The sequence below is a fragment of the Antennarius striatus genome, chromosome 4, assembly GCF_040054535.1.
Source record: "Antennarius striatus isolate MH-2024 chromosome 4, ASM4005453v1, whole genome shotgun sequence".
NCBI lineage: Eukaryota > Metazoa > Chordata > Actinopteri > Lophiiformes > Antennariidae > Antennarius > Antennarius striatus.
In genome coordinates, this window is record NC_090779.1 from 6,692,923 (window position 1) to 6,765,011 (window position 72,089).

General features: G+C 41.7%; 3 protein-coding genes across 3 annotated transcripts; all 3 read right to left on the reverse strand.

The window, feature by feature from the left end:
• Window positions 1–281: 281 nt before the first annotated feature.
• Window positions 282–10,937, reverse strand: slc38a8a (solute carrier family 38 member 8a). Its single transcript, XM_068313850.1, has 10 exons — window positions 10,734–10,937; window positions 8,044–8,242; window positions 7,671–7,827; window positions 6,403–6,507; window positions 5,071–5,128; window positions 3,349–3,463; window positions 2,393–2,540; window positions 1,329–1,531; window positions 1,207–1,258; window positions 282–404 (listed from the first exon to the last, which is right to left on the reverse strand). The coding sequence occupies exons 1-10, from the start codon at window positions 10,935–10,937 to the stop codon at window positions 302–304; spliced, it is 1,344 nt and encodes a 447-aa protein (XP_068169951.1). The 3' UTR covers window positions 282–301.
• A 4,806-nt stretch (window positions 10,938–15,743) lies between these two features.
• Window positions 15,744–44,126, reverse strand: mbtps1 (membrane-bound transcription factor peptidase, site 1). The gene is made up of 23 exons (XM_068313890.1): window positions 43,985–44,126; window positions 38,823–39,384; window positions 34,290–34,553; window positions 32,797–33,012; window positions 32,533–32,643; window positions 32,209–32,318; window positions 31,074–31,190; window positions 30,744–30,811; window positions 29,723–29,825; window positions 28,716–28,867; window positions 25,436–25,597; window positions 24,377–24,521; window positions 24,032–24,220; window positions 23,222–23,394; window positions 22,990–23,105; window positions 22,747–22,903; window positions 19,607–19,731; window positions 19,442–19,519; window positions 19,202–19,342; window positions 17,875–18,006; window positions 17,640–17,766; window positions 17,056–17,186; window positions 15,744–16,605 (listed from the first exon to the last, which is right to left on the reverse strand). Exons 2-23 carry the CDS (start codon window positions 39,016–39,018, stop codon window positions 16,400–16,402), a joined length of 3,219 nt encoding a protein of 1,072 aa, XP_068169991.1. The 5' UTR covers window positions 39,019–39,384; window positions 43,985–44,126; the 3' UTR covers window positions 15,744–16,399.
• Window positions 44,127–48,192: 4,066 nt separating this feature from the next.
• On the reverse strand, window positions 48,193–56,794 carry pskh1 (protein serine kinase H1). The gene is made up of 4 exons (XM_068312606.1): window positions 56,491–56,794; window positions 54,243–54,939; window positions 52,498–53,415; window positions 48,193–49,907 (listed from the first exon to the last, which is right to left on the reverse strand). The coding sequence occupies exons 2-4, from the start codon at window positions 54,309–54,311 to the stop codon at window positions 49,590–49,592; spliced, it is 1,305 nt and encodes a 434-aa protein (XP_068168707.1). The 5' UTR covers window positions 54,312–54,939; window positions 56,491–56,794; the 3' UTR covers window positions 48,193–49,589.
• Window positions 56,795–72,089: the final 15,295 nt, after the last annotated feature.

Genomic DNA, 72,089 nt, shown 5'->3' on the forward strand with positions numbered 1-72,089 from the left:
TTATATATTCTGGTGGCATCACGCAGACTGTACAAATGACTGAAATAACCTGGTCTGCTGCAATCACATTCCATCTTGATAAGATGTTCCAGCTGGTTTTATCTCATACTGATAACTGAAAACTGGGGGCGCCATGTAAAAGAAATCTAGTGTTCAAGAATGTGAGGAAATAAAAAACAAAAAACAAAATAGTTTATAACAGCATGCTCCCAGGTTGAGGCTCCTTGTTTCAGCTACAGGAACAAGTAAAAGTTCCTATGAAGTGTCCGTAACAAACGACTGGATCGGCGAGCGGGGAGGGTCAGAACCTTCCAAGGATCTGCATGACGGCGCTGGTGGTGCTCTGGCCGAAGGTGAAGGCTCCACAGAGCACCGTCACGGCTCCCCAGGCAGTGAGGATGACTCTGGAGAAGATAAGGTGCAGAGAAGAGCTGAAGCAAATGTTAAACAGTCCATCTGAGAAGTGCATAAATGGAGAATCGCATGCAGACAACTGGAGCACACAAATGCACACCACAGGCGTCAGCACTGCTATTAACCACCATCAAAACTTATATTTGGGTTTACTCAGGTCGTCTTGAAAAACCCCACAAAATTTAGTACAGGAAACACAAAACCAAAAAAAATCAATACGATTACATCTTTTCTCACCCTCAGGAATTCACAAATTACTTTTTTTTAAAAGATTAACATGTGAAACTGCAACCTGGTTAACAAAAATCCAGACAGTGTTTGTACTGTTCCCACATGGAAACATCCACCTTTAGAGCGGCTGACCCACCACTCCTTAGGAAAAACAAAATCAGTGAGTTTATACTCAAGAAGTTCCTGATAGCAAAATAAAACTATACTTATTCAATGTCTTTCTGAGACTGACAACACTGCTTAGCATCCAGACAATTATATTCTGCCTGGGAGAATCATCCATTGTGTTTATGGAGTATTTATACAGGCCTTGTCCCACACTGAGAGATTTACCCATAATGAGAATGATGAAGATGTTTAAATTGTTCAATGCACCAAAAGCCACCACTCTTAAATATGTTTAATGTGATTAATGGTTTGAGAAACTCGTCTTTATTAATAACTAATAACAATAAAGTGGAATAATGACACCCAAGACTCTCATAATTTAAACGATCCCTTATGTGACACAAAGATCCCCGTTTACAACACGGTAACATTTAAATGTTGGCTCTTTCTCACCTGGTTCTCCAGGACACCGGTTGTGACTGCATGGCGAACATCAGACAGAGTCCTGTTCAAACACATGACGGGTTTTAACGGATGTGGCCTGACAGAGAATCCCGATCCGAAAGCGGCTCTACCTGGAAAGATGAAAATGAAGAAGGCGCTGATCCCTCCAATGACGCTGATCACTTTGCTGATGTCCGGGACAACCACTGCGATGAGCAGCGTCAGCGTGATCCACAGGACTGTCAGGATGTAGCGGCTGCGGCGTTCGAACGCCAATGTTGCCTCGCCCACCCGCCTCCGCCGCCAGCTCAGCAGGGGGTCCTGGATCACCGATCTGATCAGGAAGAATGGAAGTGTTTTGATCGATTTGTTAGGGGTAAAAACACAAGTAAGATAGACTTTTAAGTAAAAATCTAAACTCAGATGAAGTATAGATTAAGCTAGCGGCAAGTTTAATTCTATTTAGTTTAAAATCTGAGTCCCCATCAGGTCATTTAGGGTAAAGAACACTTAAATATTTGAGGGATTAACGGAGGATTAAAATCTAATTCTAAATATTCGGATGTCTTAAAATTCAAGTCACGGATTTTAAAAGTCCACTGCGTGCAAAGATTCTCAGAAAATGGAATAAACTTAAACACTTAAATGTAAAAATAAAATACATTAATGAGATAACATCTCGTTTGTGGTAACATTTACCCAACAATCTTATATGTTGGCTGTTCATCCATTTTTCTGCAGGATTATACACACCACTGTCTGGATTTACATGAAACCTGGAGGGACTGGGCACTGGGAAGGTCAGAGTTCATCACAGTCCCATCATACTTATCACATGTCTTACATTCTCACATCATCATCTCTTCGTTACGTCCTGCTTGTGTAATGTTCACCACCATCTGCAGCCACTGCTCTAAGATCCACTCCGGTCTGATGAACACTTTCACAATGACCAATCAGGTTTATGTGTGGGCGGGTTCCGTTCCAATCAATGGGAATTTGACCTTAACACATCTTAACCTTTGTTCAGCATTAGAGCTGCGTATTTTCTTTAAGCTAATATGCTAATTGTACTATAGATCGTGTGTACTTGCGCATAATAAATTTTTGACACAAAGAAATTTTTACCACTATTGGTATTTTTGCCACTATTACTGATTGCGTCACTGGGTACCACAGACAGCGAGGTCCTGACCTGCCAAGCAGAAGGATAATGGGATAGATGGTGATGATGGAGACTCCGAACAGCAGCCTGGCGACGAGCATCATTATGTCATCACCGCTGTACGACATCAAAACGTCCGGCTTCACGTTCCTTCCGAATGTCAGGTACCCATAAACCCCTGCAACAGATAGGGAGAAGGTCTGATGCCAAAAGAAAGTTACATTCTCACTCCAAAGCATGTCAGTGAGTTCCTAATGGAGATGAAGTGGATCTGAACAACTAACACATAGCTCTGCAACACACTGTCAGGAACACACTTAGGGTATCTAAAAGCTACTTAGAATCAAGGCCGAGCATCACAATGACATTTATCATTTCAGGAAGGAGCTCAAACAAAAAGCTTTGACCACAGTGTGATGTAATAGCATGTAATCCTTTTCCTGCTGACATTTTCTTTTCAGCTGATTTGTAGGAAATCTGTTGTGATGATATAGACCATTTTCTGGACAAGCAATGGGTATTGGACACGATTTATCGCTGTGCTATCTGCTCTGAGGCTGGGGGACATTCACCAACTTGCCAGCATGCAAACGATGTCAAAAATTTGCTTTTATTTAGGAAGCAGTGTCAACCATGTTCACTGTCTGACGTTAACATGTTAGAAACAAAAAACCCCAGCTGCTTATGGCTAAACTCAACGTGCAGCTGAAGCTGACGGGCGTCTGATCGTGACCACATGGGGCTCAGATTAGGCTTCATTGTGAGGACGCATGGACAACTTGAAGCTCATTGATGTTGAGATGTTTAACCATCACAAATGTCTCCATCAGAGTGGGTGTGGAGGAAACGTCAGGGGAGATCACAGTGGACAAGTCATATAGATGCTGCCTTAACTGTGATCTCACACCCTTCTGATGATTTCCCCAGTGGTTCGACTGCGCTGGAATGTGCTAAGTCTATAACAAATCAAGGAGAAAAGGAGAAACCTGTGAGGGAGTAGATGATGAGACAGATTATCATGGAAACCACAGAGATGAAGACCCAGTGAGAGAGACGCTGATTCTCCATGCTGCTGTAGATAGCGATGGCCGCCTCGTGACACTGGAAGAAAACATATGGATTAGGTGAACAGAATTTCCAAATGTGTGCAATCAGTGCAGAGAGATGAAGATCAATTCTAATTAATTCTGCCTCATGTCCAACAAACCTGAATCCTAAAACCTGTGACGCTGCGTAAAAGTCGTAGGAACTCTTGTCTGGTTTGAGGGAAGGAGAATCCACTTAGAGATAAAGCAGGACGAGCCTCTTTAGCTGCCGACCTTGGACGTTTTTTACTCCGTTTGGAGCTCAGTGAAGAGAAAGACGACCCAGAGGTCTCAGTGTCTCCGATCTGTCAGTCGGTGTGATATACTGAGATAAGGAAATAAACAAAGCCTATGGGCTCCGGGGGGCACGACAGGTCAGGTTAAACTATCACACAGGTCGGGACACACACACTTGTCCCCACTTGATCCCAGCTGCCATCACCTGGTTTGAAATCGTGCTTCGCCTTCACTTCCTTCTCTCCCCTCCTCCACTCCTCTCAGGATCTCATCATCTCTTTTCAGCCCTCCGCAGTGCAATCACTCACCCAGGGGGGAGCATGTCTCCATGCATTTGTGTGAAGACATGCATCAGTCCACCCCCAGTTTACCCGTCTTTTATTAGATCCTGCCAGCATCCCTAAGGGGTTACCTTGGCAACTTGGAGCTCCCACATCGGTCTAACCTGCTTCAGACTGACAGAATGATCTTTTTCTCGACCCTATCTTGCTATTAAATATGAAATGCTCAATGAGATGAGCTCCTGCTGAGCCTCACCAGCTTCACTCTGCTCAGAGTCCAGGCGAGGAAGAACTCTGCATGACTCCATCAGCCGTAGTATAAATGAAATTATGGATGGAATTTCCAACAATTGGTGGAAACCAAAAACCAAAGCAAACAATTCGCTGGAAAACTAAAAGATTGTGAAAAAAAAAAAATACTGACAATAAAAACAGATTGTTTTTGACTGAGGAAAGATGATTGTTAGTTAAATTTTCCCTACGTCAAAGATGTATTCAGAAAAAAATGGTGAAAAACGTTTCAAGCTAAATTTTGAAAGTCTTTCACATGTTTTATTCTGTCTCCATGAAATTTTTGTGAATGTGATACAAAATATTAAAATACACTGATAATATTAAGCATATGTAAAATCCATTCCATCATACGTAGTTTTCACTCAGACACAACTATTATTGAGTGACAATCAAAGTTTTATGAACGAGGTTCGTTTCAATATGCTCTTAAAAACATACAGAATCTGCTTTTCCTGTATATTTTTATATTTAATGTCCTCTTACAGAAGGATGTAGTCAACTAGATGACTGTCCTGATTGGACAAAGTACTTTACAGGGCTTTTGATTGGGTGATGTTTTGTAATTTGACAAGATTCAAGGGGGCATGTACCAAAAAAGAACAAAAAGAAAGCACAAAACCTATTTCTTTATGAAATTTGTGTAACTTCTAATAATAATATTAACACTAATATATTTTATTTGTTAAGGGCCTAGCCTTTCTCGGCACTCAGATTCACATTGTGCATTTCGCTGTCCTGACCATGGAACGACTCTCCTCCACTCTGGTGTTCTGGTGAGGGTGATGGATGCGTTTCAAATGGTCAAACTCACTTGAAAACCAAAGCAGATGGTCGGGATGACGCTGAACATGGAGAACCAGGAGCTGATCCTGCAACAGACAGAAGGAATACAAATGTCTCGAGTACAAGAAGGAATAAAACATTATGAGGGCATCATTCATAATGCCACGGCATTTGGAGCCACCCCGCCGTAGCGTTCACCTGTCAATCACAGGAAAACAGCTGACAAGAGCAGCAGGGTGAGATCACGGAGTCAGACGGGACAGCGACTCAGATGTCTGATCAGCTGAGCCGTCTGGATTCAAAGGGTTTGGGGTCATATATCCTGCTAATGTGAACCTGCTCTGGTGATTCCTAAAATGCTGAAGCTTGAAGTAAAGATGTGGGGAAACCTACTGATTAAACACTGATCGCTTGCTATTCAGCACCAGAAACAACACTTGCTTACTATTTTTCAGGAGTCATGAGTAGATGTATGAAGGACACCCCACGGGTCCAGTGGGAGTCATCCTGGTGCTTTTGGTCTCTCTCATTATGGGTAGGACGTTCCAGGATAGGAGGAGCTGGCTGGAGGAGCTAAAAAACTTTTTGACTTCTATGCTTAGAGAATTCTGTTGTTGGAATGTTTATAAAGGTGACTTCTCTTCAGTCACAACATGAACAGTGAGGAGGAAAAAAAAGATTCCATCGAACACCAAATGAAGACAGGCTGTTGGAGCTACTGGTAGTGTGACTATGAACAGACGGACCCAGTGATGATGCAACCAAACGCGTGTCTGTCATTTATTTCTATGATGGGGGATAAAAAACTAGCATCCATTACTAATGTTAAGAACATAACTTGACTATCGAATGCTCACAGATATCATTTTAGATTGCTTTTTTTTAAAAAAAACTATTTCTTCAGCTGCAGTTTTCTAAACCAACAACAGTCAAAGTGAATCTGAACATTTCGGTGACTGAAAATGATGTGAAAAGTTGGTAGAATCTGCAGACCTTTAGCTCAGCTTTGAATAAAGTCTCAAAACAGAAGAGTCTGAGTTGTTTCTGTCCAAATGGAAACAAAACCAACAACCAGCACATCAAAAATGTACTAATGTATCACAGAGTGACTCAACCATAGAGTGTAAAAAGTTTGAGGTTTAAATCCATCCATGCCGTCATCGAACTCTTCACAGGACAACAGATTTATCCCCCAGGAGGACAACAGCAGCAGACGTCTGATGGCACCAATTTATCTTCAGCTCTTGTCTTTGACACTTGACCAGCCGCTGTGACCAGTGAAGGCACAGACAGAAGTCCTGAATCCACCCCTACAGTCAAACACACACACACACACACACACACACACACACACACATACCCGCTGCTGTACAGAGGGGTGATGCGAACCGGAACAGATGGCGTTGTGTGGTACTTGATGATGATGGCGGTGGTCAAGTAGGTCGCAGCCAGAGTACCGAGGACACTGTGAGAGGACAGAGACGATGTGATTGGTTTAGGAATGATTCAGATGGACCCTCAGACATGTGAGTCTTTTAAATGGAAACTGACCTCAACAAACACACATTAACATTTAAGATGTGGTTCTATCACACAGATCAATAAAGTACGTTTCTTCTACTTCAACACGCCCAAAACATCAAATCTCATAAAGGTCACTGAGGTCACAAACTGAACACAGATGTACGGGAACCGTTCAAGCAAAAACTAAAATTCAGTCATTATCTGCTCGTCCCCGGGATGAGGGAACGTTGAACCGAAGCACATTTGTGGGTCTGCACCGATACGCAGCCCTGCAGCTTTCATGCTTCCCGGAGAATGCGGTAAACAAACATAAAATGACTCCATCCAGCGTCTGCCTTGTTATCCAAGTCTTCAAGAGCCCAGAGATAATACATTTATTTTAATATTTATACACCAGTCAGATCTTTACTGTGGGGTGAACATGCACCGCTGGGCAAAAGCAACAAGAATGTGAAATCTCTGCATTCAGGCTTGTGTAACCACCTCGGGTGAGAACTTTATGCTTCGAGGCTGCGATGAAGATTTTACACAATGTAAAAGCTGTACGCAGTTATTACATGTTTGTGAACGGTTGTTCTTTTTTTAAATATTATTTTACTTCTCCAAGTTATTGAGGAGAACGTAGTCCCGAGTCCCCCCATGAAGGACCCTTTAGTCCACGGCTGTTCCAGTGGGTATTATGTTTTTAGATCTAACATATAAAGTGCATATAAGCATCACTGAATATTCATAAATTGCGCAAAGAAAAAAACCCAAAAATAAAACAAACTGTGCTTCTTTTTGCTACGGACAGCTTTAGAAGGCCCTCAAGAACCAATTGATGTTCCTGCACCTGCTTTGAAAAACCAGGCGTTAGAGGATAATAGGATGATCTGTAGCTCCAGAAAAGTTTCATAGACAGAGACGGGTCCACCGACATCAGCATGAAGGTGAGAGGAGAACAGCATTTATATTTCTAGGTGAAAATTTCTTCCAACAGAGGACAAAAAGTTGCGAAAGCTGGCCATTAGCTGTCTTTGGAACAATAGAATTCAAACTAAGAATATATTCTACTGAAAACAAGAATAAAGATGGCAGCGGACAGCAGGGATCCATCAGACTGACCTGATGTATTTCTGGATGCTGATCTCTTTGGGGATGCACAGCGGCAGGATGAGCAGGAAGCAGAGCAGCACCAGAGGAAAACGCTGGTCTGTGTAGAAGCGGTGCGGCATCTCCGTCACTGGCAAACCAGTTAACACCTCATACAGGGAGCCACATACTGGAGGAGTTAACAAGAAACACAGGTTTACTGGAGGGACCAGAAACAACACTCAACCATATCAACAATAACAACAGGCAAACAGCGCCGTGTGCTGCAGAGGTGTGGACGGGGGAATGGGCGCTAACATTTAAAACATAAACCTGCTGCTCACACGATTCAGCTTTTCAGTGGTCCATGGATTCATGAAAGCAAGTAAAAATGTCTCCAACTCACATTTCTCCAGTTGGTCATCCACTATGACCAGAAAGGCCACAGAGATCATGAAGATGTTGAAGACGAAGCAGATCTCACACAGCTGACCGATGGAGGGCCCACACACCTCCTTCACCACCGCCTGGTACGTGCACTGACCACTGATGGACGTCGCGTAGCCCAGGATGATCAGACCGCTGACCAGGAACACAAGGGAGATCTGAACAGACGAACGAAGGAGATTAGACTTCAGATTTTATACCCAGATGAAAGCTATGACAAATTTATATCAACACCAACAATAAACTAATATCAGAACATTTTTAAAATCTCATTTCAATTAGACATCCTACCAAATGTTGACACCCTTTGTGTTGTGACACTAGACTTGGTATGGGTACATATATAATGCTTCATCTCACATTCATCCTCTGTTTTTTTCACTACACGCTTGTAGAATAAAGTGTTGTTTAACATCAAGTGTCTGGAATAATTTTCACAATAAAATTCCACTTTTTCCAAATGATAATTCTCTCCACCAGATGGTGCCAAGATTCACATTCTTCAATGCTACACAGAAGTGCTTCATCCTGGCAGATTGGATGAGATTAGATGAATGTTTATTTGTTCATTTTTCAGGGACAATACACACTAACACACTGCATAAGATTAGATTAAATTTTAATAACCTAATTTCCTCCAGAATCCAAACCTATCAACATTTCCAGTAGAGAAAAGTGGTGAATTTTTCACAAAATATTTGGAAAAGTTTCAGTCACGGATCCCTATCAGATCCATAGCAGTTATCTTCTTCTTAGAGATGGATTTTGACATTTTCCCCATCTGGACACATTAATCAAAGTGGGTAAAAAAAAGATTAGGGATCACACAAAATCTTCCACTAATTTTCGGTGTGTTGTTTGTTTGTTAAACTCCTGTACAGACCAAATAGCAATAGGGTAGTCTTCACGGGTTTTTATTTTTATTTTCCTATTTAAATTTTACAAGTGTCATTTTCAGGATGTGAAGCAGCAGACAAGCCTTTTTAACGAAAGGATGACAACAAACTTAGAAGGACAAGAGCTATTGGAAAATCCATCTACATCCATTCAAACTAATTTGTATGTGATGGCTGAACGATTACCTTCACAGCCCAGGAGGTCGCCCCTCCATCCCCGGTCCGTATCAGGATTGATGTCAGCGTCCTATTGGCTAATATGCTGATAAGGAGTAGCTAAGCCATAATGAGGCGATGAAGATAAAGTGAGTCTTCAATATCAATAAGGAAACCAGCTGTCAGACAAAATAGCGACAATAGACGAGCGCTGGGGATAAGAGGTTATGGATCCCCGCTGGACGTCTGGAAGGTCAAAGCTGGATGAGTCACCCCGACGTGGAAAAAGACAACAGGAAGAGTTTGGAAGAGGTGACAAGAAAACTCACAACAAGTTCAAAAGTTCTTGATCCGGTCAGACTCAAAAGCTACATCAGGCATCCGAGCAGAGTAGTGGGGAGAAATGGTTTGACTGGGAAGGAAGGAAAAGATATTCACCTCATTTAGAAACCATTGGAGTAGAGTACCGGAGTAGAGAGCTCTCAGTGTGATGAGCTCGTTTGTCCATTACGGCCTCTAACAATGATTAAATATATAAAGAGCTGCTGATCATACAGGGATGAGGACGATGGAAGAGCGACTACATCTGTTCAGAAGCATATTAACAAGTGATTATACTGGTGAAATTGAGTTTCAACCTTTAAAAGGAAGAAGATTTAGTAATGTAAAACCAACTAATTTAATCTGATGAAAAATTCTAATTCAGGATTTTAGTGTGGTCACAAAAAAAAAGAAAAGAAAAGAAGACATTTTAAAAGCTTAACTCGATAACCTGAAGCTTTGAGAGTAAAAACAATCCCAAGTGTGAATGCAGCTTAGAATGGACACGACACACCGCTGATCAGCACGTCACTCAAAGCCTCAGGGATTAACTGAGAAAAACAAATTGAGCCTAAATAATTCAGGTAACACAGAAATAAAGGATTATAATCTGACCTCTGAGGCCCGTTTAAAGATCCAGTCTGTCAGCAGCTTGCTGTCACAACCGACAGAACTTCCACCCCCCATCATCGCCCCCTACCCTGATGAAATTTAAAACATTGCAAAATTCTCTCTCTAGTGCAGCTGTTTGTCCATTCTCCGTACAAACACAGGACGACAATCATAGAGCTGTACTGAACAAAAAAATCACAACGTGCAGCTTTGAGTTAAATACTTAAATTGAATGAGATGACTTGCAGACAAGAACTTTCCTTTTTTTTTCCATCTAATTCATCAGTTCATGGTCACACCAACACTGGAATTGAAGTAAATTCAAATGAATCTATGTGTAGAAGTTTACATTCAAACACATTCATGCCTTGTTGTGTCTACAGCAGTGGACAGACTCAGGATCAGGTTCTGATGCTGATGAAGGACTCACAAGATTTCATAAATCTACCAAAATCCTTTGATTAAAAGTAAAGATTGAGGTCCCTTTTCAAGGCCAAAGAGATGAGCAGACGATAAGAACCTGGAGGTTCTGAGGTCAGGTGTGTTCCAGGTGGAGCTTCTTGACCTGATCTCAAAGTTCTAAACCAACAGATGCAAACAGTTACCCCCAGGCTGGTTAAATGACCCTGACAGCGTTTATCCTGATCGATAATGAAATGCCCACCAGCTCCACGGTGACTGCACTGCGGATGCCTCCGGCTCTCTCGAAGGCCCACGGGAAGTTGAGGAGCCCTGCGCCCAGGGCGGATTTCAGCATGATGAAGATGGCCCCCATGGAGCCGAGCCGAGGCCCCGCGGTCACACACAGCGGGGGCTTGGCCGAGGCTGAGGCCAGCAGGGTGATGCTCTCTCGGGCCAGCTCCTCCATGCTGCAGCCGGCGCGACGCTCTGACACACCCACACCAGCGCCGGACGACTTCTAGCGGCTCCACGGTCACGGCGCGCCCCGGCTCTGCTGAGAGGGTGGGGCTGCTGTCAGGGCAAGGTGAGTCTAACCGAGGGAGGGGGCAGGGGAGGGGAGGGGGGCAGGGGAGGGGAGGGGAGGGTCTGATGCTGCCTTTAAGGACCGGTCGGAAAATGTAAGACTCCCTCCTGGGACAACCATGGGGTGAGAGTCGAGAACTGATTTAAATTCAAACTTAAATGTTAATAAAATTAAGTGCATTTATCATCCAAGTGTCATATTTCGATAATGTGATGGCTTTACAAGAACTTAAAAGAACGCATATAGATGTTAGTTAGATCGATCGATCGATAGATCAATAGATAGACAAAAAGATTTAACAAAAAAGTAAGGAAAATTGTGGTTTGTGTTGTGGAAAACGTTATATCGTTGGACAGCCTGCACAGTGCGACCTCTTGCATTCGCGCATCAACGCTCACGACTTCACCTGCCAATCAGGCGCCTGATTGGCAGCACCTCTGAAAATGGGCGGTGCTACAGTGATCAGTAGGTGTCTTTCTCCAAAACTCAGTATGCCATGTTTGACTGATCTAGGTACAGGCCGTGTGGTAGGGTAACTTCAAGATGGTGTTCCTCAAAACCAAGTTGAGGTATTGTTTGGAGTGAGCCCTAGTTCCATTACCAAACTAAAGACCGAGTTCCATATAAGAGGGGAGGACTGAGACAGACCTCAAAGTGCGCATCCCAGGAAGACAACACACCAAGAATACCGTATCCTCGCCCTGTCAGCACTTAAGCATTGTGGGTATTTTGCAGATTTGCAGTCAAGGTCTGTAGAACGATATGACGACGAATCTCTGCCCAGACGATCCGGAACAGACTGCACAAAGGAATGTTTATTCTCATAGGGCCGCCAGGAGGCCTGCCATGGCCGCCCTTCACCACCAGATGTGTCTGTGCTTGTGTCGATAACACCAGCACTGGAACCTGAGCATGTGGAGGAATGTTAAATTCAATCATGACTCAGAATCTGTCTGCAGCAAGTGGATCTTAGGGTCAAAGTGTGGAGAACGCTATTGGGATTGCTTCACCGACAGAGGTGAAGGTGAATCTTCAGGTGGAGGCGGTGTGATGGTGTGGAGTGGTATCTCCCTCACTGGAAAAACAAGGCATATCGTCATTCGAGGTTATCTCAATGCAGATATATACTATATCAAGGTGAGATTCTGCAACCAGGGGTAATTCCATATCTCCACAGTCTGTGACCAAACCCCATCCTCCAAGATGACAAAGCTCGCCCCCACAGAGTGAGGTGTATCAGAGACTACCTCCACAATTTGGAAGTGGAGAGGATGGAATGTCCTGCCAGCAGCCCTGACGTTCCTGAAGATGTCCACTGAGATGTGGCTTCAGATGAAGCCCTGGAACATTCCAGAGTGGTCTCATTGTCACTTGACTTGAATCCTAAAGAACACAGAACTTTCACCGTGTAAAATGAGCTGAAGTTCCACAGGAACACTCCTAGAAGCTGGTGTCTTGACAGGAGTCATGTTCACAGTGGATCACAGCAGCAAAAGAGACATCTGTCATGAAGGGTTGCATCACTTTGAGACTGCAGGAATAATTAAAGGTACAAGTTTGTGTAATATCTGGGAAAACCTTTGAATCTGTTTTACTACCTGTTGTGCTGCCTGTTGTACTGCCTGTTTACCGTGGATCAGAGAGGACTGTAATGTCATCTGTGCTGTATGTCGTACATATATGGTACACTTGACATTAAAGCTGACTTTGATTTTGAATTTTTTTTTTTTTTTTTTGACAAAAGTCCATATATTGTCTGTACTTCTGTTCTATGCGACGTAAATGGCGACCAATCAGAAAGCTATTTGATTTAAGCACACTTACAATTTTAGAAGTTTTGATCTTTGGAGTTGGACAGGACATCAAGCCATGAGTCATTCACGTTAGAGTCAATGTTGACTTAAGCCTAAAGTCAACTGGTTCATGACTTGAGTCTTGTGAACTTAAATCATGGCTCAAAAAGTTTGCCGCTGTCCAACATAGTTAACTCTTGGCTCTGAGGGTGCAAAGGCAGGAAAGGAGTGTGTGTAAATAGGCGTGATGTGAGGGGAAGCAGGACTGTAGACATCTGAAGATCACTCAGACAGTGGATGGGGAGAGGTACGGGCTGGTGGGATACATGACGAGTGCAGAACCGATGATTTGGGGGAAGGGGTTTCAGCTCAGCGTCGCCACGGCGTTTCTTTCAACTGCCTGTCTAGGATGTGAGAATACGACCTGATTGGCCCAACAGGAAATCCTTGCATCTGGGAACTGTGGTGGGATCGAGGGCATGTGACCCCCACTCACCACCAGCTTTCCCAAATCTTGTTAGCACAGCTAGCTGGCTCTGGGGTCATTTCCCAGTTTCCCAAGGTTCCAAGGGAGATTAGGGCGTCATCCAAGAGGACGGTGACAGATTCACAGGCTGATCTGGCCTATTAGGCTCGGATAAGGAGGCAAAGCTCAAACCCCCAAGCGCACCGACGCACATCACCTCTGATGAAATCAACGTGCATCACTGAATTCAGCCCACAAACAACACTAAAGCTGCAAGTGAGATGGAGTTAATCCATTCGCTGTATAATTTCTCCACAGAAACACTTTAAATTAAGCTGTTTCAAAAGCCCGTTGTAGAAACAAATACATTTCATCTATGCTAAATGAAGAATAATGAAGAACTGTCTAAAGGTGAGTTTAACCTCCAGTTATGTTCAGCCAATTAAAAACTTGTGGTGACTGCAGTTCAAAAACCGCTTCCAGGACATTTTTCTGACTCAAGCAGTGCAGAAACAAGCATCAAGATTAAAACTGTAGGAAAAACACAACAACAACTTATTCCAATTTTAACTGTTTAATTTATTCATAGTCTTTTAGACTGTGAAATAAAGAAAAAATATTTACAATACATTTATAAAAGTCATGGAAGTTGATGAATTACAGCATCAAAGAGTAGAAAAGGCTAAACAGCTTGAAGACAAAAAGACTTTCCAAGATTGTGAAATCTGCAGTTTCCGATAAGCAGCTGAAGATGAGATGATTACTGATTGTCTCACCTTCAAGAATATCAATGAATGATAAGGTAGGAATGAGGAAATTTACCCGAGGAATATCACCTGAGGAACAAAAAGTGAACGCATGAGGCAGTCATATGGTTGAGCTGCTTCTTATTAAATACATTAAAGAGGTGGTCCATGATGGACGACATCTTTTTCATACATGCTATGAAAAAGATGTAATAAAATCTTTTCTAGGTTGAACTGAGATCAACAATCATTTAAAAATGGAAGCGCAGACTCAAGCCCACATGTGTAAATGTTCATTGAATAGCATTAAGTTTCAGTTCTACTAACAGACTGCTCCTGCTGCTGATGCAGGTACTGAAAAGAAAGAGCTGATATCCAAGGCTTGAGTTGTCAAAGTTATGGCAGTAGTTTGTTTCAAGGAGAGGGGACATCTCCCCACCCCAGGTTGATCAGTTAATAGAAAACAGCCCTCCTGGGAGTAGGAAAATGTCCAACAGAATAACAGCTACCAAATAAGAGTTGTTTGTAGATCATGATTTACAGTTGAGGCCATTCTTTGTGATGTTATTTCAATGTTTCTACACATTTTCCTCTCAAGCTGCAAACCTTATAATTCTTCAGTTGTGCATTTTTAGTCCTATTATTGTATTATTTTTATTTATTTATTTGCACTCCGCATCTAGCTGTCATGTGTACCACATCTCGTCTTCTGGGAAGAGGGAAGTTCAATATTCTTTCAATCTAATGTCCCAGACTCAACATCTACAGTATATGCGAGTTCACTACGTCCACATGTACACAGATTTATATGCTTTGCTAATATCCTTGCGTGCTGTCAGGGAATCAAAGGCAATCAGCCTAAATCGCTCACACTGAGATTAGAGCTTTCTTATTTTTTCATGAGCTTACTACAGCTCATGGAAAATAAACATGTCTGCAGCCATGTTTATAACAATGTGTCCCCGTGCAGCTTCATGTTTAATACCTTTTCACAACTTGGACAATTGCAACAGTCCTTGCAAATTGGGAAGAAGGGCCAATTTGAGCTTGATACTGGAGGAACAAATGTCTTCTCTCCATTCATGTCAGGAGGCTGTTTCCCTGCTAACTATGCAGTCCTTCATGAATGTTGTGTACCTCTGTTCATACTGTATGCCTATAGAAAGACACGTTAGCTATTATAGCAGCCTTAATATAAAGACCCAGAAGTCACAGGATCCAGACAGTTCTGGTTAGAATCCGTCAGTCTGGGTCTAAGCCTCTCGCAGTCCACATTTGACCCACGGTCTGCTAATTGGCTACCCCTGCTTGAGATGTTGCTAGGAATGTACAAACATTACATCTGAGAAAGACTAGAAATGGATTCAAAAGCATCCTCAATTTAATTATCTGTGTATGTTCTCAGTTATCCAGGTCATGGTTATCCAAAGCTGTTTAAATCAATCCACTGGACTTTCTTAAAGTGGACTTTCTTTAAGTCCAGCGGATTGATTTAAACAGCTTTGGAGAGGAGAACACAATTTATCAGGGAATCACACGACAAGACGATGTGGATCTGCTGAAAGGAATGTGTCCTGGTTTGTACTCTTTCTTCCACCAGGTTGTGTGTCCAATAGTTTTCATGAAATACTGCAAATAAACATACAATGGGATAACCAGGTGACAAAAACCAAGCAGATCACTTTGATAATGCTTTTTAATTGAAGATATAATTGAAGAAGTCTGTCGAACGTCATGAAGGAGGAGATGGTCAGTTCATTCATTATAGAAAATATAAAAGCAATGAAAAGACAGATTTTAAACAGAAACAGACAAGACATAGTACAAAACATGGTGGTAACAAAGAAATGGTCCTCAGCTTGGAAATGTCTACATGATTGAAGGTGTGTGGGGTTCACTCTGTGTTTTATTCTTAAAACGAATACTGTGTATTGATTATCAGTGTGTATGAAGAATGTGTTGGGGCATGAGCAAATTCAATAAATATAAAAGTCACACAATTCATTCATAAGTAACAGTTTGGCCAAAGAAAAGGGAACGTGGACAACATGCGTGTCAAGTAGTTGTTTTCAGGGTCGGGTGTTGTTGTTGTCTTTAACATTAACACCTTTCTTTAGTCCAAAAACCGGAAGAAAGCCATGAACGGACGAGTGGACGAAAAATGTTTTGGCATCCAAGACACATCCAAAGTGTGTTCATGTCTGTTTCAGTTTATGACCATTTGGATGTTTGTTCCCCTGATGCTCAATCCCGCTCCATGTTTTCCAACTCCAGTGATGCTGCGCAACACAAGTTGTCCTTTTAACAGCGTGTCACTTCTGGAGGTGACTTCAGTTCCGGTCAAACTGCGGGGGTTTTCCCAGTTGTCGTCGTCTGTTGCTGCTGGAGGTATGTGGGCCGTTTGACTCGGGGTTTCCTGCGTTTGGGCTTGCTCTTCGCCTTTGTGAGCTGGACCACAAAAAAGGACAGGACCACCATCGCTCCCAGGAAGGCAAACACGGGGATGGTCTGGCCCACTTCTTGGTTGTAGCGGCCGGGCATTATCCCTGATGGGGGTAATAAAGAAAACCTCATTCTGTGTCTCGCCTTAACAATAATACGATCACTGCCTCTACATTAGAACATAAATCATAATGCTAGTAATACTAGTACCATAGTCTACACCGAACAAGACTCACACACCGCAAATTGTCCTGGAGTTTTCTGGTTTACACAGAGGACAACTATAAATCTGAGTTACAGTAAAAATGACCAATTTAATGAATAAAAATTAACTTGTTATCTAATTTTAGGCTACAGGGAAGGATATACACATTCATCACATTTATGTTTGTCACTTGGATAATTAATAATGTATACAGAAAGAAAAATCGTCCTTCCAGGTCTTAAGATTCTGTCGACTTTTTAAGAAAATGTTGTCTATGGCTGAGTGAAAACATCAAAATACAGAGAAATTCAGATCTAATAGTCAGGTCAAAGTAAATATTTAAATCTACCTCCAGGGATGTCCCAGGCCCCACTCTCCCCAGGAGACAGAGGTCTGACCTGGGGCCGGTAAGCCCTCACGTTAGGTAGAGCCACTTTGTCCAGATCCACGGAGAGAAGCTTCTGGTGCTTCCAAAGGTTACTGAGAACACAAAAGGAGAAAAGAGACGGAACAACGTGTGAGAAAAACCTGTAGAACTGTTAGTTTGTGTGTTGAAATAACTGGAAGGTGAAATTGAAGAAAACGTCACAAAAGATATATTAGAGCAGAGTTAGGGTACATTAGAGTGGGGTTAGGGTACATTAGTGGGTTTAGGGTAGATTGGAGTTAAGGTACATTAGAGCAGGGTTAGGGTACATTAGTGGGGTTAAAGTACATTAGTGGGGTTAGGGTACAGTAGAGTGGAGTTAGGGTACATTATAGCAGGGTTAGGGTACATTAAAGTGAATCAGCAGAAACTTCAGGTAAACAAAGCACCACAATCTGACAGCGAACGTCTGAGCTGAGGACAGAAAAGGATTCATCATCTCAGCTAGAATTTAATGTGGAGAGCTGTAATTGGTGACCCCACCATTAATGTTTCATCAGACATACCTGGGTGCTGTCTCATTTACTGGCTGTGGCTTTGCCCAAGACAGGTGGGGGCAGGCTGGCAGTGGGCGGGGCTTGGGGTCACCGAGGTGAGCCTCTAGAACTTTGGAGTAGCGATAAAGATGATTGCCTGGAAAAATGAAAAAAATATACCTGAATTATACCAGTGATAAAAGCAAAAATTAAGCATCTAGAAGCCGGACTCAGCAGTCTGTTAATGTATCATCGTCTTTCTCACCTTCCAGTCTCTGTGGCAGGGGGAGCTCATGGCCTGTGGGTGGCGGCACCCTGCTGTGGGAGTGGCTGAGGCTCGGAGGGGTCATACTGTAGGACGTGTACTGAAGAAGAGCGTCCAGCAGCCAGAAACAGTCTGAGGAATCAGATGCAGCAAAGCTTTCCTTATTGGTTGAGCTCAACGTAAATTCATTTAAAAGATTTCAAAAGGTGCACAAGGTTATTTTTGGAAAGAAAAAACAGACTTCTTTTCCTCTTTAAAGATTTAATTATGATGGACTGACACAATCTCTCCATGATGTTATCCTGTGCGGTGGCGGACCACTCGTCCATCAGAGTTTAAGCCTGGGGCTCCATGATAAATATGTGGAGGATGGTCATGCTAACACAGGTTTTCATTGGGGTTTAGTTCGGGTTCATGGGACCAGAATTTAAGGAATACAGCGCGCCCTCGTTACTCGTAGTTAATGCGCCACGAACCACGAATTCTGCGATAGAGCGACAAACTATTTATCTTATTATTCACGGTAAACTTTTATGACCCTCCCCATACTGATATTAAACCACCTTCTATCTGTATTACCTTTTCCCACACTCTTAACGGCTGATTAAAGCACTTTTGTGTCTCACGGAAGTCCTAGGCTCATGAAGCATAGCGCACTTCCAGATGCCGTCGGCCAATAGAATGCACGTACGGTATCATGTGACTGCCTACCAAAAATCTGCAATGAGGTGAAGTTGAGAGTTTTGATACGCAAATTCACTTGGGCGCACTGTATTTGTAAATAAGTGCAGAGAGCTGTTTGACCATCTCACCATTCATGTGTAAAATAATCTTTGAATGCATACTGAGATGTGTGAACGCATACATGAACCTGTAATTAACCTGTAATTGCAAGCAATTAAAGATTCGTCTCCAAATTTACAAACCTTTGTCCACAATCTGAGATTAGTTTTTGCATTTTCAGTTACATACAATTTGAGAAATAGTCACACAATTCTTAACACACATTTTTGAAACGACAACGGTTTCTTATGGCTGAAGTGTCCCACGTGCAGACGCCTGGTGAAGTTCTGCCATCAGTTCAGTACCATAGTACAGTTGTCGGTTCAAAATTCCTCAAAACCCATGTTATTTATTTTAGTTTGGGCAGGTACAGGACGACTATTACTGCTAGTGATCTGTAATGAATCAAAAGGAGGATATGGCGCAAAATTTGTGTCCTACACGAGGATTCACAAACAATTTTAAAAAAAAACAAACTCCAACTGGGTAAAAAATTGGCTGTTAAATCTTTTTTTTTCAATGACAATACATGAAGAGACGTCACCTTTCTGTCTGTGGCTGTCATCTATGCAGTTAGAATCACCATACAGGGCAATGCGACCTCCCCCATCAGATGGTGTTTGGTATAACCCAAGGATGGGGACCCCCTCCACGACCGCCGTCTCTTGCTTTAACACTTCTAGCCCTATAAAGACAACAAACAGACGTTCAAGTTGTCTGAGGCTGCTGACCACCTCGGCGCTATAAAAAGCTGGGTTCAATACTTCGAGAGGAGTGCTGGTACCTTGGTCCTTCAGATTCTTGGCAATCACTATTCCATCCTCTGGGAAGCGGGCGATGCTGCAGCCTGAAGCGTAGTACACTGAAAGAGAGAAACACTCATCTCTGTCGTCTAATCTAAACAGGATCAGAGGGACGGTCCATTCAAACGGAGGCGTGTGTGTCTTACTGTCATGATCTGCTAAGGTGAAGTCTCCTTCATAGAGCCCATCACTGAAAGCCATCCCCCACACTGAGATCAGGTCGTTCAGTGCTGGAACGTTAGCGCCCCCTGTGTCTGGCATCCACCACTGCCTGCAGGTTACATTAAGAAATTCACCTTTTTAGGGAAAAAGGCCTAAAAGTTTAAATAAAAAACAATCCAATATTGTCTGATTCTTCCTCGGCAGAATTAAGATCCCAAAATGTCTTCAGGGAAGTAAGGAGCCACATTTTCACAGAAACAAACTATCAACTCTACTTGGATAAACATGCCTCCAGGTTATTGGCCGGATTTGTAATTTAAAATATATATACTGCATATCTATATTTTTATAGGAGAACAATAAAGAGCAACACAAATATATTCATAGAGTGAAGAATAATTCTGCTTTCTGTTTTCATTTGTCAAGGAAATGCAGCACTGAATAAACAAACCTGAAATGAATCATCGCTGCTTGTTTGAAACTGAATTACTCAGCCCAACATTTTGAAGCCACGAAGCCTAAATTTAGCTGTATTTAAGAATTTTAATCCTGGAGACTTCCTGTGACAACTTGAGAGGGATATGAATAAAGCAGCAAGAAGCCGTGAGTCATTTTTAGCTGAGCATGAAGAGCTTTGAATCTGCAGAGTTGTGATGTATTACATCGATTACCAAGCGAGGAGGCATAAACAGAGTCTGACACTGCAGAGAATAGCAGCACAGCAACCGTGATTAACAAGATAAACTGCACAACACAGTTTATCTTGATATTCTAGGGTAATAAAGCTGCTGGTGAAAGCTGGAGCTGTTTAATTATTGAAGGGTCCCATAATGGAGGAAGAGGGCAGGTAGATTATTTTAGAAGATGGGCTCAGAGATTCCAGCTATAGGAAAGAGAACCAGTGCTGCATTCAAGTTCTTACAACTCTTTAATTTAGTGATTTAGATCAGATGAAGATTTTTCAGTTCTTAAAAATGATCTATCGTGATGTGGATGATGTTTGTTACAGCAAAAATGTTGCCGCAATCAGAGTTGATGCCAGTTCTCATTTTAAGCTTATTACAATTGCCTTTATGGAGTGTTTTCCAGTGTAGCACACTAACAAAATAGAGCTGCTAATGCTACTTTTAAAAACTGACTGATAAATTGATTGTGAGATACCATAAGTGCCCATAGTGTCTTCTTCAAATAGTTCTCTTGTCAAACAGTCTTTTCAGGAGGATCATAAATGGTCAACAAATGATGCCAATCCTGATTACTTCTTCTTAAAATAGATAATCAATTGTCAGAAAAGTTGGAAATAAAGTTTATTTTCTTTGAACGCTTCATGGCTATCCAATCAAGTTCATTCATTCAATTTTTCTGTCTATATTAATGACAGAACCAAATTTCATCGTCTTGTAAAAGCGTTTTCTGTCATGTTAGCTTTGATTTAAAGGTCCCATATTGTGATTTTTTAAAATTCATGCCATTCAACTGCCAGATGTCTACACTGTATTTGAAATGTCTTACCCCAAAGTGATCCGTGGTCCTCAGTATCTTTCACTGAATCACTTCCGCCCCAACAAGCTTGGTTTTAATGGGGCGTGGCTTGGAGGTCCCTATCTCCACCCACCTCCCCCCTCTAAGCCTCCTCTATCAACAACTTCCTCCCCCCACGCGTTCATTTTGTTTTGATTCAGTGTCGGAACGGTCGTCAGTCTTAAAGTTTTCTTTCAGTAAGTTTTTTACTACGTATTTCGCCCTTATTTTTCTCTTGTTTGTCTCTCACGTTGATAACTGTTGATTTCTCTGCGCTGAGCATGATGCTGCTTTCAGCCGAACGTGACTCCGTTGTTCATTATGTAAGCACATGGGTTGATCCTACTGAGACCATCAGTAAACATTACGTAGAATTTAAATAACACAATGTCTGCAAACGGGACAAAAATCAGTGGAGACGACAACCGATGTTTGACGAGATAATTAAAACTGTTTCCTCACAATTGTCATGGACAATGTGCGATCGCTAGCTAACAACACTGAGCAGCAACGCTACCGCCGGAAAGCAGCTAACAGTTACCGGTAAGTGGTAATACAATAGCAGATGAGTACTGCATACTGAACTGTTGGCCGCCATCCCTACTTTACCTGCGTCCTCTAACCTACGTCAATATAGCATTTTACTCATAAGAAACTGTAAATAAGGTAAAAATGTTCTCTCTCTCATCTCATCTCTCTCTCACCCTCACCTTTTGATTTCTGCCTGGATTATTTCACATGCAGGCTTCATGTCAGCTGAATGTAACCCTTGACTGGTGACTGAATATCTGTTAGGCTGCAAATAAAGGCAGAGGCTGTTTGTTTATGAGCGGTGTGGATACACGAAGCTGTGTTTGCTATGATGATGAGGATACACCTTTAGCGGACATGCACACAAGTGAATGAAGCGGAGCTAACTAGTTAGTCAAATGCTAGCTGACTTCAACAGTGCGTGAGGAACTTTCAGTGTGTACCTCTGAGCCAGGACATTACCACACAACGCTACCGTAGCCTGAACTAACTCCCCCTCGGGGAAGACCACGCCTATAACCAGGTGGACAATCAAATATGAGTCAGGATAGGTCAATTTACTCTATCAATCATCCCAGAGATGATGTAAGGTTTGGGGATTTATGAATCCGATCATTTTTGATTGTGTCCAGCCATGAATCCAAAAGATTCCAAATATCTATTGATGCAGGAAGCGTTTGTTTTCCAGATTTTAGGAGTTGGTCAGGTTAGGGAGGACCACTGTGTATATGTAGAGACCTAAAAAAATGTGTTTTTCATAATAGGACCCCTTTAAGCATCCGACAACAAATCTCAAGTGTTTCTCAGGAACATTAAATATTCACGGCTTTATAATTATTCATGAAGCTGAAGGCTAAATAACTCGATTAACTGCTTAATCAGGATGCTGTCTGTGTGTTGTCATTAGATTTAACTGGCAGCACAAGCAACACGACTTCAGTCAGACAAGAAAAGAGAACATGTACACATCTCATCAGTAAAATAACAACTCTTAATTTAGCAGAAACTACTGTATTCATATTGAACCCCATCTTTTATGATATGTCAAGAATCAGCAGGGAGTTTGGAATACCTGGTGTTTTCATCGTAAAACTTGACCTTCCTCATGACTGACGTGTTGTACCAGTCACTGAAGACAATGAGAGACAAGCCATTATCAATATCCCTCCTTAGTTTGGTGATCTCTTCAGGAAAATATTCCTCCTCGCTGTCCACCATCAACAACGTTCCTACAGAAACACAACAACAAAAAAACTTTTCTTTCTGTTGCTGAACCACAAACAACAACCTGCAGCTCCTGTTTCTGCATTCTTACCGTACTGGCTGGCATCGAAGCAGGTGAGGGGCGACCCCAGCACCTCCACGAAGTACCCCATACTCCTCAGGTGCTGGTACATGTCCCTGAAGTTGGTGTGAATGTGGTCCCCATTCCTGGAAAGAAATATCACACATCTTTGATGTTTTTTATGGATTTCATATCAAAATGAAAAGTTTTTGCATGGTTTTGATGCAGATGTTGAGTTAATGTCTGCGTTACGTTCACACACCAGTCTAGAGGGTCGTTTTTCATGCGGAGATTGTCTCGGGGGAAATAGCCGGGTGGGTAGCGCAGGTTGTGGTACTGGTCCCACAGCACCCTCTTACTGCGGGGAGGAGTTGCCACAATCTTCACCTTGATGGGCAGTTTGACTGTGGAGGTCAGCTCGCCGCCCACCTCAGACTGTAGCAGGGCAAAATATAAGAGGGTAAATAAGATGATTTACACGTCACGTCAGTGATTCTAAACCTGGGCTACCCCTGCAGGAACCACAGCGTGACCGGATAAAACAGAGTCGCTAATCCTTAACTATGATTTGACAAAAAAATAAAGCTGCATGATTGTTGTTAGAGGAGAAACATTATACAAAGAAACAAAGCAGGTAATTTTTCACAGATTGAAATGATGACATGTTCCACAAGGATTCAGAGAGAGGAGAAAGATGGCATTTTTTAAATACCATTAATTATAGAATCATCGAATATTAAAGCTCCATCTTCATTCACTATGTCTTAGCCTTTAATCCCCTCAGGTCTACATGGAGCAAAGAGTATAAAATTCTACTTCAAATACAAAAATGTGAAGTTCTCAGTTATCTAGTCAGTTCTGTCATGAAGAAGCAGGTAATTGTCCAATAGCAGTTCAATGAAAACATATCGCGCTCTTCAGACAACCAGTAAACTTCTATCCATGTCTGGATGACACCTCCCAGCAGCCCGTCAGCTCAGACCCAGTCAAGCCCAACATCGCCTCAAAACAAGTGGATGAAACAAAATGGCCAGAAGTGTAAATGGTGTCACAATAACACAAGAAGACTCACATCATTCTCAGCAGGAGACGCCACTGTGACCATCACATGACCTTGAGCAATCCCTTCCCAGGATGCTGCTTTCTTGGCCACAGAGATGGACACTGCCAGGTACCCGGCCCACGGCCACAGCACTGGTGAATAAGAGACTGCCACTTCGATGTGATCGCCGTTCTGAGGGAGGTAGGGCTGCCAGATCGGCTGAACAGGGGAAAGAAACTGTTAGAACCCTTACTAATTTCTAGACATCCATTTGAATGACCATCAGGGCACGCACGGACGACGAAAGAACAACAGCGTGTGTTCTTTGCAGAGTAAAAACTGAATACAACAAAAAGAAAAACACATTGTGTGCACCTTGTCCACAATTCTGCCTGTGACACCCATCCCATTGAGGATGGTCACATTGACGATGGCAGGCATTCCTCCATAGTAGATGGGCTGAGAGCAGTAAGGCCACATGTACGGACACTCTGTCAGGTCGATGTAGCTGGGAGACAGACTGTTAGGAGACAAGACCAGGACATGGTTCGACTCTTTGTTCATGGTAGCTGGTTTTTACGGAACAAACTTAATAGAAGAAGGGGAGAAAAAAACCCAGAGAAAATGATTTTTATAGCAGGATTCCACAACATCTTTATCACAAAGCAGGACTAAAACAAATTGAGACAAATGTTGTTTTTTAAAAAAACAAGCAAACACCTGAAGCAGCCTTTACAAAAACACAGACCTAATGTACTTAATTAATATGGTGAAAAAAATCCTCCTTTCAAAAAGTCAACATGTTTTATAAGAGATGGCGTAAACATTTCATCGACCCCACCTGACTGGAACGATTAAAGGTAGATTTTCAATTTCTACACATGAGAGGGACACACAATTTTACGTGGGAATATGTTGTATTATGTAAACTCATATGCACCACCTTTGGAGCTGAGTGCATCGGCCAACCTGAGCCTTTAGCTAATGAGCGGGATGTTGCTACCACTCTATGATTCAGTCAGTTTAAATGAAATTAAAGCAGATTAAAATTATACACCTGACTAACCCCATTAAATAATCCAGAGAACTCTAGCACTGAATCATGCACTAAATCTACCTCATAAAGCAGTCGCTTCTGCAGAATTTATCATCTGGTATTCTCCTACCGAGATCCTGCTGTGACTACAAATGGATACCAGATACTGTCCTTCATGAAGGAACATTCCTCTGAACACTGATTCAGTCCATTTGATTCGACCCTGCTTCTCCCAAGGCAGAAAGCTGAGACAGGCTTCACTTCCTTTGGTTATGTAACAGTGATGTACACACCTGGTGTGCAGAACTATATGATGGAAAATGATCAGTGAAGCTTTATGGGGTTTTTCAACCGTGACCTAGCATCTGCTGCTCATGTAGGATCTAAATGACATGTACCTGGCCTGAGGTCTGTAACTGTTGAGGATCTGGTAGGCTCTGATTAGGTCGAGTTTCCCGTGGCCCTGCTCAAACATGTTGACGCCTGGCAGCCTGCGGGCCGAGGCGATCAGAGCCTGCTTCATGGAGGCTGGGTTCACCAGCTCCCTGTTCAGGACAGTGCTGCAGGAGAGAGGAGGGCAGGTTGGATTATATTATGTCTGTGGCTTTTAATCTAGAATCTGGAGGAGACAGGGGAGATGAGCTGTATTGTGTGTTTGTGATTCTCCTGAGAAAAAACAGGGAAGCGGTTATGATGTTAAATCTAGAAACACTTCTTCTTCTTTTCCTTTCAGCTTTTCCCTTTAGGGGTCGCCACAGCGAATCAATTGCCTCCATCTAGCCCTGTCCTTTGCATCCTCTTCTCTCACACCAACTACCTTCATGTCCTCCCTCATTACATCCATAAACCTCCTCTTTGGTCTTCCTCTAGGCCTCCTGCTTGACAGTTCAAAACTTAGCATCCTTCTACCAATATATTCACTATCTCTCCTCTGGACATGTCCAAACCATCTCAGTCTGGCCTCTTTGACTTTATCTCCAAAACCTCTAACATGTGCTGTCCCTCTGATGTACTCATTCCTGATCCTATCCTTCCTGGTCACTCCCAGAGAGAACCTCAGCATCTTCATCTCTGCTACCTCCAGCTCTGTCTCCTGTCTTTTCCTCAGTGACACTGTCTCTAGACCAAACAACATCGCTGGTCTCACCACAGTTTTGTACACCTTTCCCTTCATTTTAGCTGAAACTCTTATATTACACATCACACCTGACACTTTCCTCCACCCGTTCCATCCTGCCTGTACACACTTCTTCACCTCTTTTCCACACTCTCCATTGCTCTGGACTGTTGAGCCTAAGTACTTAAAATCCTCCACCTTCTTGATCTCTTCTCCCTGTAACCTCACTCTTCCACTTGGGTCCCTCTCATTCACACACAAGTACTCTGTCTTACCGGCTAACCTTCATTCCTCTCCTTTCCAGGACAAACCTCCACCTCTCTAGCTTCTCCTCCACCTGTTCCCTGCTCTCACTGCAGATCACAATGTCATCTGCAAACATCATAGTCCATGGAGATTCCTGTCTAACCTCGTCTGTCAGCCTGTCCATCACCATAGCGAACAAGAAGGGGCTCAGAGCTCATCCCTGATGATGTCCCACCTCCACTTTGAACTCCTCTGTCACACCTACAGCACACCTCACCACTGTCTTACAGTCCTCATACATGTCCTGCACCGCTCTAACATACGGTACTTCTCTGCCACTCCAGACTTCCTCATACAATACCACAGTTCCTCTCTGGGCACCCTGTCATAAGCTTTCTCCAGATCTAAAACAACACAACACAGCTCCCTCTGGCCTTCTCTGTACTTCTCTATCAACATCCTCAAAGCAGCATACTGGATCTTTAGTACTCTTTTTTTGGCATGAAACCACACTGCTGCTCACAAATGTTCACTTCTGCCCTTAGTCTAGCTTCCACTACTCTCTCCCATAACTTCATTGTATGGCTCATCAGCTTTATTCCTCTGTAGTTACCACAACTCTGCACATCTCCCTTGTTCTTAAAAATGGGCACCAGCACACTTCTCCTCCATTCCTCAGGCATCTTCTCACTATCCAAGAGCCTGTTGAACAACCCAGTCAGAAACTCTACCGCCACCTCTCCTAGACACTTCCAAACCTCTACAGGTATATCATCAGGACCGACTGCCTTTCCACTCCTCTTCAGTGCTCTCCTCACTTCATCCTGACTAATCTTTGCTACATCCTGGTCCACAACAGTCACCTCTTCTTTGTTCTCTCTCATTTTCCACGTTTATCAACTCTTCAAAGTACTCTTTCCATCTTCCCATCACACTACTGGCACTAGTCAATAGACTTTTGTCCCTATCCTTCAGGTTACACCGTCTACACAAGATGTAGTCTACCTGTGTGCTCCTACCTCCACTCTTATAGGTCACCCTATGTTCCTGCCTCTTCTGGAAGAAAGTATCCACTACAGCCATTTCCATCATTTTTGCAAAGTCAACTACCATCTGTCCTTCTGTGTTCCTCTCCTGGATACCAAACCTGCCCATCACCTCCTCATCACCTCTGTTTCCTGCACCAACATGTCCATTGAAGTCTGCTCCAATGACAACTCTCTTCCTTCTAGATATGCTCTGCATCACTTCATCAAAGTCCAACCAGAATTTCTCCTTCTCCTCCAGCTCACATCCTACCTGTGGAGCATACCCGCTAACAACATTGAACATCACACCTTCTATTTCTAGCTTCAGACTCATCACTCTATCTGACACTCTTTTTACCTCCAGGACATTCCTAACAAACTCCTCCTTCAAGATAACTCCTACTCCATTCCTCTTCCTATCTACACCATGATAGAACAACTTGAACCCTGCTCCTAAACTTCTAGCCTTGCTACCTTTCCACCTGGTCTCCTGTACACACAGTATGTCTACCTTCCTCCTCTGTATCATGTCAACCAACTCTCTACCTTTTCCTGTCATAGTTCCAACATTCAACGTCCCTACTCTTAGTCCTATACTCTTGGTGTTCCTCTTCTCTTTCTTCGTGCGAACGCACTTTTCTCCTCTCCTTCTTCGAACAACAGTAATCCAATTTCCACCGGCGCCCTGTAGGTCAACAGCGCCGATGGCTGTCGTTGTTAACCTGGGCTTCGACCGATCCGGTATGGAAGTCATAGGTTTGATTCGCATCTTTGATTTGGAAAAAGTTTTATGCCGGATGCCCTTCCTGACGCAACCCTCCGTATTTATCCGGGCTTGGGACCGGCACAATAAGACACTGGCTTGTGCCCTCTTGCGGATACATTTAAATCTACATTTAAATCTAGAAACACAAGCTCACAAAATCATCTCTGTTACAGCTAGGGAAACACCAGCGTGTAACACGATGATATGAACTGACTGATATTAAAACACCACATTAATCAACAACACACACATTTCACTTTCTGCTAATGTAGGATTGCAACACATCAAACACCTACGTATATTTGATGTCAACCAGGGACAGCCAGCCTCAGGTAAAACTACCAAACCTTGGGCTCTGAATGATCAAGAGACTTCTCTGGTTCACTACACCTCACTAAAAACACTGGCTGAGGTAGAGCTTGATGAAGAGTTGATCATTTGCATCAAGTGTGTCAAAAGAGAAAAAACAGAAAAGGAAGAAGAGAAAATACAATCAGGAAAGCTCAGTTGATGATACAGACCTGGCCAGGAGGGTGACGGCACCAGCCACCACAGGAGAGGCCACGCTGGTGCCAGACAGAGAGCGACACCCCTCCTTCATCCCTGACCCCCGAACACCGGAGCCGTAGGTGACGATGTCAGGCTTCACTCTGCCATAACCTCCTGGCAGCTCCTGTGTGGACAGACGTGTCATCAAATAAAGGCAGCATGCATAAACACAATGTTTTATGCAGCTTAACCCTCTACAGTGCCTCTAAACTCAGTTACATTTACACAGTAAAGTTAGAATAGCTCTAAATCCCCACATGTAAAGTGTAGGAATCACTGGACCGACATGCAGTTTGAGAGGACACTCAAGGCCACAACACAACTCAGAGCTCCACTGCTTCCAGCCAAAAACCAGAGCTCTTTCTCTTTCATGTTGTTGACGTAGCCTAATGGGGAAAGTTACGTGAATGGAATAATTCTGTATTTCTTGACTGGAAGTGCTGCATGGTAAAAGAAATTTAAATAGCCCACAGCTACATTGACCCTATTACTCAGGTTTCTGTCTGACGTCTGTTTTACTGTATGCACAGCACGTAACAACAAACAGAGAGAGAAAAAGGACAGAGTAAAATAAAATGGGCAGAAAATGGAGACTGGGGTAGAAAGGTGAGAGGTAGTGGGAAGACAAAGAGTTGAGAAATGTGTTTAAAAGGCTTTTAGAAAGATTTCTCAAGGCAGGAGAGCCTCTTCATCGCTGACACCAGCTGAGGGGCAGAAAGACTGACTAGATCAGAGTGAAGTGTTCATCAGACATCTGCCAGGAATACCACTGTGTGTGTGTGTGTGTGTGTGTGTGTGTGTGTGTGTGTGTGTGAACTACTGATGAGAGGTAGACTACAGATCAGGAGCTTACATATCTGCTTCGCTTCTAAAGCACAGAACAGGTCTCTGGAGCAGCCGTCTGATAAATGATGGGGTGTGTATCAGGCTGGGAGGTGGGGGGGGGTGAGGCAGACATTGTGCTCGTGCAGCGACTCACCCAGGTGGTCATGCCTCTGGAGGAAAACCTGGCGATGTTGTCCTCAAAGTCGATCCCTCCAACCCCGATCACATCCATCTGGTCTGCTGGGTTGTTCAGGGTGCTGAGAGACAGACAGAGAGTTAAAGGAACTGTTCACAGTTCGTTCTAAAAGGAGACTGAAACAACTCTGTTTTCTCCATTTAATGCTCTCCTACAAAGTGGAGCAGTCAGCAGATTTTCTCAAAGATCATGACAGGATCTGGCCTGGAGGTCACTGGGAGAACACGAGCAGTGAACGTGGGGAAGAAACAATGATTCCACTTGGTTCTAATTCTAATAAAATAATCAATAGTCATTAATTACAATTTTCAGATGTACTTTTTTAAGTTGTCCAAATGTAAACTACTGTTAAAGCGACAGTTTGTGCTTCTTTATCTGTATCATATTTACATGATTGTTGTGGTGTGAGCTGTAGAGTTTTAGATATACTGGCTGTATAAATGTCTGCTTTCTTTGGAATATCAAGGAAACAGATGGAACTCCACTTGTTCACACAACAAAAATATGGTTTGTAAAACTCAACATTAATTTCTATTTATACAGAAATTGTGGTCTGGTTACTGAAGATAATCCACAGAACTTGTGTATTCTTTGTCTTGTTTATCCTCTTACTACCCAACTGACACTTCACCTAGTGTTTATCACAGAAAGGGTCGACCACTGCACAGATCTGTATAACAGGACAACATTAGAACAATAGAGACGCATAAATAACACTACAAATAAAAGATCGTATTTGGTCTTTTTGATCCTGGTGTCAACTATCCTTTTAAAAATTGTCGGGAACTTGTAATGTTGGTTATACCATGAACTACATGACATTATAAACATCATTCTCCAATGATTGAGGTTTCTGCAGGATTAAGTTTGAGACATTTTTCAAACCACATCACAGGACACGTTTAAAAACCTGCAGATAGCCTGACTGAAACATGAGTCTATGTAGCCCTTCTTCACAAGTTGTGTATGATTAGCATACCCATACAGAGGTCCATCGTTGCCAATAGCAGAGACCATGATCACTCTGTTAGCTGTCAGTTCCCAAACCTGTGTGTCAAAAGAGAAAACTCATTGAAACCTGGAAAAAGACAGTTTTGTGAGTGGTGATATTTACATACTACTTTGGTTAATCTTAACCATCTTTTTCTGACCACCAGAGGTCTGTCAAAGGGCGAAGATTCACCAATAACTTGTAGCAACATAATGTAGCGTTTGTTATTGGAGTTTAAAATAGATGACATTGTTCTAACATGAATTTGTGTGACGATACGGCTCGACCCTGTTTCTGGATTCAGGTGAGTGTTTGTACCTTATCAACAAAGGGGTGGTCCATGAAGTCAGGCCCCCCGATACTGAGGTTGAGCACATCAATCTTTTTCAGGATGGCATAGTTGAAAGCATCCAGAAACCACGAAGTGTATGATACCTGGCGGGGGGGGGTGTTACAGAGAGAGACAAAGATGGTACAATATGTGTCAGATACAAAACAGGGTTTGTTTCATGACAGAAAAACCCTCACAGAACATCAGATTGTGGTTCTTGTTTCGGTGCATCGAGCTGCATTTAACTACACATTAAATGAAAAGCAGCCTTAATTTCTAATAAATCAGAATTCATCACTCTTGAATGGAAAAATGATTGAAATTCAATTCATAATGACATTAAACTTTGAGATATCATCTACAAGAAATTTTTGTTGGCATGTAAAGTTATTCGTTTTCATTCCAAGAGCTTGATGAGAGCTTCTTCCGTTCTTTTCCGGCTGGAGCAGAGTTGTGCGGTGAGACAAAGACACTGAAGAAACTAGACTTTGTTGCGGTGCTGTTGTGTGAAAAGGCGTCCCTCATGTATCTTCTCCACTCTTGCTGTTCACTGTGCTCCGGCTAGCAGAAGCCTTCTCCCCCCACAAAGCTTCACGGAGTATATCTCCATGCACCATTAACTTCTAAGCGGGCTAATCCGAGGCGATGGGACATTACTTGTGTTCTGTCTCTGCTGTGTTCTCCTTGTGCTCGCTGCGTAGTTTATAGTCAGACGATCTGGTTCGCCATTTGTTTCACTTGTTAAAATCTTTCTAACATTGTTTTTACTGCCGGTCTTCGTTCTGACTGTAATGTTTCACTGACTAAGAACATTTAATGTTATTTTTCATCGCAGACTTGTCATTGTTTGCTAAACTGATGTGCGCAGGTGTCTATAGATGATCAGTTACATAACTGCACAACAGTAAAAAAGAACTTTTCTAAAATAAAACCGGGACACTTTTAGGATTGGGTTTTATCACACATTGGATACCAGTACTATTGCAATTCCCTGTTCCGAGTAATTTTGTGATAACTCAACATATTTTAATGAACACTGACATCCTCGTGGTCACGCCTCCCATTTTTGTGCATTATTATTATCAAGGCCATGTATGTGGAGGGCATGTGTGGCTGCTGTACCTGATTGTTTGTGAACACTCTGAAAATGTGGAGCTCAGAGTCGGGAGCAAAGCCTTGACACTCCCTCATGCTGGCTATCACTCCTGCTACAAACGTACCATGGCCCAGACCTGAAAACAGGACAGCAGACCGATCACCAGCCTGTCAGTTTTCCCAGAACACAATTCTCTCAACATCTCCAGTTCAGTGTACACCTACTACTTTTGTGCACACATCACCTTCTAGTACACATGAGGATTTTCAGATGGATTGTGATTATTAGTAATAATGCAGCCTTGTCCATTTTGAGAACTAGCCCTCATTATGACTGTTTGTCCTCCTCACCATCATCCAGAGTCTTCTCATTGGTCCAGTTGGTCCTTTCCTTGACATTCTTAAAATGAGGATGTTTCTCACTCAGGCCTGTGTCGAACACGGCCACCTTCACACCAGAACCTGCACGCGCACACGCACACACACACACACACGTTCATTTAAAGTCAGGAATTAAACACGAATCTCGTGGTTGACAATCCTTCCTTTGTTTAGCGACAGATGTCGCTATCCCCACCACCCTGGCCCTCAATCAAGGCAAGTCAAAGCTCTAACCGGTGTGACCCATCTGCCAGAGAACGTCTGCCTGCAGGATCTGGGCAACATGGCGGGGGATGGCCCGTAGCAGACGGCGGCTTGAGTGGCGGCCGGTGGCGTGCCAGAAACCCGAGGCTAGTGACAGGCTGGTTCGTCGAAAAGGACGGGACGACTGCCAAGACTGCCATTTTTGTGTCCCCCGGGTGGAGTTGCAGGGCGCTGCAGGTTCAGATGCTGCGGAGAGAAATCACAAGCATTCTCACATGTGTTAAAATAGTAATGCTTTACGTACGTGAACACAGCTTTACAATTTAGAAAATCCAATGTTTATTGATTTGAGATTCTAATCAGCCACAAAAATATTTTCATTGACTATGCAGCTAATATTTAGATGGCGAGTCACCGCTATCTGCCTGTACAGACCCTCTTTCCGACAACATAATATCCCCTCATCACATTTCTCTGACTTCACTGCTTCTTTCCTTTCTCCTATTTTCTTTCTTTGAGGCAGGGATGATCATTGAAACTAATCTTTTCACAATTTTAATCCTTGAGACAGAACAAAATCGTCAGGAGGTCTTCTGAAAACAGCGGCAAATCCCTGCAAGGCTTTTTGAAGCAGGAGTGAGACGCAGGTTATCTTCCCTTAATAACTTTTCTCCTCCACACTCACAAATGAAACACAAACAGTATGAAGTACGAAGCGAACACGACGAGCTGTTCCTGACTATTTTCACATTTTATCATTATTAAAAGATTTCAGACTATGAAAACAAATACTTCTTCCTTCTTTCTATAGTAAAGGCACAGGTGTTCCAGAAAATAAGCAGATATTTCCCCATGCCACCTGTAACGCACCTTCAAAGAAGCAGATGAAAAGTGAGCTACAGTCATTTCCTGCTCATCTCCTCTAACAGCGCCCATGAAGACATTTCCAGATAATCGCTGGACCCCCCACCCCCACCCCAACCCATGCCTCCAGGCTGTAATGCTGCTTTAAAATGTTCCGTGGGCTAGAATACCTCGTGGTTGTCCATGTGCTCGAGGGCGAGGCGATGACTGAATGTGTTTTTTTGGCAACCATTTCGCGTTCTCCATACCGACAATGCATGTGTACATTCAGGCAGGGGGACACACACTGAAGCTTTTTATCCCTCGCCAGGGACAAGGCAGCCCCACCCTGTTCAGGCAAGCCCCACCAGACTGAGTCAACTACTCCCTTGCAGGGCGAGTTAAGACAGACGTTTCTCTGTCCTTCCCATCCCCCAACATCCCACACACACACCCCGCGTAGCATCAACACCTCAATACTGGCCAGCATTCACATTCAGATGCACAAACTTTCTCAGACTTCAAACGCAGCAGATGGACGAATGCATCCTCTGACCGACCACTGAGACGTCGTCAACTAGCACGCCATCAGCTTGTGGACTTTTAATTTGTCTTTGTCGCCTCAAAGACACCCTGATCCTTTTTTTTTTGTCACAATACCACAATATTGTCAGACTTACAGGGGAAGTATTTGAGCATGCGGAACACTTTGCGCTGCGGCGTCACCCTCTTAATGTAAGGGTGGTCCTCTAAGGTCAGCAGGCTGCTGGGCGAGGCTTGCCGGATGTGAACAAGCTCGAAATCAGATGGGAAGTCAGAGGCTGGGTTTTCTCTGGGAACAATGTACCACTCCAGCTGTCCGTCACCAGCATTCCGCAGGGCGCTGCTAATGTACAGGCTGCGAGCTTTGGCAGAGAAGTACCCTGTGAATCCGATGATGTATTCTGCAGAGGGAGACAGGAAAATGTTTTACAGACCAGACAGGAGGAGTACATGAGAAACGACTGAACCGTTTTACTGAGACGTCACTGGGAAACGAAGCGCCTTGATAACTTCACTTTTACTGGTCTCAAAAACACAAAAAAAACACTGAAAGTTTTCAGGCGATTAAAAACTGTACAGCTTGACGACTTACCAGGACTTAGGTGTGTGTCATTTCTATCTTTGCCAATGAGAGCTGGGGGGGGGGGGGGGTTGATGATTGTGTTGTTTATTTGTTTGTGAGTGTAAACAGCTTAACTTACCAAGTTTGGGACAAATTTAACTGGAATTTTATGGAAGGGCTCTGAAGAGGGGAAGTGATTAAATTGTAAGGCTTGTTCAAAGGGTGGGTGAGAGAAATGGAATTATCATGCCAAGCCAATCACTGGCAGAGTTGGGCAGGCCATGGTGTTGCCATAGTAGGATTTGTTAATCTGCTTGCTGGAGGTATTGTACGTGGTTCTAGTTGTAATACTTTCATTACAGAACTTGAATTTTCCATCCCTGTGCTTTTATTCTTTCTAGTCTTTTCCGTGTCAAGGACTTGCATGTAATTCTTTTATAAATAAATGCACTGCTAATATTTTAATGGCTTATAAAAACAGCTTCCATCAGGTATTTCACATTTACTTTCAATCCGATTGTTTTCTCTTCCTTGCTGAGATGGATGACAGAAAAAACCCCACAAAAGCATTCTTTTGATTGTTCTGAAACGGGACGAACAAGTTGAAGCACTGAGTCAACTGTGTTCACCTGCATCAATACAAATACTTCAGTTAAGCTGTCAGGGTTCATCAAATTAATCGATTTAATGAATCGAAACAAATTGTAGCTGAACTACAAGGGGCTGAGAATCATTTAAAGTCAGTATTTCTACAACGGTTTTATTCTTTCAGCTGAACTGTTGCAAAGCAAAGAAAGACTAAAGCCATCATCCCAGCCACGCGCTGATATTCTCACATCTGTCTGTGCTTTGACTGCTTGGTCAAAACAGTCAGGAATCAAAGCTTTTTCAAGTAGTAACAATTCACAAATGTTTAGCCCTCAGGAACCTATTAAAATGGCTACACACATTACCTAATCGGGTCGCAAAAGGGCCGTCTCATAAAAGTGTAAAAAAAAATGTAATAGAATTTTTTTTTCTTTCAATGCATCAGATCTTTTCCATTACTTCAAACCTATCCATAGATCTAAAGGTTATTATATATTTTTTGTTATTATACTGTATGAGTTAATATGAAATTTGCCTGTTTTTCTTCCAATGGGAAAAACACAACATATGGACTATTTCCAGGTTAGTGCACAGTTAAATATTTCTGATAAAGATATTACAACTATTGGATGAATGTTTCTGCAGGTGTGTAAACACAGTGGATCTGTGTCTGGGTTGTGGGGTGATGTTGTCTTGCTGCAGACAATGAAGATCATGTTTCATTATAACATGTTAGTATTATTGTATATAGTAATATCATATACATATATAATATATAAATATATAATATATATGCTTATAGTATATGAAAAACATTGAGAGAAGAGGATTCAAAGGACAGGGCTAGATGAAGGAAATTGATTCGCTGTGGCGACCCCTGAAGGGAAAAGACGAAAGGAAAAGAAGAAGTATATGAAAAACATGTGGTTATAACGGAGTCAACTGGACCATTTTTGACCCTATTAGGTATTGTGTGTAGACATTGAAAATCTGCTATTCTATACACTTCCAATGACAGCCATTAAGGAATTTAGATAATATACATGAAATAAAATTACTGGCAAAATTTCATATATTTAGCCTTTTGACCAACTGATTTATTGGGAGAGACACACATAAAAACAACAAAAATGTCACTTTGGGTCCAAACAGTGCCCAACGGTTAAGACTCGGCAGGCGCCTCGGCAGTCACCTCCAGGCCACTGCCGAGGCGCCCTTGAGCAAGGCGCCGTCCCCCCTACAAGATGCTCATTGGGGCGCGATTTTTTCACGCGACCCGTCACTCTGCCTCCCCTGTAACTCTATATGTGTCTGAAACCAATGTGTACCACATGTATGTACTTCAGTGAAGTGTAAAGACAATTTCCCCAAGAGGGATCAATAAAGTGTGGATTATTATTATTATTATTATTATTCCTCAGCCTTTCTGAAAATCCATCACCGGTCAACCAAGCAGCAACAGACCCAACAATGATTGTTACGTTTCATTCTTCAAATGTTTCTATCAAAAGAGTAGAATCTTGAAAGCAGGGCTTTGAACCAGAATTTTTTGCCAATCAGTTTGTTCCGAACAGAAACGGAATTATAACGTTTCCGGTTTTGTGTTCCACCCATAAACTGACGTTCCTGAACCAGTTAGAACAAAAAAATTAAGTTCCTGAACCGGTTAATAACGTTCCTTGTAAATATAAATATGTAGGTGCCGTATTTTGCGCACCCTAAGACGTGCTTGAAAGCCTTAAAATTTCTCACTAAGCGTCTTATGTGTACGCTGAGTTCCAAAATCTGAAAAAATGTTTTTGTGTGACTTTAGTCAGCCCTCCGCCAGATCGGCCATTGTCCACCGACATAGAACGTATTACGTCACTACGTACGCCAGCAGCGATGGACCAATTAGAGAACTTGACGCGAGGCTACGTCCGGCACACCTTCGGTAGGTACCGGTATAGGGTATATGCTGGTACTGTACCGCAGGTATGCTGGTAACCACATTTGTTTGGCTTAAGACCCCCGACAATGACATCAGCGAAGAGACACGCTTACGACGCAACATGTAAACTCCAGGCTATCAGTTCCGGTTGTTCCGGTTCACGTAAAGAGACCGGGGGGCTTTTTTCACGCTTCGCTATCTCTCTTGATCTGTGACTCCATGCCCCCCCACACCACCGCTTCTGTCAAAAACACGTCAAGCGGCTGAATGCGGAGCTTGTCATCATCCTGGAGGATTAACGAAAGAACTCCAACCGCTGGACATCGGTGTGAACAGAGCCTTTAAAGTCAAGCTGCGTGCGTCGTGGAGCGATGAATGAGAGACGTGAACACACGTTTACCAGGACTGGAGGCAGTGCAGAGCGAGTTACATCCCCACAAAAGTTGCGTGGACTAACGTGTCTACTTCGACTTTTGTCCGATGTTTCTCAAAAGCCGGCATCATTACCGGACAGACACCCGGAAACCAGACGGTCAGCGATAGAGAAACTACCGAGATAGTCAATGCAGATCCAAGATGAGGACTTTGAAGGATTTAGTACAGATTTATCAAAAAATAAAGAAATAAAAACATATCAAAATAATGTTGGTGTATTTTTTTAAATTTAAACACGTAGTACAACACAGTTCAACCACAGTCACCTTTTTGCTTCCTTTAGCAACCATGCACCAACCAATAAGGTGTACTGTGTGTCCAGTTAAAGTACAGAAATAAACTCCGTAATTTAGACTGCGCCTCTGTACAATGAGCTGAATGGTGCGCAAAATACGGTAACTTAAGGACTTTTAAATTGGAAACTAAAGCAATTAGTTTATATACTATAGACTATAATTATCGATATATCCCTACCCTACAGTAAACAGTACCACAGCACTAAACCACTGCTTTATGACAGTTGTATCACTGTGGTTAAGGTTTATGCCTCCTACTTAGACACTACATGAAATAAGACAAGAATAACTTCCTCCATGTCATTTATTGCTGAACAACAGATCTTCACTGTTCTTCTCCCATAGCTCAGTATTGCTACAAAGCACTGGCAGTATGGGGAACACACTGAACTGAAAATTACTGCAACCAATGAGTGTCTAAATCATACATTTTTAAGATTGACACACTGCAGTGTTTACCTGTTATGATTAAATAGTGACTGGGAGACTGCCTTTTTCCTAACTGCTGCTGATAGCCGCTACTTCTCTCAGCTCTCATACCGCGTCCAGTGAATGACAGGAAGTGAAACATCAGGTCAAATATTTTTTTTCAAGAATTAATTCAAACCCGGTATTAACCGGTTTACAATTATTTTCCGTTCCGATTCTGTTCCTGAACATTAAAAAATATAAAGTTTTCAGTTTCGTTTTCGTTCCTGCCAAAATACCAAAAGTTTCCGGTTTTCGTTTTCATTCAATGAACCTGTTCAAAGCCCTGCTTGAAAGTCACAATGTGATCCATCTGAAATTAGCTGATATTCTTTACATTTCTCTGGATTATAAGACACAGTTCAAAACAAACTGAACAGTTTCTTCTCACCATGTTCCACCACCTCGGAGGAGAACTCCAGCTTGAGGGTTAACTGGGAGCAGTTGGAGTCGGACGAGGATGAGGGGGGCCCTGGGCTGGTTCCAGAGTCAGATTTGGCTCCTCCCATTGGCTCCATCCCAACCAATGGCAGGAAGCCCACCAGCAGCCCCAGAAGCATGGATGCCCACACTGGAACCAGGAGCATTCTGGGCTGTGAAGTTGCACAAATCACCAGTTTGACTGAGCCCTTAAAGACTCGACAGCAGGTGAGGGGATTCCAATCAGAGACCAGCAGATAAGAGCTGGTTCAGGGCCAAGATTCAGGTCCAAAACTCAAAATATGAGTCCATGTTGCAAACGGCAGCTAAATTCCTTTCTTTCTGCGTTTTCTCTCCATGGTGTTGGTCCAGGACGGAGGTCAGTGGGACTGCCAGACCAGGAACATAGTTGCCATGATGAAACAGGAGGATGGTACCAGTTAAAGCAGAGGACAAATGGGTGGGAGGTGTGGGGCGGTGTGATGAAGGAAAATGTCAGATCAAAATTCCATTGTTGGTCGTCCTGTTTAAATCTGGCAGAAAAAGAGAAAAACAGATATTGTTAAACGTGTGACGACACCCACATTCATTCACTCTTATCGCCTCAGATTTGTTTCTCTGCCAGCACAAACACTGAGATGAGCGGATTCGTCTCAAACAGTTCCACAACTGTGGATGAATACAATCTGCATCTCATGGTCTAAATCCAAGACTCTGACTAGCTGACGGTACTGCATTTTTACTGCGGTCCCACAGACAATGCTAACATATTGGTAAAATCAGACAAAGTCGGGCTGTTACGTCTCACAATGTGATTTAGTACTGATTGTGTTCTTTCTTGAGGTTCACAGTTCATTTAAAAACAGATTAAGGAAAATTTAAGATCATACCAATGTGACACTAAAATTTATTGTGGCAATTATTTGCTCCCGAACTTCTTCTTGAATAGCTTCCAGCACACATGACCATTATCAGCCTTGATGTCAGCGATCGATTTAATTACCTACAGTTCAAAGAAGATCACACTGGTGCACTAAAACTGACCTGAAGAGGATGCCTGCTGCTCATCCCAAACAGGATTTAATGCATTGGGTCAAAATATTATTACATGGACGAATAGTAGACAGGATGCAGAACTAACATAATATACAACTAAACTACAACTTTAATACATTTAATAACGAAAGTTTATCGAGAAAGCTCATAGGGGAACAGACTGGAGCAACTGGCTGATAACGGATATTACTGTAACAAAGAACAAGCTTGAATTCATGGAATTTAAAGTATTTTACTGACGTACTGCTAACTAAGCTATGAAATCCGGTAAAAATTGGATGTAAATAAGTAGGTAAGGGCATAAAGGTAAAGGTGAATATACAATTATTAGAAAACCACAGCTTTTTCTCAAGCTCTTTGTTTTTGTGGAAGACAATCTGCACCTAATTATCCAAAACGCTCACAAACGAGACACAACCTGTGCTTGACTTCCTAAGTGTGGACAGAAGATGCTGTACTCGCTCTGATTTTTAATTTGTTGCTCAGTAGTTCTTGTCAAAGATGGAAACAGGAGTATTGGATGTGCTGAGGAATATTTTCAAAGACCTGCGTGACATTAAATGAATTTTGGAGTTATGTAATATGACAAATACTTAAGAATGAGAGTAAGTCCAAGCATGTTTTTGATATCTAATCTTTGTGGTGATATTGAAGGATAGAGTGACAAAAATGTTTACGGTCCCACTTAACAATGCAGATTCCTCATGTGGCCCCTTTGGAAGAATAATTCCCACCGCCATATTCAGTGTGGTTGAGGACTGTAAAATATATCAGCTGTTCTCCTCATCCTGTAGCACAGGGACACATCTACAGTAGATGGTTAGCCAACCATCTTCCTGATGTCGTTTTACAAAATATGATGCCTTCACAAAAACATTAGTGCCCATTCTCAGATTCTTCACTCATTACCTGCTCAGTCTAAGCAGAGTCATCAGCCACCGCCACCACCTTTATTCGATGGGTGTTATCCTGATAGTCAGGGCAGATTCCCATTGGTCACCAAGTGATGCTGAAGAAGTGCCAAACTTCTTCTGACAGACTTTTTCCACCATTTTAATAATCGACTTGTTAATTCATTGACTTATCGTTCTCCTGAGTGAAACTACATTACCTGAAGTTACGCCCCAGCAGCAGCAACAATAAGTGTTTTGCTCTTAGGATTATTTTAATCCTCCAATGAACAAACAGCATCAGTCATGACAGCAAAATTATTTGTCACGCAGATCTAATAGTTCTTGAGCTCTATCAGAGCTGTGTGAGAGCAAGTCCGTAGCATGTTTAACATATTGTATACATATTACATATTGTTTCTTCACATAGGTTTCCCTGTCTTTCAAGAATACAACCACAACTCCTTATTTTGATGCTTAAATTTTTTTTACAGATTTGCTGAAGTGACATCACTGCAAACAAGCAAAGTGTGGCGACGCTGTGAACATGCATTCATATACAACCATCTGATTAAGGTACCCTTTAGGCTGGACAACAATACACCACTGACTATAGAACTTTTTCTTGGTTAATGTCACAATAATATTCTGCTTCAAAGAATAGCAATGCACCTTCTGATGGGTCTGACAAGCCTCATCTGATGAACAGAAGTAATGATAATAATGTATATTTACAGGAAAATAAAACAAAATAACAGACGCTGCCTTTACATTTGTAAACCTTCAAGAAGCAATCTCAGTGGCAGCGGATGTGTTGAGTGCACATAGAGGCAGAATGTAGATTTAAAAACTCTTTTCTCATTTGATGTGTGAAGAACTTGTGCTTTTCTAAGGGAGCGACAATCTAAGATAACACAGGAAGACTGAGAAAAAACCTTATCGTACCTGCATGGATGATCGAAACCACGATTGAAATAGCCAACAATAACCAATGCCAGCCCCAGGGAGGAAACTCAACACCAAAAACAACAGTTTGGGCTGATTTACAGCCATTTTCTTTATCGTCAACACATCACTCCTCCTCCTAACCCTAACCCATTACAAAGAACTTCCCAGTTAGGTTAACACAGCACATTCACAAAGGAGGAAAAAAAACAGATCAGCACTAAAGTAATCAGTTAGGCAGACCTTCGCTGAATTGAAACTGTGCGATATATGATTCCCCAACACACACAGAGTCCAGTATCCTTCTGGACTGCATCAAAAAGGAAATTCTGGGCAGGTAACGGATCATTTCCCCCCTGGCCCGAGGCTAGGGCAGCAGTGTAATAAAACACCCCATCAGCAGACAAGATGCACAGGCAGAAACTCTCTGTTCCTCTCCCACACTTTCACTTAGCTTAACACCACAGCTTATGAAAAGCAGCTCGACACTCACTGAGGGTCCAGCCCAGGTTACGTAAGATGATCACCTGTAACCATCCCCAGCTTTACATTAGAGGGACGTCAAGAAGCTTTAAGATGCTGTAGACCACCAAGATAAGCTATGTTGTGTACAGTATTTATGAGCACAACAAAACATTGCTTTACATTTAAGCAGCTACTCGTTCACATTTCAGGAAGTAAATCAATCTATTAGCCTTAAAAAAGTGCTGTGGACCTACAGACTGCTCAACTTTACTGCTTTTCTAAGCAACATGAAGCCTACAGGTACACAGATGGCATGAAATGTGCATGGGTGTACACTTTTGCCTATTTAATCAAGGCTGGCATGACTCAAATCAAATACTATAATGATACCATTTTTTTCCCCTAATTGTATGTGTGTGCTACCTGAGAGCATGCATACAAGGCCCTCTGTGTTGGCAAACAAGTATCTTTACATGGTAAAGTGGTGTTTGCACAAAGCCAGCAGTTCAGTACCACCTAACTTATAACTGGATCGTTTACATACAATTTATCTGGACTGCAGTAACCCCAACACACACTATTTGAAGCCCCTGCAGATTAATTAGAATTGTGCAAAACCCATTAGTTTTATTGCATGTGTGTTTCCATATGGTTCACTCAATCTTTATGATGACGGAGAAGAAAACTGTAGATACAAGGCTACCAACGGGCCACAAGTGTAGACGGTATAATTAGAAGCCCCTGGTACTCCCGGTCTGACGGGAGGGGGCTCATTCACTAGTTCCGGCTTGGGGCAGGATCCTTGCACATGTGAAACAATACAGATAACGACTACTTGTTTAGCAACTGTACTGTAAAAATAACTCTACTGGTTTGGGCTGGCTGTAAATGAATGCTGGGATTATCTGCGTCAACACAACACCAAGCCGCAAATATGTCACCAAACCTCGAAGCAAAGACTGATTAGTAGGTAGAACACCTCCGCCACAGTCTAAAGAAAGACGGGGGAGATCCACAGCCATGTCTGGAATCCTCAGGAAGTGAAGTGGTTCTTTAGATCAGAATATATATTCCTGAATGAGTTGATCTTAGCAGAAATTTAGTGTTAATAGATCTGTAAGAGTTCGATAACCCATCAGTAACACAAAACCAAGAACCTATGGGAGACATTGAAGGTTTGAGGCTATTTAATGGGTCAGTGTGCATGACTCTAAAACAAGTTACACACATTTATGATTCCATTTCATTCTATAAATTTAAATTACTGCATGGGCAAATCACAAAACGAAACACGTATTTTATAAATCCCGAGATTATGTTGTGCTAGACAGAGTTCTAATTAAATACTACGTTTGGAGTCGATAGAGCTGCTCTGTTTACAATCTACTGCGTTATTAACTTTATTCAAGACGATGAATAAAATGCTACAAACATTAGCTAGCTATTTACCGAACCTGAAAAACAATGTAAAGTTATACAGCCGCATTTAAGTGACGACTTTTCCTGCATAAACAATATGATTATTAATAGACATATACTGAATGATGAGGCTAACGTGAATATCTTCTGATAATGACAGTGACAAATGTTATCAGCAAAACATTTCGACGCATAAAAACGTAATTAAAGCTAAACTCACCATCTTAAATTGTATCATAAACAAAACCTGTTCGTGGATTTTTCGGACCCGCAGTCTATCACATGTACAGCGCTAGCTAGCTAGCGTAGTAATACTTCCAAGATTATAGGTGGTGCTTTGTCTGTCGATTATACTCACCGAGTCGAACAGTGTGTCACATATCACTTATTTGTTTGTTCTCTTTATCGTTCGTATATTTGTGGGCTCATAATACACAGCTAGTTTCTTGCCACCGAACAAAAGCTTGTAGCGAACTCACAAAATGCTTCAGCCGCAGAACACTGACGTCTCTTCATGAAGGGCTGCCAGGTTTTTACAATCCTCCTAAAACATTAAGCAGCTTTAACTCTTTTGATGAATTTCATATCAATAAAAATCGTTCATTTATATCCTTTATATGGTATTTTACATGATTAAACTTCTTTTAGAATAATTCTCTTTTCGTCTTTTAAAAACCCTGCTAATATGAATTGTGACGGCTTGCACCACACATGGCAACTTACGAGGCCTCTATTGGCCACGCTGTGTCGCAATTCTACCAAGAGAGGGCGCTGTTGACCACCTGGAATTGGGACTGATCAAAAAAAAGAAAGTCATAATAGTAGCGGCAATTGTGCATTTTTTTTTTTATTGTACAGTATTTCAGTCTGTGGGATGTTACATTTGCAGAGTGCCATAGAAACGCTATGTTAAAGAAATTGCAGAGAAAACTGTTTGTGAAAAAAGGAGGTGAATGAAAAAGTATTTGAAATGCCAATCGTACCCTGTTCACAGGTCATACATAAAAAATAACTCTGATACATCACTATTCATGAGTAGGTGCAGGAAGTTCAGTCAGTTCATTTGAATCCTTGAATTCTTTCAAGTGTAGTGTAGCTACACGTAATATATTTCTATTACTATTATTCTATGAAAGGCTCCTACTACTACTGTATATATACAGTAGTCGAAAGACATTTGAACAATAACAATCTAAGCTGTATTCTGTTAAGGCACAACTAGATTCTATAATTTACTATAAATATTTTCTTCACGCTCTGATGATAGATGAAGAAACATCGTATACTAGAATCAGAGAGAAATAAAAGACTCCAGGTTGTCTCTGTACATGAGTCCTTTCACAACTTTAATTTTATCTTGTTGTCATATAGTAAAAAATGTTACATATAAAGATTTGTGTAACACGTTGGGCCTCAGTTTGATCTGTTGTTTTCAAGGGGTTTTACTTTTTATCTTATATTGGCAGTATCATGGCCTGTGAGGTTTATCATTGGTGCGATTATTGCTAGTTCAAAACTTTACCCAAAACTTTACAGCGCAACCTTTAAAGCAGTCATTTCATACTGTGTAGTCTTCTGAATTTTATCCATCTTTATAACGTAGAATGTTTTATGTGCACTAAAGTAGATCAATGCATGATAGCAAACCAATGGCCTAGACGAGAAGTTCATCAATTTGGAGAGAATATCCTAGAAACTATGTTAAAGTCAAAGTATTCCAGGGAGATAGCAAATTTAATCAAAATCATATTTCCTCTTTCTGTCTGTTTCAGCAGCAATGCTAAACTGAAAGGATTGAAAGGAAATAGAAAGAAATATTGATGATATTCAAACATACACTTAAGACCCAGGTATTTTCTTGGAAAAACACTGATGTATATTTAGAATTTTATGAATTACAGCTCTTATCAAAAGAGAAGAAAACATTTGAAACAGAAGCAATCCTGTGAGTAAATGAAAAAAACTTTATGACATAAGCTGTGACGTAAAGTCACATGAATCAGTTAATAAATAAAAACATTTAATAAGGAAGATGTCCATAGCAGAATAACCTTGCTCAGTAATAGCATGGGGCTGTGGGAAAGAGCAGAGGATGCAGGTTAAGGAGGAAAGATGAAGATCAGTGAGCAGCAATGTGGTTTTAGGCCAGTCAACTGACCAAAGGATTGGAGGTTATGAAAGGGAGGTGAAGAAGAGAGTCCAGGCAGGGTGAACTGGAGGAAAGACTGGAGTGATCGGGGACAGAAGTGTCCCAGCTAGGCTAATGGGGAACATCTACAGGACGATGGTGTGACCAGCTAGGTTGTCTGGTTCAGAGACGGTAAACACTGACCAGAAGACAGGAGGCTGAACAGGAAGTGTCAGAGCTGAGGATGATGAGGTTCTGACTGGGACAGGCCAGACTGGACAGGATTCACAAGTACATTATTGAACACCTCATGTTGGACAGATTGGTAGGAAGGAGAGAGATGTGGTAAAACCATACAAGTTGGTCTCTGCAGGGTGGAACTGTTGGGAAGTCCTGCTCTACATCGATCATTACACTACCACACCCGGTGTACATGTGATGGACCTTATATACACCTTGTGAAGGCTACAGTGTGTTTGTATTCATATTAATTTTGACAGTCAGATCCGATGTTGGCCTCCCTTATTACCCTACAGACCAATCAGGAGACAGGAGTCTGGACAACAGCAGTGGGACAAAACCTTTAAATGTCATTAAGGAAAATGAAAAGAGGAGCATTATGAGGATGACGGGGAATCCGAGGACACGAGACAAAAAGAAAGGGAAAACTGAGGTCAGCTGGCATGGCTCACTTTAGTTTCCAGTATGTGCTCAGAAGTTTCACGACGGTAACTCGCTTTTAAAGGTTTGGTTTGGATCCCAGTAGAAACATTCACACGACCACGGTTCTTGACAAATTTGGAACTAGGGTTGAATAAATACAAGAAGACCACGATTTAGTAATCGATTAAACTAAGTGGACGAGACACATTTCAACATAAAATGCACAAAATAATATAGCTGTACTGTACTGTTTTCATTAATTTAATTTGTTTTCCCCTATTTTGAATAAGCCTCCGGTCTGTTTTTGTGCAGGTTCCTCACAGCCTGCTCAAAAGAGACTGTTTATATTCTTCTTTATAGATGTTTGCTAATCCTTCATAGCTTAGGCATACTGTGTTGCTGTACTGCAGTGGTCTTGTTGCTGAATGCTAACAAAGCCTACAGCTACAGGTCACTGAGTTCAGATGGCTGCAGACCTAGTTTGTATTTTACCTAATTCTACTGTAAATGTTACGGCCTTTACGTAACAACTAGCAGGTTTAAAACTAGATTCATTAGGGGTGCAGCAGTTACTAGATTCACCTGGGATAAAAGGGAATACTTTATTTTTTAGAGGAGAATCTCACATGCACATCTCCATATCTCCCCGCCACTTGCCAGACACAACACTGGGCGCCACAAACCCGGCCAGCAAAGATGTGGGACAGATGTCACCTGTGAAATCCTTCTCTTCATCTCCACAGCAACATCCTGGCTGTCTCTCTGTCCAACAAGCTCCAGGTCAAACTGATTTAAGACTGTGTAGAACATGCTTTACTTGTAAAACACCTTAGTTAATAATAAACAGTGTTATCACACTGTTTATTATTGTAACAACTGAACAGGAACACCTGCTGCCAAGATCACGTGATTCCAGAAAAATAGGGATGAATCCTAATGGAAGATAACTTATGATTCACTAAAAGCATGTTTTCATACCTTTGTGGGTCTTTCTGTAAATAATAACACCATCATACTGGATGTCTCAAATCGTTGCAACCCCAAGTATCACTCAGGAACACCAGCAACGAGTCTTGAGCCATGGAATCACTGCAGTGTGACCGTCTGTGGTGTAACTTCAGTCTTTCTGGGCAAACAACATCAAACTTTGTCATTTTAGCCATTGGACCTTTCCCAGGAAAGATGCTAGCTTTACAAGACGTCTGTGGAATGAAACATTACAGCGCGTTTTAAGAAAATTTCTCTTAAGATATTTCTATCACTCTGCAAAATGCCAACGCGAGCTCTTTCAGTGTGTTAAGTCAGCAGGTTGTCACTGTAGCATCACATGATGGAACAAACCTTAAAAACGCCTTAAGTTTTTCGTATCACCTGTTGCTGCAACACACAACCATCTGCTGGTTTTCATGGAGGCAGGATTTGCAACTGCACAAATGACATGTACAACACGGAACAATCTTGAAAGAAGAAAACTGCATCTGCAGAACCTCAGCAGTGTATGAAACTCACATATTGGGTATCGCAAAGAATGATGGTTAAAACAGAGGTTTCAGATGTGACGTGCCGCTCCTTTGTGAAATATGAAATTATACCAGCAGCACCTCAACAGTGATGTGTGCATGCACCAGTCGTCAGACCAATAAAGAGGGTACATCTGTAAACACATTTTACCCTGGAGTGACTGTTAAAGGCGTCGCACGACTGGAAAAAAATGTATGAAATCCTGAGTTAGAATAATCAGACCCTATGCAGGAAAAGATCCTGAAACACTCATCTTCATTTTTGGCATATTCAGTAATTTATTTAAGATATGTTACGTTTGTAGAATGTGAAGTGGAAGTGTTCATGTTACATAATCAATAAACAGCATTTGATCAAGTGTCTGCTCATGTCTCTATTTCTCTTCAAGCTAAACGGCTAACGTTAGCTTTGTCAGTGGGTTCAGTTAGCAGGTTGTCACTGTGGAATCACATACTTCAAAAACAATAAAAACAATTATTTGCATTATTTCAGATTTTTTTGTTCGAATGTGAAGAAATCTGTCATTTTATGCATTTCATTTGCTTTTTTCCTGTCGTAACTCACAGCAGAAAGGATTGGAGGTGGCAAACGTGAGCGAACATTGTATGAATAAAACTACAAGACATTATCTCATCTGGTGACATTTCAGCCAGACTCAAGTCAGACATTCACCAGTACAGTATTTTCTGTTCTATAAGCACACTGGACTATAAGGCGTACCTCCAATGAAAGGCCTATTTCAAAACCTTTTCATATAAGGTGCATCTGATTACAAAGCACACCTTCAATGAACGGCCTATTTGATCTTTTTCATATATAAGGCGCACTGGATTGTTAGGCACACTGTCAGTTTTTGAGAAAATTAGAGGCTTTTAGGTGCGCCTTATAGTGCGAAAAATACTGTAATGGTGGCTGACCTCTGACCCACACTGCTTCTTTCAGTCGTCAAACGACGTCCTTGGTTTTCATTTGGATTTAGAGAAATTACATCCTGTGTGTTTAACTCTGACACATAACAGCTTCACAATCTTTTGACAGCTTTAGAGCAAAGAAATTACAGAACAATAATGGCAAGATGAGATAAGTTGAGAGCTGATCAAAGTGTTCATTTGGCCCTCAAAGTGTGTGGTCGTGTGTTTCAATCGCCCACATCTTAATGTCTGTTAATTAGTACAATAATAAATTCACAGCAATTTTCAATCAGGAATGAGTGAGGGGCATTCGCTTCCCCCTCCCAACAACTCTGTTCAACAGATCCTCATGGAAGGTCATTATCCAGTGACCGTCTGAATGGAGACTAATTATCATGTCAACAATAATAAATAAATATGTAGAGACACAGGGATTGGATTGAAAAAAGAAAACCAAAGGAACAGAAAGGCACCATCCCACCAGAGAAGGAATGAATGGAGAGATGATGGAATCCTTTGCTGTTGTGTCCTTTTCTGTGCTCATCCAGAGACACGCTGCCGAAGGAATTCATAGATTATTGTCTTAATGATCATTTCTGGCTGCTACAGTTTTAACTGGCACTGCTTTACTTTGGCTGGCAGCCGTGGATTCAGTCCAGTTGTGCTCTTTTTCAGAGACAGAAAAAAGTTCAGTTGTTGTCGTGCCGTCTGCTACAGCCGCTGGCTGCCGTGTCCCTGTTTCAGCCGTTGTATTGCTGCTGGTATCGACGGTTTAGCTCACGCAACTCTTTCTCTCGTACCCGACGGGCTTTGTTGGATTTGGTAGAACGACTGGAGCGAGTGGACTGGGCCGACTTGGTGCTGTGGCAGCGGGACGACGCCCGCTTTAGGAGGTTCTGAGATATGCAGCGCTGGAGGTTCCTCATGGAGGAGGAGGCGGCCATGCTGATGATCCAGGGGTGCTTGAGGGCCTGGCCAGCAGTGAGCCGCTCACTGGGGTCCACCGTTAGAATCCGCTCCACAAAGTCTTTGGCCAGGTTGGACACGCTGGGCCATGGCTGGGGAGATGGTTAGAAAACAAAATGAGAAAGAGAGACATCATCAGATGTTTAAGCCATGTTACCTCCATCATCTGTTTGTCAGAAAAAAAGCAATTTTTCCTTTCAGGATACACAAAAACAACAAGTTTCCAGATGCTGCTTGGATGCATCTAAAACAGATAAGGTACGTATCCATAGAAACATCGGTTTCTAATAAGTTTACATGTATGTGTTGATCGTTATTGTTTAGATTCAGTAGATGTTTATGCAAACAGCCATATGTTCAGCATCAGCGCTTTGGTATGAACACTAGAGGGCAGTAGAGATATAAAGCTGAGAGCATCTTGAACCATGAAAGGACCTAACACTAAGATTTAGGCTGAAAATATACATTCATTTGTTCATAACCATGTATCAAAATGTATTCATTTTGAACAGAAAGATCATAATTCCTCAAAAGTCTAAAGATGTTCCAAAATGAAGGTATCTGAACTCAAGCGGTCTTATCTTTAGATTCCACTTAACTGCTGGTAGTGAGTGGAACTCCACCCCCTGCCCAGACTGGAATTGGAAACATCAGCACAGCACGCCTCAGCGTTCTCATACATAAACACACATCAGGGCTTCCTATACATCCATTTATTTGTGGTGTCTTGTCATAACACCAACGAGCCCTGGATCTCCTCTTCCCTCTCTTATAATATGGCATCCAGGTAAACCCACACCCCAACAAACACTGACACCTACTGGTTATCAATCCCAACTCACTGAGGCTGATATTAAATCTCTGTGTAGCTTTTTTTAAATTTTGTTTTAAGATATAAATAAAGACTGTTGTAATTTATTCGCATGTGAGAAATACTGCAGAGAGTCACATGATTCCTGCCTGGCAACCAGTTGTTTTCAGTCTCCTGCACCCCCCCCCCCCCCCACCCTCCTTTGCCCACAGCAGGTAAATCACAGCTTGGCTAAAGATACATGACACATATACAACCCTCAGACATACATCTGTCCTCTGCCTTCAACAATGTCCGGGCTGTGATTACTTCTTGAACTGCAGCTGTAAATAAGAACATATTTTATTACCAGTTATTCAAGTGGGTCCACCTCAGCTCCTCCTCTCATTTGTCTCCAGGACCAGGTCCTCTGAACTAAAGGTCAGAGGCTTCTGTAATATACATCCACAGTATAGGCACTCCCCTATTTTATCCTTACAGTATAATAACTCCTTAATGAAACCATTAGTACTTGTAGCTCTTAAGTTATGAACGTTTGACTCATGTTTTAAGCCACAGTTAACTCCATCATGGATGCACGAGTATCACAGAAATTCTTTTCTGGAATTAGACAACAGGAAGAGAGAATGAGTAACACAAAAGGCATGCCACGGTGAAGGTACGCATAGCAACCACTAGCCAAGTCATTTTCACCACAGATCACCTACAAAACCAGAGGACCCTACAGACTGGAGAAAAAACCGCCACCAGCTACGTTTTTCAGAACTGATAATGCAGACGTTTTATCTTTTTTTTATTGATCTGATGATGAACAGTACAGCAGAGCTGTGCTCTCCTGCTGGAGTAATAACACAGTGGAAAACTCCAAGCTGGCCTTCATTTGACAGACTGGGGAAGATAAAATTGTATTATATTAATTAATTCTTTAATTACTGCACTGCTGCTAGCCACTGCGTGTGATCATAACTAGACTAAGTTAAAAGGATATCCATGTTGTGGTAATCAGCTAAAACAAAAAACATAAATTGTTGTCATGTTAGAAGAGATTTAGGACTGCCCTGCTGTTGTTCTAATGAGAAACCCTGATTCATTTTTTTAACTTAGTCATCCAGGTGCCAACTCAGACTGAAATATTAACCTAATAATCATCATTTCAAAAGTACGGTGTCGTTTACTCCGGGGAAACGTTCTCGAGTTCCAAGAACAACTCAAAACGCTTGATTACATCCTTCCTGCCTGTTCCTACATTCGCTGGTCTGAACTCATCTCAACGGTACAAAAGCTGACATCTAAAGGGTTCCCCAGAAAACTGTAAAGAATGGACTGCTATTCAATAGGTACAACAAAACTGCTGAGCTGGAGTGGCTGTGGGCAAAATTAAACATCCCACGCTATGAAAGAACGGAGCGACCGCTCAGCATCCTGTTAGTTTGACATAGAGATAAAGCACTCAGGTACAAACGTAAAGGGTTAGACACACTGACTTACAAAGGACAACAAAATAAGAAAGTATGGTAAGATAGACAAGGCAAGGAGGTAGAGGAGGTACGCGCAATTCTATTGTCTGACGGCATCCGGAAGTGTGCTCCGTTCTGTGAGTCTCGAAATTCCGTGAGACACAAAAGTAGTTTAAACAGTCTATGTGAGTGTGGGAAAAGGTAATACAGATAGAAGGTGGTTTAATATCAGTATGGGAAGGGTTCATAAACTTTTAAATTACCGTAAATAATAAGACAAATAGTTTGTCGCTGTATCGCGGAATTCGTTATTTGCATGTGGTTCCTTGGAACACATTGACCGCGAGTAGCGAGGGCGCACTGTGTTCCGAGCATGGCTGAAGTCTGCTGGTGTGTGCGTGATCAATTCCTCACCTCTCCAGAGAAGCTGTACTTCCCCTTGAGGATCTGCCGGTACAGCCTCATGCGGTTGTCATCCTCGAAGGGCATGGTTCCGCTCAGCAGGATGTAGGATATCACCCCCAGTGCCCACATGTCTACAGCATTTGTATAGGGCTTCCTCACCAGGATCTCAGGGGCAATATATTCAGGTGTTCCGCACGTGGTCTTCATAAGACACTCGTCCCCCTTTTTCCTGCTACTAGCCAAACCAAAGTCGGTGATGATGATCTTGGAATCGGCTCCGGGGTGGTAGTACAGCAGGTTCTCTGGCTTCAGGTCTCGGTGCGTGATCCCCAAAGTATGGAGATACTTGACACCGTCCAGCACCATCTGCAGCACTCGTGTGGCGTCCCGCTCAGTGAACGAGCCGCGGGCGATGATCCGGTCGAAGAGCTCTCCTCCGGTCGCCAGCTCCATCACCATGTAGACTCGCTCCGCCGTCTCAAACACCTCCATAAGCTGGATGATATTGGTATGACGGACGCGCCGCAGTACACACAGCTCAGACTCGCACACCTCCCTCCCCTCCCGGTAACGAGTCTCAATCATTTTGATTGCGTAAGGCTGCCGGGTGCTTTTGTGTTCCACGCGGACAACACGGCTAAAACTCCCACGACCAATCAGAGCTTTGATATCATATTTGGCTGTGACTCTGGGGTCAAACTTGGCTCGATATTTCGCCACCTTCTTCCGCTGAGGGTCCGACAGCTCTGATGGATCCTTAGGGGGCTGAGCTGACGCCGTGGGAGTGGCGGCTTGGGCCTGACAGGGGGAGGTAGAGTCAGATTTGTCACCTCTTCCTCCACTGGCTCCATCCGTCTTGCTCCTCGTGCCATCCCCTCGTATGAAATGCTTGTAGATATCTGTCTGAGGAGGCGGGGGAGGATCAACCTGAAAAAACAGGGAACTCAGTCAGTCATAGATTTACATGAACTGATGGAAACAAAAGTAGAATCTTCTACAGAGAACGGAGGAAAGTCATATGTAGAAAAACACAACGCACAAATACTCGTCAGGGCTCTTTCACAACTTCCTTGTTTGGCACTGATGTTCTGACTTTATAGTCAGAACCAAAACACCCAGGGTGCAACCTCCCCTGAAACAAAGAGGCTTTGGTCCAACAGGAATAGGGGGTCTCAGTCCGGATCAAACTTATATAACGTACCTGGTTTGGACATTCAGCTGTGAAAAAACCCTGAGACGACAGACAGAATAGCCCGGTGAGACTGACTATTTTGGGAGTGTTTAAAGTCAGAGAACAATAAATCAGCAGAACATATTTAAACTCCTCCTGTGTTCTTGAGTCATGGTCCTGTCATAATGCCAAAAAACATATTTGCAAAACATGCAGTCTCACTGAAATAGTTGATAAAGTAGCCAAACATTTTAAGTTCATTTTCCAGGGAATGTGTCAATAATTTCATGGGTGCAAAGAAAAAGAATGGTTCAAATAAGCCTGAAGAACTGAACACATACCATTAGACTGTGAGAAATTATATTAAACATTTAAGTCATTTAAAACTGAATGTCTAATTAATTCAAAAATCAGAGGTAGTTGCAGCAAAGTCCTACAAGAAGCCCAATCTTACACATGATGATTTGCTGCATTTTTTTGGTTGTCTTTTTTCATTAATCATAAATTAAATATGCTTTTCTAATTATTTTATGGGAAATAATCATATCATTAGCATTGCTATTAAGAAGATCATCCAACTGACCTTTTTGACCAGGTCCAACTGAACATCCCCTGGAGGCTCAGGGAGGACCTTACTGTTCCTGCACCCCATCACTCCGCCCGGGGCCGCTGCCCAGTCAGCCACACAGGCCGCCAGGAGCCCTGCCTCATCACCGCAACAGTTGATTCAACACACCCACATCCAGACTGCAGCCACCATCAGACCCAGGGTTCATGAATCAAGCTGAATAAACCCACTCAAATCCCAACAACCTGGCATCAGCAGACACACTTCATGAATTCAACCACAACATCCACTCAAGTCCAGTTTAAGACGTCCAAACATTCATGGATACATGGTGTGCAAGCACGTCGTCCGTCGCCATCAGCAAGTCCTTCACTGCTGCTTGATTTCTGTTGCAGTCTCTTTCATGGGCTTGCAGCGGGTCTTGTACATATAGCCAGGCTGCAAAGCAGGCAAGTTGGGTTGTACCTCAGGGACACAGAAGGCCCCCTTCTTACATGGTGTAATATGCTGAGAAAAGATCTTTAGTAATGATGCTCATGGTGGAAAAAAGCTGACTGGAGCAGGGAAGTGTGAGTGATTATCTAAAATGAGTTTAAATTCCTTCTCCGGTAAAAAACAGCATCAACTCTGCTTCGATCCATTGGGAGAAGCTGCAGCATCAGCAGCAGATGAAGCAGGAGAATCACAGGCTGGGGAGAAGCAGAGAGAAGCTCTGAAACAGAGAACAGAAAGTACATGAGTGAAGACGGTCAGGGCCACCAAGCACACTGACATCTGCTGACGGATGACATTTCAATGGCTACAACAGCATTTTTGTATTTTAAAATTTATAAACATATGACTTATCTTAGCAATAAAAGTAGAAATAATTTGTGTATGTAGTGGCATGATGAGGCTATTTGCTTTCACAAGCAAATCATGAATATAGAAGCTGCAGGTGGAAGGTACATTATTCAATCATTATGGTGCATTAGGTTTATTGGTAAAACACAATTTATAAACTACTTAAAATAATCACATCACACAAGAACAGTCTGACTGGTGCAGTGCAATAGACAGTACAACCCTCTATTCCCTAACGATAATACAAAATGGTAATTTTACTGATTCCTGTGGTGACAAGATGATTCAACTGCTTGATGCAAAGCATCTCCACTTTTTACTACAAACCCTTTGGCTGCTATGAGCTGCTGCAAATATATTGCATATCCAGATACCAGGTACTGGCAGCATTCCAAAGGAATCTTAACCCATTCCTTACGGCCTCAAGTTCTGGAGTATTCCTGATTTAAACGACTGCAACAACCTTCTAATCCAACAAAAAATAGTTTTTATGGGAGTTAAACCAGAAGACTCCAGAATAATCTTGGACTTATTGAGAAGTCTTGGTGGACTCTGAAGTCTGTTTGGGACTATTGTGATTTTGACATCCTCACAGTTGGAGACTTTATTCTAGTGTTTCCTGATACTTGACATAACCCATAAGACCCTCTTCATGCTGCAGCATCTGAAGAGCAGAGCAGCTCCAGAACATCACAGAGACACCAACACGATTCACTGTAGGTAGAGTGTTATTTACAGCATCAGCTCCATTCTTCATCCTCCAGACAGACTGGTCCACAGACGCTAGAAGGTCCGGTCTGGTTTCATGAACAGCATACAAGAACTGTTGTATCTTATCTACATGGTTCTATACTGGAACTGACCTTCCTTGTGCTTTGGGTCAGCTGTGGTTCATCTTGAGGCTCAGACATGAAATATTTATATAAATTAAGACATAAGACAGAAAGTGTCTCGACAGAGTAAGTTCATTTAGATTGGGACAGTGTATTATAGCTGATTGACAGGTTAGCTCTCCTGGAGAAGAATATTCTGGGCTTTGAATGATTTTGGGACTGCCGCAGTCAGAAAAGTCAGAATTCTAATGTATTAATGTGTTATAACTGTTGTATCAACACAATATAATATCTTAATATCTTGTATGGAGTTTCTAAAATAAAAGGTAAAAAAAAAAGAAAGATATTTACTCCTTAAAACATTTGAACTGATGGTGGAAACATAGTCAAACGTAAACTAGACACTGTTCTGAACACGTTCACAGCTAATAGTGTCAAAGTTTAGTTCACGTTTAAAATGGCCAGGCCTTTCATGTTTGTTCTTTTGCCGAAAACTATGTGGACCGTTACTTTTCGACAACACCAGGATAATATATAAAAACTTTCACAAATAACATTTCAGGCTTAAAACAGACAAACAAACTCACCTCATGACTTATCCGAGATAGCGGAGTGTTGGAACATGCTAACTAGCCTGCTAGCAGCAGGGCAGGACTCCCAACTTTGCCAAATCCAGCCTCCTCACCCCACTCTCACTCAGCTGGGCTCTCCATTTTCACCTCGCACTTTTTCAACTTTATTCCCGATGACAAACAAGTCCGAGCCGTCACGTCGTCACTCAGAAACATTTGGTATCAATTTCAACGTTTATGTAGTGAAAGAAATACAGAAACACATGAAAAGTTTCCCCGTTGGTCGCTTTTCTGGACGGTGTTTTTCGACCACCTTCTCACAGCCAGAGGCGCGTGAAGAGCGACAGAAACAGACACGGAAGTTCCGGATAATATCTTCAAAATAAAATCCTTGGTTGAGCGGTCTAGGAATCAGTCATTTAATTAAATGATTTTAAGAAGAAGAAAAAAAACGCCAGTCATGATGTTTTCCTGTGTAACATATTTTAGCTGGTTTTGCATTTTATTTTAGACGATCAGATCCAAAAAGTATACACAGAGGACTCAAAAGATTTAATTTAATTTTATGTACAGGTTTGATCAAGAACGCACACTACAGTTAATGATTCAAACGCATGCATGCGTATACAGTATATTAGTGAGCGACGTTTCCACTCATTTTATCTTATACTTTTTTGTTGGTTTTTAAGCTGTGTGATATTATTTTGTTCAAACTACTGTATTGATTGACATTAACGAAATATCAATTCACCATTTAGCTCTCTGACATACTTATTCATCTTTTCCTGTTTTGTGTTTTTGTCATGTTTGACAGCACCCTGTACAAACTCCCCCCCCGTGGGATTAATACAGTACAACTCTTTTTTTCAATGCTCTTATTTTGTAGATGTGATTCTTCCATTTCCTGCTTCAAACCATCTGTCTCCGGCTAACAGAACGGAGGTTCTATTCCACCCAACTTCTGCTGAGAGGGGACGACCTCCCTCGGCTTGTTTCGACCCCATTAAATCTTCACCGTCACTTCCTGGATACAGAGAAGTCCTCCTGTTAAACTGCTGACTTCTCTATTCTCCCTTTGGAAAAGTACTAGAGAATCAGGGAGGTCCTTTTACAATTAAGTCTCTCATGGTAACGTTAGACTATCGTTACATGATGAGCCTGATCCTCATTTGTTGTGATGGTCCTTCAGAATTTATGTTATGCACAAGTCTACATCAATCCCCAAATGCCCTAAATAAAACAAAGCTAAAGCAGTTTGAACTTATTAATTCAATAGCATTTTCTTTTATGCCACAATTAAAAGAAAATGTTACATTTCCTGTGATTTAAAAGTAATTCAACCCCTTTATTATTATCATCACAGTCGTAGAGCACACATTTGCAAAGGAGATGTTAAAACACTGAGCCAACCTCCATAGTCTTACAGAGACACAGAGGTTTTAGGATACTGTTCTTTGGAACTATGAAACCAAACCAGACCTTCTAATGTCTGTGGATCAGCAGTCTGTCTGGAGGATGAAGAATGGAGCTGATGCTCTGAAGAACACTCTACCTACAGTGAAGCATGTTGGTACCTCTGTGATGCTCTGGAGCTGCTCTGCTTCCTGAGACACTAAATCCTGCAATATCAAGAGGGTGAGATGGATGCCATCAAGTATCAGGAACATCTTGAAGAAACCGTCTCTCCATCTGTGAGAAAAATGAAGCTTGGTTCTTCCAGAAGGAGAACAGTTCCAAACAAGCTTTAACGTTCACTACAACTCCATAAGAAGCCTTTTTCCATTTTATAGAACTTGAAAGCTACACCTGATTTGAATCCCCAGGAAAATCTTGGGTACCCCAAGAGGTGGTTGCAGTGTTTAAAGGAATATTCCAGAAAAGGAGGCCTTCGATGATGAGGAATGGGCTTAGATTCCTCGTGGAATGCTGCCAGAAGATGGTGTTTAGACATTAATCATATTTGCAGCTAAAAGGTTTTTAGAGACAATTGTCATTCAGGAGTTGAATCATTTAGAGACTTCTGTAATAGTAGCCTCATATTTATATTTATTTATGGGAAAATACTTTTAATACTGGGGTTTTACTGCAAGCAGCTGATAAATTGTATATTTTTTCGTTAAACCTAATATAAAATAGGGGTTGAATAGTTTTAACTCCAACTGTGTGTAGTGGGTTTTAACAGTGACTTCTGGTGTACTGTGGACCTCTTTTGGGGATTAGCTAAATAATTTAACAGAAAACATGCAAATGGGTCTATTAGTAGGCCTACACGTTCAAAACTATTCACTAAATCATCATATTTTTAGTATCATATCAACCATATATTTAGACGTATTTTTTCTTTGTGCACTTAATGTTGTTAAAATCTGTATTTTGGCTCTTTTTAATGAAAACTTTTGATTAGATAATTAAAGACACTGACTGACAGAAGTGAACGACAGTGCTTCACTGGCAGCAGTTCATCACCTGCTGTTCCGGTGCTTTTCCACATGGTGTCACTGTACACATAAAAGTCACTGTGGAGGCAGCCTCCAACTGTAGGGCTACTATTTATATCATTTTATTGAGCTGGCTTTTCCAAACTCTCCACCAATGCCACCACGCTTGTACAACAACCTGGGATGAGTAGCAGAGTTTCACCCGGCTTGTTCATGAGTGAAGTAATAAAGAATATTTGGCCCTGACTTCAGTGTTGGTGTGATGGAGTGTACCGGACTGACTGACCATGACATGTACAGTCTACACGCAGGACATGGCAGAGTTTTGTAGAGTGGCATTAAAGTGGAGAATTAGTAGGAGGAAGATAAATGTTCTAGATAAGAGAGCCAGATAGACAGTAAAATTCATCTTATGATGCCAATAAAGCTCCAAGAATTGGATTGAGGGAGGGAAAATGAGTGGGAGAAGTGGTGTGGGGGTGACGGAGTAAGACAACGGATGACAGATGGTGGGTACCAGACAGAAATATAGGGGAAAGGAAGGAAGGGAGGGGGAGAGATGAAACGACAAAGAGTAATCAAAATGGAAAGAGGGAGATTCAGACAGATAGAGGAAAGGAAGACACAGACAGAGACGGGAGAAAACTAAGACATGATAAAATGCAAAGGAGGAGAGCCTCTGAGGGGTCGCTGCTGCTGCCCTATCTGCAGTGCAAATCAGGTCGGGGCCTTTCCGGCTCTAAAACTACACCGTCATCCCGGTGATTGATCACAGCTTTGTCGCACTCTGATTAAGATGCTTTGTCTGAGCGCTCGGCTTCGGTTGACATGTGTGTTTTCCTCTGCATCACAATCCCCTCTGCTCTCCATTTTTCCTTTATCTCTCCATCTGTGTCTGTGAGCGCTGCACCGCTGCTCACTCTCCCCTTCCCCACCCACAAAGGTCAATATCATCTATTAGATCTGGATTTGCTGACTGCTGTATTATTTATCCATACAGAAGAAGAGGAGCTGCTCTATTAAAAGCTCAATTGACTTCGTCTGTGTCTCTTGCTCCATTAATATCCCAATGATGGTTCCCCCATTATTTGTTTGTGTGATAGAGGAGTTTTAACGCGTGTGCGTGTGTGTGTGTGTGTGTGTGTGTGTGTGTGTGTGTGTGTGTGTGTGTGTGTGTGTGTGTGCGCGCGCGTGTGTGGCTGTGCGTGTGTCTGATATGTTTCTGTATTCATATTAAAGGCTGTATAGGATGAGTAAGTGTGTGAGTAAAGGGTTTACAATGTGTTTGACAGCTTTATGTGTGTGTTACATTCAGTCTGGGGCGGTGGGCAGAAACACACAAATGACATTTTGTGTCAGACATGACGCCTGTCAGAAAATATATTAGCGCCCCCCCCCCCCCCCCACACACACACACATGTTAGCAGGGGTTTCCCCTTGAGAGTAATGGTATAAAGAAGGGAAAGACAGAGGACACCGCTGCCTGCCATCAGTATAATCAGGTCATTCTAAACTCACTATTGATTACCACCGGCACATCGTTCCCTGAGGGGATACTGTATGACTCCTAAACTGACGATGCAGGAGATAAAAATACCATAAAATACAATGTGCCTGCTGTAAGATTAATATTGAAAACCTCAGGCAAGCTATTAGTTTCCAGGGAAATATTATGAGAGCATTACAGTGATCTTTCTATTCTTATCCCAGGGAGCAGCTTCTACATGGCAGGTGTCAGTGAGGCGGTAGGGTCGTGTTTGGAACTGTGCTACTTACACTTAAAGTCCAGTCGGGTACTCCTTTTAGAGTTTCCTCAAATCAGAATTCTTTAGGCGAATATGTTCATGAGCCTCTTTTCCTTCTTTAATAATAGTATTGGTGCTGTGTTTTAGCTAGATGTACATCTGTCCATCCATCCATCCATCCATCCATCCATCCATCCATCTGCTGCATGCATTTGTGTCCCAAGGAGGCTGCATGACTTTCAGCAGTTAAATCCAGCAACAAGTAGAGCCGTCTGTTCATCAGGACACTCAGTTAATCACAGTTTTGAGGCTGTAAAGCAGAAAATGTTTTCTCAGTGGTTATTATCAGTTTCATCAGCTTCAGTTAATAAAGCCATGAATTCAATAACACTCCACCAGAGGCATCTCTCCGACAAGAAAACCTTTGCTTGTTAAAACTTTGCTGGCGTTGGTTTAAATGAAAGTGAAGATTATTGATATTTTCCATGTCAGGTCAACTTCATAATTAAATATGCCAAAACCAGAAAACTGTTTTGGGCATTTATTGGCAGCTGGAACAAGTAAACAAAAAAAATTGACAAACTGTAGCTCATGCTAACAAACTGTTGACTATGTACACATCAGAGATGAAAATGTTTGCTCACTCAGAGGTGCTCTGTGAGCTGAAATTTATCAGTTATGTTCACCAGCAAGTAATCACGTCTGCACAATTTGTTTACTTAAAGCTAAGAAGAAATAAATGATAATATATAATAATAATAAAAGACTTGATATCCCTGCTCTGACACATTACTTGGAGGAAAGTGAACAGTTTCTTATTAAACATTACTTTTTAAGTAAATTTTTAATAGACTCACTTATAACAGTAACAAAGAAGATATGATGAAAACATAAATAGAGCCACTCCATCCCAAAATTCCATTCTACAGTCTACACATGTTGTCATAGCTCTCATGACACTGTAATTAGAGAAGGTCTGTACTATCAGACAGATGATACACAATGAATGAGTAGGTAATAGAAATCAAAAACCGATAATAATTCAGCTAAAAATAGAAACCGAACGCCTATTTCACCCAATGAAAACGTCAAAGGATGAAGATGGAGAGTGAAAGGCAGACAGCAGAGTGATTGATCTGTGAGCCGACAGTTAAGATGGACTGAATGTTAAACCAACAGAGATAACAAAGCGGCCGCAGACGTTGTGACAATGACAAATTCAACCCAGAGCAGATGAACTTCTGTCCAATCACAGCGCTGCAAAGTGTGAAGCAGAGCAGTTCGTTTTGGGTACGATGAGGCAGGAGCAACAAGTGACATCAGTTCAGCTTAAATCCTGATCAACCTCTTTAGTGGACGAGAAAAACAAAGGACGGAGGTGATAAAGAGCTTCATCAGAGCAGCGCAGGTAGACATTCATCCATTAGCTTTCAGCTCAGAGACCAGCTTATTAGAACAGAGGGATCCCCAGATAAATACAACAAACAGCCTTACTCCACTACTGCTTCATTAGGGTACATTTACTCCACTACTGGTTCAGAAGAGTACATTTACTCTTTGCACGCAGATCACAGAACCTGTAACTCTGCGTGTAAACTGTTGCGCTTCGGTTCAAATCCACCCAAGGCCCTGGGTTGAACTAAGAACTTGTGCTCCTGTGTCAGCTGGGATGGGCTCCAGTCCCCAAACTCTTTTAGGATTATAGGTTCCAAAGGATGGATCTCGTAGTGAACAGTTCACTGCACAGCTGACTACAACTATTCAGTGGATCAGGAACCTGTGGAGCTCCAGCAGCTGTAGGAGGAGGATGTTTAGTCATTGATGGTGTGACTACGATCTGATAACTTCTTCTCTCATAGGAAGTTGGGTTTCCTGTTTCCATTTTTTCTTCTAAGTTATCCAGTTTCTGATTATAGCGTCACCTTTAATGGACAGACATAAAAGTAATATCGATCCCCTCCTCCAACTCAGTGGGAACATGAATAAGTGTTTTACTCAAAAATGTCGAACTGTTCCTCCAGGTTTGAATAAAAGACCGGTCTTCTTATTTTTCCGGTGATGGTGTCTGAATTCCCACATGACTCATGCTCACCAACCTAAACATGTCTTGTGAGGATGTAAACTTATCTCTGCTGATAGAGTTTTAAATCCTTTGACAGGAGCACATGATGACCCATAAATAAAAGTGAATAATTTTACCCCTAAGAGTGGCAAATATGGATCTCTGGCATTGAATGCTGAATGGGGTGTTTTAGAGTGTAAACACACATTTATGCTAAAGCACAGATTAGGGACTACTGGCAGGTTTAGACCGGTACAGTCAGTGAAGGCAGCTGGCACCATTTCAACATTTGTCTTAGCATTGAGATGCAAACCTCTGAGAACTATTCATTCTGTGGGGCTGTCTTGACGATTGAAAATGTGGATGAGATACAGGGGGACAATTTGTTTCAGCAAACCAGAGATTGAACAGGGGGCAGAAAAGCTGGTGTCAACCTTTTTTTGGTTTGTTTGTGAAGTTGAGGTTATATTCCCACCTACATTCAGAAGGATGTGTAGAATAAAGCCCACAGAGCATCCCTTTGCAAGAACCATGTCCAAAATGAAGAGGTGTCAGATATACAATTTGGTGAGGAATTTCTCATAGAGGTGCAGGAATAAAATCCTGAACTATCCTTCAATTTCCTAGATAAATTGAAAGTATATCAAATCTCTAAAAAGAAAGCTGAAGTTTCTCTTTGGGCTCTAAGAAATGAGAGCAATACTTCACATCTTGCATTTTAGTAAACGTCTGTGCCCTCTACCTCTAAGCACTGGTCATTAGACATTAAAAACAGCTTATGAGTTCATTACAGGCATAATGGTCTTGATCCTGATATAATTATCCTCTGTGCATATTGCACAGTGACTTAAACTGTGAGGCATTGTGCAGCTCCTGAATGGACTGAAGGGGTAACGCCCTCAGAACATAATCATTACACAGCCAAACACACTATTTGATGAAAGATCATGTTTAACTTTCAAATGTGTTATGAATCTAGCACAACAGTGCATAAAATGTACACCGAGGACTTCAGGTCACATAGAAACGGCAGGATGAACAACCATTACGTGGTCAAACGCAGCTCACAGAACGACCAAAGGAACTGGATTGATTCCATCCAATTCACTCTGCATGAAGTCCAATAAACAGAATCCACTATCAAGCATCTCTCCTGACATATTCTACACAAGCACACAGTCTACAATCCAAAATGTACAAGTTTTATACCAAAGAATACCATAACTGTCCAGACAGGCACTTTTCAAGGTATATAAAAAATACATAAATTAGGCCAAGTGCTAAAATGAAATATTTATAGAATATATTCTTGCAGTGCTCATGTCAGTGTGTGTTAAGAAGATGTTAGGAGATGCTGACACACATAACCACATAGACCACACATAGGTGATGATATACAGTAAATACCTGCTATTAGTAAAGTAACATTACAACACATTTATAAGCAGTGCATTACATTACATTAGGACGACTTACTGCAGCATTTGGTTATACAGTGCACCCTTGTTATTCATGGTTGATGCATTCGAGAAACCACACGCGAATAACAAATTCCGTGATAGAGCAATGAACTATTTATCTTATTATTTGCGGTAATTTAAACGTCCATGACCCTCTCCATACTGATATTAAACCACCTTCTATCTGTATTACCTTTTCCCACACTCTTATCAACTGTTTAAAGCACTTTTGTGTCTCACGGAAGTCCGAGATTCACGGAAACGAGCGCACTTCCAGATGCCGTCAGCCAATAGAATGCGCGTACGGTATTATGTGACTGCCTTCCAAAAATCCACGATGAGGTGGAGTCGCGAGCATTGATGCGCAAATGCGCGAGGGCGCACTGTATTCTGAAATTAGCATGGACCACCAGATGTGGTTTTGTGATTTATCTGTAAATTAGCTGTTATTTTTAAATTACTCTTGAAACTAAAAATGTACTAAATTTGTCTTTTTGAAACCAGCAGCTACACATCAGTTCATCACATTTAGGTTTCCACTGATTGTTCGAAGCCTGATTATATTGAGTGAGAGAATCCCTGTATAATTCAACAGAGAGGTGCGACAGAGACGGATGACGGCTTCAGGTCGGCCTTCCTTGACCTTTGCTCTATGGTCATTTCACTTCCGAGTATTTTTTCCCTTCTGGTGAGTTACACCTGAGACCATCTGCACTGCTGACAAATGGAGTGATAGCAACTGTGAGTAATTGTGTGTTTTGACCCAGCTGGTTGACCACTGTATTGAAGCAACAACCACCATTCCTCCACCTGATGTTATTCTATAGGAGTGAGAGTCTCAGACGAACTTATATTATATCTACTATAATCTTCACCAGATGTACATTTCAAATGTAAAGGTTATTAAACAGACACAGGTTTACATTTTTTGCCAAGCTCGTTTTACATTGCAGTTTACAGATGACACATTGATATATTGATTGATGTTGATATTTATTTCGGCAAAACTCAGTCAATCATATTTTTTATTCACATTGATACAAAAAAAAAATTAAGCGGGTTCACAAATTATTCCCCGCTGGACTGACCCAATAAATGTATTAATTAGGTTTATTTACAAATACATTTTTAAACTGATGTATCAGGCTTCAATTTCAATCATTCTACAGCCTTTAAGGGAATACATTGAGAGGTAAAAAAACAACAACTTATTGTGCAATGGAATAACCTACTGATCTTTTACATGCACCAAACACTACATTCCCCACAATGCAACGGTAGCCAGCAAAGTCACTGCAGCAAGCGGGCCTCGACTTTATTTCTCATCAGCAGTCAGAGTAGAGGTTAACTTTCAGCTTTTCACTTGAATTTACTGACAAAACCATAAGAAGATATTTCTTTATTCATTTAATCATTTAATAATACAGAATACACGTTTGGTTCAATAGGCTATGCTGAATCACTTCAATATGTTTTAATAAAAAGTTGAACCAGTCTGGCCCTTCGCTTTAAGCAAAATAGTTTTTTCATCCCTTCATGTATTTGACTTTGACATCCCTGTTCTAATGTGTTTCTCCATCGTGTTTCCTCCAGGGATAAATGTGAGTTGTCCATGTTGTAGTTACACATCAGCAAAAATGCTCTGTTTTTCCCTTCTTCAAATTTCTCTCACTCACTCCTTCTCCTCTCCCTCCCTGCTGTATTTACCGTCCCTCCTTTTTTCCATAACTTTCTTCCTTTCTTTACTCACCCTCCTTGTACCTTTTTGCATCCCAGCCTTACCCCTTCTTTCTCTATGGATAATTCATCAGGATTGTGTCTTCCTGACTGCCTATTGTGATTTCCACCGGGACTCTTTCAGGGACTGTTCCCACCTCAGCTGGGAATTAAAGCCACAGCTATGGAGGGAAATTAATCACAGCCACCTTATACTAACCCCCCCCCCCCACACACACACACACACACCCCAAGACACACCTTCAGAGTAAGAGAAATAAATCTTTCTCTTCCCACTAAAGCTTTTCCTTTTCGTTTGAACTCTGTCATTTTAACCTTGATTAGTTACGGCTGAGCGGTGAACTTAAAGTGTACGATAGCTGTTTAAAAGATGTTCAGTTAATGGTAAAAGCTGCTGCGGCGTCATGCTTTACATACGCCATAAAGAAGAGTATTAGGTGACACAGCTCTATGAGATGTTTCTGAGGAGAGTGTCTTTGTTTCAGAAAAAGAAGAGGAGAGTGTTTTGACGACGAGCTAACTGGTTATCACTGATGTGAAAAGATTAAGGAAGGCAGCGGGAAGGAGAGAAAGAAGAGGACTGAAGGAATGGCATTGATAAAAGACAAAGAAATGACAGACAAAGGCAGAGCTAGATGGTAAGTTTAGTTCCACTAGTAGACTACTGTAAATAAAGAATAGGATTATTAATTATGTGTGTGAATAGAGTAAGCAGTGTATTGATCTGGGCCTGAGTTGCTCCCACAAGCACTCACTGTACTTATAGAGTTGGGTGTAGCATATAAAAAGGAGAAAATGCATGGCATATTTTTACATAACTTCTTAAGATTCCAAATTCTTTATTGATCCCAAAGGGGGACATTTTTCCTCTTCATTTGAGCCGTCCTGCGGAGCTTCCATGGTGTCACCCAGGAAGCAAAGTGGTTCAGCGTCTCCCTGAAGACTTCACAACTTTATGGGTCCAGTTGTGTGCCCACGATGAGACTGATTTGTATTTGCTAAATAATCTCATCATGTTAGCCATGTTAGAATTTCACTTATTACGACATTTCTAAGTCAACCTAAACGACGGCACATCAAACTATTTTAAAATGTACAGCTACTACAACCCAAATGCTGCCATGTCCAATGTTCTTTGCATGTTTGAATGTGACAGTTAAGCATGTTGCTGCCAAACCGATGCACAGATGTTGAGTTCCAGAATAGAGAAAGGCGTAACAAACAGAGTTTACTGACAGTAATAAATATGTATGTATTTTTTTTTACTTCTAAGTAAAGATAAATTCAATCTTCTCTGGTGGAATTATTATCAAGTCATATCATGATGGTACAATTGCAAATAGAGACACTAGAAACACACATGGCAAAAGGGAAATTTGGTTCACCATGTTAAAGCTGCATCTCAACACTGTCATATCAGCATAGATGCTCTGTGCAGCTGTCAATATTTAATTTAAAGGTTTTAGTAGCCAGTACTGATGACATCTCAATATCATTGTGCATCTTTGAAAAAAGCTCACTCAGTAAATGAGCTTTCCTATTGCTTTTCTCAGTTGCTAACAGAAAAATAAGCTCACAGTTTAGTCAGAGGATGAATATCTACACATCAACCAAAGTCAACCAACCCCAAGCATTCAAACACACTATAAGTCTGAACAGAATTATTGTGGTCTGGAGTGATGACCACGATCTTAATGAAAGTGTGAAAGCTTGAGTTGGTTTTGGTTTGTCAGTTGATTGTAATAAAAGATTATAATAAAAATCTCAAGACAAACATGAATGAGTGGCTACGGAACAAAACTGAGAGAAACAGCCTTTTATTTGTGCCAGTTCTTGAATGAGAAGAAATGTGAAGTGACTGACTCACGGGGACTAAACAAAACAGTTTTAGAACATGGATTACCAAAATAATGGCAGACATCTAAGCATGGAAAAGAACTGGCTTGAGATTCACAGAAAGGGACACTAAATTATTTCATCACTGCACCCTAGTACTAAGAATGGGTGATGCTGAGGACACACAGTAGTACGGTACAGAAATATCAGTGCATTAATGTGGAACAAGAATACTGCAGATTTGAAAGGCTTGATTGGAACATGCAGAGAGTGAAGTGGAGCATCGTCCCCCTTTGGAGAGGCCTGATAGACAGGATAGAGCTCTATTGATTATGGTCAATTAGGGAAAAGGTCAGGCACCAGCTGGGGCATTACAGAAACACACACACACACACACACACACACACACACACGCACACACATGCACACACATGCACACACCTCTGAGGCCTCATGAAAGACAACAGAACTTACATCTATGGCACTCTATTTTCAAGCTGAGAAAACCAATGCTATCACACACACACACACGCACGCACACACACATGAGGATCAATTCTCCTCATGTGTAATGAACCTTCCAGACCATTTACAACTCTGTTAGATCCTCACTGATACTATATGTGTTTCTGCTCTCATAAAACTCCTTGAATGACATATATTTACTAATGTGGTTGGTAATGGTCACACACACACACACACACACACACACACACACACACACACACACACACACACACACACACACACACACACACACACACACAAACATCTCGTTAAACATCCCTTGACATATTTGCTTCCTTCCTTCTCCCTCCTCTCTTCGTCTTTGCTTTCTTTTCATTTTTTCTTCCTCTTCACTCTGCAATCTCCATTTCAACCATTCATTAATTTAACCTTCAGTTTCTTTCTTTTCTTACTCTCATTTCCCTGCTTTCACTTGTCCTTTCCATATTTTCTGAGCTAATTGTCTTTTAAGTCCTTATATTTCGCAGGCCGTCCTTCTCTTTTTCTCCTTCTTTCGGTCTCCCATTCCTCGTTCGTGTCCCACCTACACTAAACATTCAATTGAGGCGAAGCAAATAAACCTCATAGAATGTATATTTAATACTTTGTGATCATTTCAACTATCTCTTATTTGTTTTACCTGCAGAGAATGAAGTCCCTTTGAATTATTGATATTTTAACTGCATACAAACAACTCCTTCATTACAACTGCTGTGTAGTTTAAAAGAGAAACTTTTGAAACATTTCTGAAAAAAAAGTTGAATTTGGGAGCGATGAAATGAACCCCTTCTGAAACAAAGCACCTTTAACATTGCTGTTATGGAATTGTGTATTCCTAGCATCACATGTAGCGATGCTGAGTCTAGCTGCCTGTAAGCACGCAGGTGAGAGGTAGAGCAGTTGCCCTCAATGAGCAATTTATAAAGAGAATGGTGCCTTGCTCATGGGCGCCTTGGCAGTGCTCGGGAGGTGAACTGGCACCTCCCTAATGTCAGTTCACAGGTTGAAATTTTTTGCCCGACATGGTTCTTGAACTGGCGACCCGGTCTGCATCCAAAAACGTTGCTCATCTGTGGTCTTTTCGGAGATTTACTTTCTTATTGAAGTGATAACAATCACCCATTGAGGTGTTCGGACAGGTGACACACATTGACTAACTTGTTCATGTGGCGTCAAGCTTGAATGTCAGTGTTTTGGTGTAACAAACATGTGACTTCATGTTACATTTAATGGCATTTAAAAAGTGCCATTTTGAATTACAAAATGTGTGTGAAGCAGAAAATGTGTTTTAGAGACTTGAGAAGAGGTTTTGCTCTCTGTCTGTCAGTTTAAATAATTGTGCAATGCATTTCATTTTAGTGTTAGCAACTGAAAAGAACCCCCTAATACATTCAGCTGGTAATCTGTGTGTACGGTAATTATTAGATATATCAGGAAACCTAATGGACAGTTGTTAATTAAATAGCTTAATTTCAAGACTAAAATAAACTTAAAATTGTGAGTGAGTTCAATAATTTCGTAAAGCTAATGAGTTTGCTTCTTATTGAACAACTTTCTGGTCAAAGAGGATCAACTTAAACTTTTCTCTGCATATTTTCTCTTTCTCATTTGAGAGTGAAATTTTTTACTACAACAGTCTAACAACATTCTGGAAAACTAGGTGTTATTTCGATGCTACAGTACTCAATAATATTTTTTTGTCAGAAAAAATATCTCACTTTGTGGTAATTTCTTAAAGTTACCACACATTCCACTTGTATTCAAAGACAGATTGATTAAATTGCTGTGGTCGCAAAGTTTGTTCTTACCTCAGACAGCCAAGGTTGACCTACGGTTAATCAATAATTCACATCCAAATTAAGGCAAAATTTCACACCAATGTCAGATAAAATAAGTGATGATATCAGACATTAACTATACATAACTCAGCACTTGGGGTGATAGCAAATAGTCGGACACTGAAACTTAAAAATGACTTCATGTTTACCTGCATGGAGCATCCAAGTTTTAAAATGATCCGGGTGTCAACTCATAGTTACGATAAGCTGGTTTTTCCCTTCTGCATTAACGTCCTGCTGACACCCCAATGAGTGACTCTCAACACCGATAGATTTTCACATCATGGGGACAGGCTAGCTATTGCACTGGTTGAAATATTTCCATTTCCCAAATGAGACAAATAAATCTACTATGATAAACACAATCGTAACTTCACTAACTAATTTCTCCCTCATTAGTCGTGTCTACTGATGATTTAATAAACCCAGCCACTCTTCATTTAAAATAGGAGTTGGAGATGTGATCCAGCTTCATTTGAAACCCTTACATGTGACTCCTATGTTTACTATATGTTGGCTTTGTATCGTCGGTATGACAAAGCTGTCTATTACATATAAAGGAAAGCTGCTGCTGTGCTGCAAACATCTGCAACTCATGGCTGGAATAAGAAAGTGAAGCATGTTCACTCAGATTTGTATATACTGTATATCACATAAGAACATTTTTTTGTTAATTGTAAGCACCAGAGTTGGATTTTTACGCTGAAACAAGCAAAATGTTGGAAGGAAAATGTCCTGTGAGTCCAGACCAAATATCATCTTCACATTGTCTGTGATTGCAGATGTAGTTCTGGAGGATGGAAGTGTTTGTGTTTCAATGTCCCGGTCTGTTGGATTGTGTGTTTACACTTGCTTATCCACTTAATGTGTAAATCCAAAGAGGACTGGGATTTCTTCTCCACTCTTTAAACTGCTTCTGCAACTTCTCTGTTTACTGAGGCATCCGGCTGTAATAAAATATTCATCTGCAAAATCCAAATAACTAGAAGCAACTCCTGCATAACATACATAGTCTTCACCTCACACTTACTCACCTTCTCTTGTAGCAACCAATGGAATGCAGGGAGGAGATTAATGAGAACCCCATACACATGCACACACACAAAGCCGAAATGAGACACACACGCACGCACGCACACACGCACACGCACACACACACACACACACACACACACCCCACACAAAAACATAAACACAAACACACTCACTCAAAATCTCTCTGTCTCTGTCTGTAATTCAGGTTTAGCTCACATTCACTGTTTTTCACAGCAGCGATGCAGCAGATCTTGTTTGTGCAGCATAAAGCTTATGAATCTTCAGAGCTGCAACAGGATCAAGTCGGGCTGTGATCATCGTCAGAGAAGTTGCATTCTGCTCATTTACTCTTTGACTCTATGATGATATTGTCTAAAGATCATGCGCTTGTGCTCATGTGAAAAAATGTGTCTTTTCAGTCTATACAAACATGTCTTCAGAGTAAACAAACATCTTTGTGTACGTGACTAGACAAAACACAATGAAAGTGTGCTCTTTTGGGGTGAAAAGGCTTGTTTTTTTGTATAAAAACCAATAGTAAGGGCGTCAATGTGGACATATTTTTTCATGAGTGCAAAGAATGAAATAGCATCTGTTTTCTTTCCATTGATAAAACACAACCTCATGGTCAGTTCAATATGCAGGTCTATCAAGGTTGTGCTTTCATAGTTGTTTTTTGGTTCCTAAGTTAGTAGAAAGTTTCAAAAAGTTTCTTATGAATTTCAATGACATTTTCTGAAGAGGACCTAGAATTGGAAAGAAGTTGTTAGAAATGTACTCTCTGGTGGTTTAGGTAAATTGATATTCAAAAGCATTGGACTTCCATTAACCTTTGTGGATCATGGATCAGATAAGAAGGACCTAAAGTTAAGTCAAGATTTGGATAAAGGGGCAGATACTACAATTTCTTTCCACCTTCTATGTCTAAAAAACTGAAATCAACTCAGTCTGGTTTA

What these genes read in the sequence shown, in the direction of transcription:
- slc38a8a (XM_068313850.1), bottom strand. Translation starts at nt 10,937, where the DNA reads ATGGAGGAGCTGGCCCGAGAGAGCATCACCCTGCTGGCCTCAGCCTCG. An exon ending in GGATGACCAACTGGAGAAAT is followed by an intron (nt 7,828 to 8,043) that starts GTGAGTTGGAGA and finishes TAACTCCTCCAG; the next exon opens with TATGTGGCTCCCTGTATGAG. An exon ending in ACCCCTCTGTACAGCAGCGG is followed by an intron (nt 5,129 to 6,402) that starts GTATGTGTGTGT and finishes TGTCTGTTGCAG; the next exon opens with GATCAGCTCCTGGTTCTCCA.
- mbtps1 (XM_068313890.1), bottom strand. Translation starts at nt 39,018, where the DNA reads ATGCTCCTGGTTCCAGTGTGGGCATCCATGCTTCTGGGGCTGCTGGTG. An exon ending in TGAGAAGACTCTGGATGATG is followed by an intron (nt 32,319 to 32,532) that starts GTGAGGAGGACA and finishes TCCTGTTTTCAG; the next exon opens with GTCTGGGCCATGGTACGTTT. An exon ending in GCCGTCACCCTCCTGGCCAG is followed by an intron (nt 25,598 to 28,715) that starts GTCTGTATCATC and finishes TCTCTCCTGCAG; the next exon opens with CACTGTCCTGAACAGGGAGC.
- pskh1 (XM_068312606.1), bottom strand. Translation starts at nt 54,311, where the DNA reads ATGGGGTGCAGGAACAGTAAGGTCCTCCCTGAGCCTCCAGGGGATGTT. An exon ending in AGTTGGACCTGGTCAAAAAG is followed by an intron (nt 53,416 to 54,242) that starts GTCAGTTGGATG and finishes CTGTTTTTTCAG; the next exon opens with GTTGATCCTCCCCCGCCTCC. An exon ending in AGTACAGCTTCTCTGGAGAG is followed by an intron (nt 49,908 to 52,497) that starts GTGAGGAATTGA and finishes CCATCTCCCCAG; the next exon opens with CCATGGCCCAGCGTGTCCAA.